This window comes from Caloenas nicobarica, chromosome 3 (assembly GCF_036013445.1).
Source record: "Caloenas nicobarica isolate bCalNic1 chromosome 3, bCalNic1.hap1, whole genome shotgun sequence".
Taxonomy (NCBI): Eukaryota; Metazoa; Chordata; class Aves; order Columbiformes; family Columbidae; genus Caloenas; species Caloenas nicobarica.
The window spans coordinates 117,078,247-117,139,194 of NC_088247.1; the positions used below are offsets into that span (position 1 = coordinate 117,078,247).

A 60,948-nucleotide genomic window follows, 5' to 3' on the forward strand; every position below is an offset into this window, starting at 1 on the left:
CAGGAAACTTCTTGTGTAAAATACCGTTCTCAGGATTTTCTGCCGTATAACCCGGTTAGGTTTCTTTACAGCCCTTTGCAGTAAACTTCGAGATTTTCAGTAGTCTCAGTGCAGATGCTCTTTCTTCACTTGCTGTCTCATCCCTTCTCCCACTCCAGCTAATGGTAAGAAGTATTTTTAAGTACCATTTCACATAAATCTGGGAGGCTGAGTGACTGAGAAGCCAGCTGGGAGGATGAATGTGTCATCACTGGAGTAAAACATAGATTTGGGTAGTTTTTGTGGTTTCTCTTTTTCAGCGTTGCCGTTTCTGGTGGGCCAGCATATGGAACTGCCCACGAGGCCGTATTTATCCCTGCAAAACCAGCTGCTGCAAAATGCTGGGATGAGGGTTGTGTGGACTCCTGTGCTTCAGCAAAGCTTGTTATTATAATAATAATGTGCCTCTGTTTGGCTTAGCAGTGTTCTCCAAATTGGTATTTGTTCTTGAAGTTGTGTATAATTCCTGCTTAGTTAATTTAGGCCAAAGTAATTGTGTGGGTTACAGCTGCAAGTTCGTATTTGTTTCTCTAAAAAAGAAAAAAAGGATCAGAGCAATTTTGGGGTGAAATGTGATTTCTAAGATAGGATCTCACTGTATATCATCTGGTGGCATCCACTGGTATTCGAGGAATTACAGGATGTTCCCTGCTGGTGTGGATGTGATGCCATACCCTGGATTGCACATAAAAGCACAAATATGGTCATGAAAACGAGTGGTCCTGAGAGGTCTTAGAAAGGCGACAGCCAAAAATCATGGGGATGAATGCACAACGAACTGAGAAACAGCCAGAATAACTTTAAAACTTTGATATTTAGGATAAAGAAATGCAAAGGAGTGGCATCAATGGGTATGCTGTGCAGGTAGAAGAAGAATATAGGCTAATAATTTTATTACTTTTTGAAGCCGAGCAAGGCAGCAGCAGGCAGAGTATGAAGCTGAGCGCTTGCGTTTGCGATGTCGCAGGGAGTGGTAGTGCCCAAGCCAGCGTGCTGGGAAACCCTTTGGAAATTAATATTTAATACAGAAATAAAGTGATTATATGTATGTGTAAATGCTGTATTTATCTCCCTGCTGCCCCATAAATGGCTGGTAGCTATCAGCCCAGGAGGGCTATAGTAATTATGACTTCACTGACTTGGCTAATAAAAAATCAATTCCATCGAGATGATCTTGTGCTTTCCTTAATGGGAGATGCTGGAAGCGTTATCACAGTTTTAAGTGTGCACCTGCAAGGAAAAGGGACTTGCTTGGAGTGCAGGTTTCCCCAAAACTGGAAACTTCTGAAGATGGTGGTTTTTTTCGAAGCCACCTCTTCCTTGGCAGACACACAGCAGGCGCGAGCAGCAGCCACTTTCCCTGGCACCCAGCAGACTTTCCCCAACTAAACATTTTTGGGGTTGATTTGGGGGTTTTGTGTTTGGGGTTTGGTGGTGGTGTTTGGTGGGTTTTGTTTGTTTGTTTTTCCCAGAGGAAAACTCCAAACCAGAAACTTTTTGCAGAATTGGCATTGGTTCTGTCAGTATTTCACAAGAAAAAGTTTATTTCCATGGGAGATGGGTAGAAACCAAGACTTAAGAGCGAGTCAGAGTGCACAAACCCATTGCCAGTGCCGGGGCTGAAATGGGGCTGATAATGACTGAAATCTTCAGTAAATGCTTTTGTATCAACTTTCTCTATTACGCGTAGTTGTGTTGTCTTGTTTCCTAGGGGCAATACGTAATTTGTTCACTAACAGACTGTCCTATTTAGACAAATTAGACCTTTCTAACACCATTCTTATTAATTGGTTTTGACTACACTGCCTTAATTACAGCAGGGATAGGGACGCCGTAATTGTAGAGAATTGTTCTTTAATTTGGGGAAAACAGACAACACTCGGCGCCCAGCTTCCAGTGTGAGTTTGTTATCTCTGTATTTAAATGTGATACTTAAACCATTAACATAATCTTGGGGTGGCTGTAATTATGTGAATAAACGGGTGGGAAGGAGTCATAACACGGTATAAAAATAACACCAGGGATGGCAAATTTGCTTTTGTAGACAAAATAAGAGCAGAAGGAAGGGGTGAGGATGGGATGCCAATGCTGCCGCATCTCAGGGCACGCACGGGTAGTTACCATAGTTTATAGTAAGCATAGGTCTTGACATCAACAAGCATAGTGCAGCAGTCCCTATCCTTCCAGCGGAAATTTGGGATTTATTTCCTATTTAAAGTGGCTGGGAAATCGGTGCACCTGATACTGAGCCTAAGGAAGGGACTCTGCCCCCCATATGGAAGTGGACTGGGGTAAACGTTGCACATCAGTATACTGGTTTCCCAGAGCTTGTCTGTATTATTCTGTGTTTTAAAATTTCTCTGGTGCTACTAGATCAATACCTCTGCAATGCTGAAAGGATGCACAATGCTGGCAAGGTAACAGGGCACCTCTCTTTTTGGTGCAGAAATCTGGGGTCTCAGCATGTCAAACGTGTTGAGGATGCTTGAGCCTTCTCTCAAGCCATAGGACCTACTTGGCTACAGAGTCACCTTTTAAATTTTTTTAAAAGACTTTTTTCACCATTGTCTGGCTTTAAACCTGCTTGATTTGGAGCAGGTGAGTTGAGATCCCACCGGCCCAGTCCGAGACCTTTCCCCACAGCTTATAATACAGAATATTTATTTTTCCGTGAAAGCCATCTGCAGGATAAGTAGTACAAAGGGTTATTTGTTGCTGCCCAAAGGGAGGCAGTGATCCCCTTTACAGCCGAGCGCACCTGTCTCGAAACCATCTTAACGTACTGTATCATGGCACTGTAGAAAGTCAAATCTCTTTTTAGCCCGACTTCCTAAGGAGGCTTATATGATCATGCTCTGTTTATATCTTCATCCCTCCCTTTGAGAACTTTTGAACCCATGGGCCCAGATCAGCCAAACTTATCAGCTGAAGGTGCTGATGGTAGTAAAGCTGCAAGGTTGGTTTTTTTTTTTGGAGCTGGGTAATGCGGTGACACTTAAGAAAAGCGCTTCTGTGTCAGCTCATGGCTGATCAGACAGACACCAGCCACAGACCAGCCCTGGGAATTGCTTATTTTGCCAGCCCCAGTGCAGGTCCGGCTGCCGAGCTGCTGTGGCAGCCTTGGGGCTCACAGGGCTCCCCCATTCCTACTTTCGTGGAGCTCAGCCGTGCAGGAGCATGTTTTGCTGTAAATAGCAAGCTGCAAACGATGGAGGAGACATCACGACAGCAAACGGGCTTTCTGCAATGTTAGATAAATTGGTAACATTTGGAAGAAACAGAGCAAAACTTGGATTCTGATTTTTGCGTTGGTAGCGTACAGGGAGATCATGAAGGTCACAATATATATCCCCCCCCCCGCAACCCCGCCAAGTTCTTTGTCTTGAAATGAAATTATGGAGAATCTCAGGTTTCAGGTTTTCACAATTACTTCCCTGCACTTCTGACACCAGAGAAAAGGTTGAATGAAGCTGAGCCCACAGGTTCAGGCACAGGAAAAGTGATTAAAGCTGCGTCTAGTCATGTGTATGTGTGCATATATGTGTGTGCATTTATATGCATATGTGCGTATAGATCTGTGTATATATATATGTATGCATAGGCACGTTATATAGTACTGTGTATTTCGAGCTACTTTAATGTCAGAGCGAGATTCATTTTTTTAAATTTCAAGCTTCAGAATGTGATAGGAGAAGACTCCCATGGAGTCTTATCCTGGGGGGCAGGCAGGTAAGTTGGGGATACCCTGACAGCTAAACCAGACCTTATCACGATCCAAAACCTGTGAGCTCGTTCAGGCTTTGCACCTTTTTACAGACACATGAATGATTCTCCGCAGTCTTGCCTTACCTGAATGAAACAAAAACACACCCGCTGGGTGATATCTCACGAGCAAAAAGCTTGTGTAAACTGAAGTCTCTCAGCAACAGCCTCAATGAACTAAATCCTTCGCAGGGAGAAGAAGATAATCGTAGGAAGAGGCTCAGTTTCCCCCCGCTGTGCATCTGTCAGTCGCCTGTGGAGAGGGTGGAAAGAGGCTCTGCCACCATAACCCCGCGGGGAGGGACAGGACCAGATGGGTGCGGGATTACATCCGCGGATGCTAAATCCATTTTTTACTCAAAAACACCGATTGCATTTGAAACTGGAAGGTGGAATTGAAAATGGTTATCTGCTAATCTCAAATAGCTTTTTTTTCTTAAATTTTTCTTTTAAATTCATACCTATGTCTTATGGTTTCAATGGAAATAAGCTCTTTTTCTGTTTCAAGTCAGCGTTTGACATGACAAAGATTATCTGATATCAGTGTATAATTGTAAAGATAGTACAGAAAAGAATGCCAATTAACTTTTGATAAGTGAGGCTGAAACTTTATGTTTCACAGCTCTCAGCCTACTATAAACACAGTGTTTTCTGGCAATTTAAATCACTGCTTTTCTCAGGAAGAATTTAAATATCCTAAAAGAGATGGCATATAACATCAGCAAAAAGGCAGCAAGCAAAACTCTTTAAGTGCCCTGGTTCTTCTTAATATCCAGTGTTGCTTTTAGCCCTTTGTGTCTTTTGGGATCCTTGAGCTAAGAATTGTGGTTCCTTCCATGTGCTTCTCTGATACATTTTTACCAAAGAAAGACTGCAGAAAACGTTTTCCAGCAAAGTCTTTGTCACCTCTTTTTTGCATTTTGTTGTGTGCACATTGTGTTGTATCCTTGTTTTCCTTAATAGTTTCTTCCTTGCTGCATGAATCTTATTTTCAGCCTTTACTCTTCAATCTTTCTGAAACTCATTAAAAAAAATTAAAAATTTCAAAGTTAGATGTTTTTCTGCTTGGAAAACCTTTGAAGCTTGAATTTCCACTGCCTTGATTTTCCAGCTGTTTTCTGGTATCCTGTTGCTTGGATGGACATTGGTCTTCCAATACTCTGCTTTCATACCAGCATGTATGCCAGACTTGAGTGCTTTAATAACCATATTATTGACTCTAGGAACTTGTGGACCGTCTTTCTCATTCTTCTCATGCAGTTTGATATTTTTGGCCCGTTAACTCTGATAGGCGATTAAATTTAATTATATGAAGTTGAACTTGATTATTTAACCTTAATTAAGCCACTGTGGGTCTCCATTATTCAAATCTCTTGAGAAAGAATTACAATATTCCCTTTCCAGTATAACCTACATTAGGAGTATCAGCTAAAATTTCTTAAAACTGAGTAAGAGGGGTATTAATAGTAGACCTCGTGGGTTTCTTGAGGTGAATGTTGTTAAGACTTCATGTTAGTGTTTAATATGGTGGAGATATCCCTCATCTTAAACACTAGCAGTGTTTTGCCATAATAACAGCTTGTAAATAGGATTTCTTTCTTTTTAAAATTTATTTATTTTTTTTAAGAATAGCCTTTCCAGTTATGAATTTAGGAGTCTGCTTATATCTTGTTTGAATCATCTCATACTAAGTGTGTGAGACCTTTTCCTTGAGTGTGGTATAAATTGCAGGTTAAGTAAGATGGACTATCTAAACCAATATTTTAAAATTACAGTCCATCTTATTTTAACCCAGGGCTTCACAGCTGACTCTTAATAAATATTGACTTGGGCATATTTAATTAAGTATAATATATAATGTATCTAATGTCCTGGATTTATTTTGAAATGATTGAACAGTTATGATACTTAGATTTTTGTCTGGTTTTAATTTAATTTATGTACCTTCTTACATGGCATATTGTAGACAGTTCTTATGAGATACCTCAGCTCCTTAGTACTGTAGTTTAATTGCTTTGAGTGAATGATCCATCTTTATTGGGTGGCATGTGCAGCAATTAATCTACCTTGATGAGAGAATTAACCTATGAATAAAGCTACAGGGCTTGGGCAGTTGGGGCCCTTTAGCTTGGGAGAGCTTTGGTTTTGCTTTTAGCAGAAAAAAAACTTTGAAGATTGTTCTGGGGTGGGGGGAGCAATTCTGATCAGTACTGGTCTGTGATTTTAAAGGAAAATTGCAATGGTGAGTGCCTGCACTAACTAGATGTGCCCCAAGTGTTTCTGATACCAGTTCTTGAGTTTATTCTGCTAAATGTTTCCCAGTTGTTTAATACTTGCATAAAATTCACTGCTTTTCAAACATTGCTACTGTAAATTCTCAGGCTAATGTATCCAAAGGAAACAAATACAAAGATGGAGTAGAGCATTTTGTACCTGGGCAGATATTACAGAGATCCTCCCTGGATTTTATTCAGCCTGGTTGTAAATCTGTTGTAACTCTCCGATTTCCCTCCCATGTGAGATGGCGAAGGGCTGCGTCCTCTCCCAGGTGATCAGGCTGGATTTATGTTATTGTCGGGGCATCTGACAGCCGTGTGTTGTCTGACTTACATATGCAGCACAGATACGTTGTTCCTGAAGTAGCACATCACTTCTAAGAAAATGAGAACGCAATGTAAAATGCACGACTGGTTGGTTTGCCAGTTGAATAAGAAATGGTTTCTAGAGGCCACGAATTATGCACTAAATCATTTTTAATATTAATTTTATTGGTGGCTTTTAAAGTGGCTCTAGCAGTGACATTTTGAAAAGATTCAAAATAGTTAGAACCCACGGCAAAGAGCAGCTCCAAAAAGGCAATTACCTTCCCGAGAAAACTGATGGCAAATTAAGCTACTTCTTGCCTCAGAGGATAAAATCAGACCTTGGTCCTTTAAGCTTTGATACTTGCTTCACTTTGAGCACAGGAATAGTCTTTGTTAACCCTTGTAAGACCAAACAAGCAGGAATAAAGTGTGTGGGTAGGATCAGGGCTTAAACCCCCCTCAGCATCAGACCTGATCTGTGCCTCTGAGCTTGTGATTTCCCAGGGAAATGCTTGTGTGAGAAGAGGTAGAATCAAAGGTCTGAAATCAAACCCAGGCTCCTGGGGTGATGTAGACAAATCACTTCACCATGCAGTCGAATGGGGCTTGTCCTGCTCGTTTTTTCCCTGCTCTGGCTTTTCCATGTAGGCAGCGAGTCCTCGGGGTAGGGGCTGCATCGTATGTGCGGCAGATGTGGCTCTCACCCGGTAGCGGTACCTACGGTCTTCATAATAAATGGGATGAGTTTGCCTCTTTGACATCAATTAAGCCAAGTTCAGACAAAGCCCTTCAGAAGAGTTAAATCACCATAATTCCTTGGCTGAGCCGGGGGCGTTGGTGCTAAGACATCTGGTTTAGAAATGTATTTTTAAAAAAATCCGCTGCAATGCAAGCACATAACCAAATAAAAGGTATTCTGGGCCAGGTTTTGCAGCTACTTGGGCTTCAGTGATCTGCAAAGCTTCGTATCGACTCAAGATCTTTTCCCTATCTGTGTTTTTACCAAGTGTTCAGAGTTTTTTCCTCTGTGCAAAAATACTGTTGCTCATGGAATTTATTGTTGCTGTTCAGTGCCTGAGTCATCTGTGTGACTCTCCGAGGCAGGAGGCCAAGGTATAAGCAATGTGGCCTCATCCTGCAGGGTGCAGAGGGCTCCTGGTACCCAGCAGTGGTGGCCGGTGCTGGTGAACGTGCCTTGAACCTTGTGTTGGCCAACAGCGTAGGGCTTGCTGGGTTTGATCTTGCCAGGGATACCCCTCGTTTCTGCTGGCTTGGGCAGATGTGAAGTATGCTTTACCGTTCTGGGATCAGAGCAGCAAACCTGGGAAGGATGGGCAGCTTTCTTGGCAGAGAAGGAAAAAAAAAACCCAGACTTGAGCTGTGCTGCTGGCAGGTCGCTGACCCAGGTCCCATCCTCAGTCTGTATGCACATCAGTGTGTTTTGGGGAGACACTGAGAGAAACTCATATCAGAGTGTTTAGAGATAGTGGTGAGGAACATCGTCCTGAAGATCCTTTGTTAAACCCCTGCTTTGAATAAGACCTTGAAGAGATCTCGACCTGCTTCTCCCACCTCAGCTGAGAGGTGTAACTGCGTAGCCTTTTGGCATAGGAGCAGAGTTGACACTTTTTCTCGTCCACAGCGGTTTCATGAGCAACACCTGCATTTCTAAGGCAGAAGGCAGCTGAACCTGCGTGCTGGCTTCAGCCCAAGTACATCAGTAACTTAGATCCTTTGAAACAGTATTTTTGACAAATACGCCATGTCCATTTTAAAATAAAGGCGTATTTCGGTTTTCATCTGACCAGTGTCTGATATTTCTGTTGGTCTCTCTTGACATCTTTTCCATAACTGGTTTTAATTGTTATTAGCAGGATAAGTGCTTTCCCTTCCCAGCTGGCTTGAGCAATTGCCCTCATAGGAGACATCTCCTCAGCCTGCAGTAGCCGTGAGCCCTGGCACACACAAGTCTTGGTGCCAGGGGGTAAAACCTGGTCAGCTCAGCCCTGAGGTGGGTCCGTGTTCAGCCCTTCCCTCATGAACTCTCCAGGGCCTTTGTGAATTACTTCTTTTCCTTCACCAGCTCTGCCCTTCCTCACAGGGCACCCTCCTGCAAATGCTGGAGCAGCCCCTGATTGCTGGCTATCTATTTCTGTATTGAAAGGGAAAATATTTAGCAGCAAGTAAACCGTTTGCTGGTGGAAAGCTACAGTAGCTGCAGTCCTTGGTCGTGTTTATGTTAGCAATTTCAATATCTTTGCCATAATAACAGTAATTTAGACAGGTACTGTTGACTGAAGGGCAATTAGGGATTGTTGAATTTTACATTTCCCCGATATTCACCACAAGCTGTCACCGAGCCTTGTTCTGTACATGTTTATAGTACGATGACTGAGCATCTCCTCGGAAGTCAGCGGCAGTAAATCGGCGCGAAACCAGAGGAGCGATGAAGCTGGCACCCGACGCAGCTCCCGCTGCACACGGTCATGCTCTAAGTGGTCGCAGCATCTTTTCTGCTCCTGCAGAGGTTCCTACACAGCTGCTCTCCATGACAGTCTGATTTATGCCCTGGGATTTATGGACTTGAACAAATGATTATAGAAGAGCTATGCATTTTATTACACTTGGACCTATTTTCCCAAGCCAGAGGGCAAGTCCGTTCTTTACCCGCGCTCTGGTTGTGCAGCTGCTGTGCATCCTTGTTGATAGTTGGAAAGCTGCAGGTGAGGGGATTCGAGGGGCCGAAGGAGTCATTTATCCTCCTTTGGAAGGTGGGCGCAGGACCAGAGCAGGTGTTGCTGTGGTTTGTCACCAGCCATGACCTTGCTGGGGACGCAGCAGAATACAGGGAGGCAAATCCAGCAGAGCACACGTGGAACCAAGCTTTTAACAATGAAAATTGGAGGACTTTTTTTTTTTTTTTTTTTTTTTAATTTCATTTAAATTTACTGGATGTTTGGTCTCGCAGCTCATTACAGGAGGGAAACTGAACACTTACCTTCATCTCCATTAGCCACTTTGGTAGTCCAGGAGCTGCATTAGCACTGCCAGAGTTAACGAAGCGTGCGAGTTAAAAGCTTTGTCTAGTCCTTCCACTTTCCCAAGCATAATGGGGGCCTGAACCAGCCTGTTCCTCAGCAATAAGCCTGCACAGATGTCCAAGTGTGAGATCTGACCCACAGGAACTTTACTGGTGGTGCTGGATGAGCGAGAGGAGACCTGACTGGGCCCTGGGACCCTGGCTTGAGGTTTCAGCACTCTGCGATCAAGAAATGCAGATTTCTGTGTTTGAACTGATCCCATCAAGCCTGGAGCATTGCCAGCACCACAGAGTTGCTGTTTCCATGGAGGCAGCTGTGAAAGCGGGTTTTTTTTTTTTTCCTTTAGAGAAAGGCAGAGCATGGGACAAAGCACATGTACTCCACATGGGTGGAGTTCTTTACCCAACCCTGGCAGAAATGCACTGGTACTGATAAATCTGTGCAGAAAGCGAGCCCTCTTTAGCCATTCCTGCACAAATGAATTTCCTAGAAATCAATTGCAAGTGTGATTTTGCAGAGAACCGAGGATTATCCATGTGTGTCAGGTGACTTCTGATGTTCCTGAGGCCACGGGTGGAGATGGAGTGTTACTGATCTCAGAAAGTCTTGCTTCCAGGAAAGAGAGGGGTAAAGACCTGAGCCCAAAGGAGTTTTATGGATTTGTGAAGCCCTCCTGTTTGGAGAAGGGAGTTGCCGAGGCTGGATCTGTGTCTAATTAACTGAGTTCTGAGTGATCAGGGTGCTGGGAGAAATACGGAGGACAGGCCCGGCAGAGGGGACCCGCAGCAGCCGCCACGTGATGCCAAGCTAATCGTGCCAATGTCACTTCACCCCGTGTAAAGCATGGCCAGTCACATCCTCCTTCCTGCCCCGTATGAGCCGCTCGGGGATTTCCCCTTCCATACTCGATTGAGTAGAAGCTACTTGATAGATCCAGCTCCTTCTCACCCGGCCTCTCTTCCCTCACTCAGTTCTCTATTGTCTCTGTCCCCTATGGCTCAGCCTCCCTCTCCTCTACCAGCCACCCGTGTTGATACCTCTGTGCTGCTTCTGTCTTCCCGGAGAAACCCAGCATGATTTCCACATTTGCACCCACCTCCCTGCCCTAATCGCTCTTGAGTTTCCCATTGCAGATCTCTCACTTCCCTACCTCCTTGACCTGTGCATTGTTTCTTTATAGACATTATCTGTCCCTTGTGTCCTTGCTACTGGCACATGCACCAGAGCTTTTTCTTAAATGCTGGGAGCATCCTTCAATGCGATCGGTGTTACATCAAATAAATGAGAACTGATGCTTTTGCTGCTTGGGAGGTGTCACGGTGCCGTGGCGGTTCCCCACTTGCCCTATAAATGGCTGCACATGGAAAATTTTCTGCTTTTTTTTTCTAGTGTTTGGTGTTGGGGAAAAGAGCTTGGTGCCTGTTGGCACTAGAGAAAACTGTACATTGAGGGCTGTGGTAAGGGGTAATGCTGCTTTTCCCGTTTTCTGATTCAGCAGAGTACATCGTCTTCACATAGAGAGAACCTTGCCACAAAGACCACGGATGCGACATGGGGTGAAGAGGAAGGTGTCAGCGGGAAGCAGATGGGCAGCACAGTGTGCGCTTTGCCTGACATTTGCTATAGGAAGCTCAGAAATTAGTTATGCCGGGACCAAAGAAAGAGGAAAAAACCCACACAAACCCCATCAGTATTCAGAAAAGCAGAAGAAACACGAGTTAACCTAAATGACCATTGGTGACTCAAAAGCTTAAAGGCAATATATGCAAATGTAGCTGCTATTAACAGCACAAAGGCATGCAGGGAAAAATGGGGCTGTGAAGGCAGAGATGGGCAGCTCCCTGCTTCTGGAGGAAAATGCAAACTAATGGAAATAGTTTATTTGAGGGTCCGCTCTGTTCTGCCCTGACCAGAGAGACTCTTTCCAAATGAGACCTGTAAGTTAAAATATTAACTTCTGCCCAAAACGATTCAAGTACTGCCACTTTCCTCAGAGGAGAGTATTCCATTAGCCTAATTCGGAGAATAATTCAGTCTGAATCATTTCCACGTGATTCATCCATATGAATTGCAGACTGATTGCAATTTCTGCCTGTGTTTCTCCCAGCTGAAAGCAAGCCGACCTCCAGGTTTTTGCTTTGGTGCATCCATAGGAAAATTTTGCTTTGCTGGCCTATCGTCATTTATTTTTCCTCATTCCATTTTTTTTTTTAAATAAACAAGAGAGATTAACTTGAGTGGAAGGCTTAATTGACCTCTTTCAAACAAATCTCTTTCCTAGAGAAGCTTGAATTAAACCCCCACTTTTAGTCCTGCAATTTAACTGACTCTGGTTGTATCTCGTCTGTAAAGCAATGTACACTGATTCATTAAGCCTTAATGTCTTAGACTTTGGAAAGCTGATTTTGTAGAGATACAGAATGTATAACACCTGTCCTCAAACCTGCCACGTTAATTTATTAATATTCTGTCCTGATTTTAGGCATCTGGTAGCATCTTTTCCGTTTGTTTTTGCTTTTACTCTGTGTCCTTGTAACCATAATTTGTATGTATTTCTTACCTCGTCCTTGCAGTGCCCGAATTTGCCTCTGCATTGCCTAGTTGTGCATTTATTAATTTCAGCGCATGATGACAGTAAGGAAAATCCTTTTCATCTGCTACCAGGAGAAGCTGTTCTCCTGAGGGCAGTTCTTTGGTCTTGTGGGATTATTTGCGGTAAACATTAGGAGTCAAAAAGAGAGAGGGGAGTAACTTTACTCTTGATAACCCGGAGTGACAGTAAGGGTAGGGACAGAGTAATAGTTGGTGGCAAAGTCAGGTCTGAGATGAACTTTTGAGAGAGTTTGGAAGATTATTTTGCATAAGTAGGTGATGGAGGAGCGGTGCAGGGAAGGATGAGTGGGAGCTGGTGGAGATGGTCCTTCAGGAACCAGCCCTGGCTGGGCATGGGGAGCAGGAACATGGCAAAACCGAGAGCTCAGGAAAAAACGGGACGTGGAAGAGCTGCAGGGAGTCCTGGCGCTGCTCGGAAAGTGGAAATAGAGGAGGAAGCTACTACTGAGTTCCCTTCATGCGCTCTTCAGGTTTCAGCTTGCCTTTAGCCAGCAGAAACAAAATGTAATTCCTTCTCCCCTCGGTCTGTAATTTCCTTGCTCTGATTATTACCAAGTGTGGAAGCGTTTGCCTCTGCACATGTGATGGATGCCAGCGGCACTGGAAAACTGTGATCGGGGAGGAAAAAGAGGAAAAAAAAAAAAACATCTTATGTTTCCTGGAGCAGAGTTCAGTGTAGCATTTTAGATGCTCATGTTTGGATTATTGCACTTCTGCTTTGCCTGTAACTTGTCTTTTCCCCTGAATTAGAAAACTACCTATTAATAAGCTGATAAGCGAGTAGTGATTTTTGCATGTTAAATGGTGTGGTTGCTTCGTCCCAGCAGGAGTGTACTCTTTGGAGGTTGAACAGCTGAAAAATACATATATTTGTAATTAAATTAGACTTTATTTACAAACATTGGCTCAGAGATTCTCCAAGTTGGAAATTTTTATCTTTCCTTTTCCGATTTCAAGAAACTTTGCTGGATTCAGAGCAGATAATGTGCAGGTCAGCCTTTCTCCAGTTTTGTGAAACGTTGGCTCACAAAATGTTGGTGAAGGGGCACGGTGTAGGTTGCTAAGACTTGGGTTTCCGTTAAGACATGGGAGATAGTGGCAGCAAAAGGAAGGGAGAGAGGGCAGCAACATCTCCTCTAGCCTGTGTTACAAAGAAAAGGAGTAGAAAATAAACTTCTCAAAGTCAACTGTGCTCCCTCTCCCCTGAATTTGACTGCACTGTCACCATTTAGGGTTGTTTTTCCCATCCTGCTATCAACAGAGGGAAACAGAGAAAAAAGTAGCTCTTTCTAGGGTCAAAGTCCTCCCACTGAAGCCAACAACAATTGAATTGGGACTCAAATGATGCTCCAGAAAGTCCAAGGCTGCAGATGCTCCAGAGCCCAAGCTCCGTAGCAGAGCACAGATCAATGGCATTTGAAGATGACTTTCAGGGAGGTACAGAACACACAGCAGTGGGTATCCAGCTCTGCTCTAATTGGGTGTGTGGGAACAAGTTCTGCCCTAACGAGTCTCATAGTGACACCGACGATGAAGTTTGAAGCTTTTTGAATTTCTGAGTGTCCTTTGAGTTCTGAAATTCCTTGCCAATAAGTCAAACTCTGTAAATAAAAAAGTCAAGCCACCATAGTAAATATACTTTTTTTTAAAATTCTCATTTTGCCCTAAATGCTGAGCTGCATATTTGGCATTTTAAAATATGACTCAATATACTGAATGAACTGATGTTTCTAAATGGCAGCATGGGTGGTTAAAGGCTGCATGGCAGCTCCGCAGCAGATACAGCTTTTCCAGCCTGAACCCCCACTAGCGAGAGAGAAGCAGCTCACATGGACTTTGCACTGATTTATTCGTATCACATCTCACACGTGGGCGAGCTGAGCCTTCAGCTTTTGGCATCCTGAGCATTGGTTACTTCCAAGGACACGCCATAAGTAAGAAACACGGGGGGACGAGATGATGTTAGTTATTTCCATTTAAAACATCCAGCCTATATGTAATGAGGAGAAATAGTGGTTATAAGAACATGGTTCATTACCTTCAGAGTAGTAAAAGGGAGTTTTACTGGAAAAGGTATTATACAGCCCACTGTGCTTTGCATAGTCATTTTAAAAGCCATTCAGGACTTCTTCCTGCCTTTATCCTGAAGAAGCTGGAAATAATTTAGAAAAGCAGGGTTATCATTGTGGCTGAGCTGCAGGCTGGGCACCGCACACCATTACACACACGGGCACACGGAGCAGCCGGCACGCAGAGACTCACAGGGCCATATTGTAAAGATGGGGTTGTCATTCACTTGCCATTTCATCAATAATTTGAGTGTCATGGCTATCTTAAAGTCATCTTTCTAAAACCTTTACGTTGCCCCATGAAGCATGCCATAAGTCATCTCCAATGCCCACCCAGAGCACAGACGATTTTCAGATCAGCTGAAACAAAAAATACCAGGGAACGTGTTGAGTCATATGTCCAAAAATTTGAGGAAAAACCTAAGTTGGCAGTTGGAGGGTGTTAACTTAAATAGCTTTTGAGTTTTATGTTATTCTGTGTTTAAGAACGAAAGGAAAATGGTGAACATGAAATGAAAGGTTTGGCTGGACAACATATTTTGTTTGACCAGAAAAAAAAAAAAATTGTTCTGGCACGAAAGTATTTCCCTTGGGATTTGAACTCCGTCTGCGCACTTAATTCTTATGTCAGCCAGTGCGCTTTGCAGTCCCTTTTTTTCACCAAGTGCTGACTCTGGCCCCCACCACCCGGCATAACCGTGTGTGTTCCCCTAACGCATGTTTTTGCAGTCGCTTTCCCAGCTCATCTTTTGATTTCCCAGTTGTATCAGCAGCTTTGTTGGAGTCGTTCCTTAACAAAGTAGAGAACAAATGAGTGAAGTAACAAACCTTCCTGTAGTGAGTGGAGCCAGAGTCGGCATGCAGTGGTGTTTTTTTCTTCTTATTTTCTAATTGATGGTGTATTTTTGCTGCTGAGACTTCAAGAAGGACCTATAATCCCAGATACAAATACGCTAAGTTTGTGTTTTCCTGGGATATAAAAAGAGGGCTCAGGGTCTGGTGGGCCACCGGCACCATTTCCTTGGCAGGATGGGAGCTGTAAGCCATTAATTCCCTAGAGATGATGGCCAAGTTCTTGACCTCTGCATCTCTCTCCCTCTGCAATAAATAAGATTTCTCAAAAAATACTTGGAGAAGATTTTGCCTTCTCTCGCATACTCCTTGTTCCGATGATGTTTTCTCAATGAAACAACCTCCGTCGGAGCTGCATTTTGATGTAGTTGTCTAGAAGTTTCAAAGCTGACCCAGCTCATTCAGGGTCACACGGCAGCTTCTCTTGGTGTTTCCAGACCAAGGTTTCTGGGAATCAGCTGGTTACATAGTCAACTGGTACCCTCCTTTCATTGTCTTTTGAGAGGCTGCAAGTGTCCTTTTGGACCATTTCAGATGAAACTCTTCATCCAGGAGAGGCAATACATGCCCTTCCCAGAACCGACATATAGACGGGCCCAGCAAAATGCAGTGATTCACATGCGCGCGTCCTTCCTCCGAAGGAAGAAATCGCAGCTGCCTTCTGTTGCAGCATTGTCTCTCTGGGTGGCGGTGGAGGCCACCTGAGATGCAGTAACCTCTCCAGTTGCTCAACACCTACCTGCAGTCAAAAACCATTTCTGTTTTAGTCATTTAAAAGCTGAAAACCAATAAAAAACTCAGAGTAGCATTCATCTTTCTAGATTTGCACTGGTTGCCCAGAGATGAAAATGCGTGGGTGTTTTCATTCAGTTTACATTCTATTGTGTGGGGGGTTTTTTTGTTTTGTTTTTCTTTTTTGCTTTTCTGTGACCGGTCTCAAAACTTCCACGTTGGTTTCAGAGATACAGCTGAAGGATCTCAATTTCTTCCTTCAACCTTTATCTCCCAGTTAAACAGAGAACAGGTGAGACCCATCACTTCTAAACTGATGTCTAGAGATGGCAAAATACGAAGTCTGTATGGCAAGCTCGCTTAATCCCCAAAAAATCAGCATCAAGGAATTGCCTGGTTGCAGTTATTGCTTGTTGTGGATGATCCAAAGGAGGGAGGACTGACCAGGTGTTGCTTTATAAACGTTCAGTGTTCTCTATAAAGAGTTTATGGTAAACTTCCTGGAGGACATAATAAATAGTAAGCTCTAGCAAACCCTGCCAGGGATCAGTTCTCGTTTTTTATACGGAAACAGAGTGTTGCCTGACAGCAACTCCATAGATAATAGGATAAGAATTGACTTTCAAACCAGTTTTTCAGCACAATGCGGAGTGAAAAAAAAAGACAAGAAAATATGTAAGGGATAAAAATTTAAAGTAGGATCTGTACATTTGCAGTTTATTGCAGACTACCGAGATATTTTTCTTTCAGTTGTACATTAGAGTGATACAGAGCAAAACCTAACATGAAGGGAGGAAACCCACAGTGACAACAACGACGTGATTTTCATCTTTCAGGCAGTTGCTGTGGACATGTTAATCTATAGACATGTTTGTTTGTGTTTTAAAGATATTTCGATATATCAAATAATCTGATTTTGTTCCATTTCTTGGTAAACATAGGTCAGAAGGTGTGTTTTCATCCTAAAGAATATTATTATCAGAGGCTTTCCATTAATAATGCATCAGGAAGCGTTTGTTTCTGTTGATCATTCATTGGAAAGCAATCTTTATTACAAACATTATGGTAATAGAGCAATTCCTGAGAGCCTGCAAAGCCTGCATATAGTTTTAGAAGTAAAATAAGAAATGCAATAAATATTATTGTAGAAAAAAAGAAATCAGTGTGTTGAAGGTGAACATACCAATGAGGATTTACAGCAGGAGGTTGGCTCCAGAGCCCCCGTCTCATTAACGTGTCTCGGTGGCACATGATGCTGTTACAGGTCTGTGTCCCCCTCCGGTCCCATTTCGCACTTGTCACCGCCTGCCCCATGACACTCGCTGGGTGCTGTGAAATAACCCCCAGACCCCTCCTCGAGGCAGTTTCGGTATGTTCCTGGGTGCAATCAGCACAAGATAAATGGGTTTTGAGACCTAGAAACCATTTTGCTTTTTTTTTTTTTTTGGTAAAAGAAAAGCTATTTTTTTACAAATTATCAGGATACATCAGTAGTAAATACAGGGCGCTTGTGAGGAGCAGCGTGGTCTCGTGATTAGTCTTTTCTGGAACTGAAAAAAAACTTACCGTAGCCTAACACGCTTTGGTCTCCGGGATGTTTGTAATTCCAGCTTTGCAACCACCACCACCAAGTGTTGGGGAGGAAACTTGGTTTCGGAGGATTAAAACATAAGCTTGACATGCAAAAACAGATAAGAAATGTGAATGCCTGAGTGCCCTCTTTGCTGGGCTGTGGGTTGATGCCAATCCATCTATTTTTGCCGGGGCTTTGCTAGTGGACCCCATTGAGGATGTGGCCCAAAATGCAGAGACGGTGTCACCTAGTGCTTGATCCATCAGAGTCGTTTTCCAAGGGCTTTGCAACCACTTTTCTCAGTCCTTTCTCTTGACAGATGTATGATTTTGCATCCCTGCAGTTCTTACCCTACAGTCACTCCAACCTATAGAAACCTATTTACTAATACTAATATTCTGAATTAAGTGATATTGTTTCACGACTCTGGTTTTAATATATTCTTGACAGTAGTCCCTTTTAGTGATTATTTTTTCCTGCTTCAAAACATAGAAATAGAGTAGCTGTTTCAGACATAGAGTACCTACATCCATTAAATACAGAACTCTATATTTTAAAACGTTAATGTCAACTCAGAAAAAATATTGCAACTGCTTTGATGTTTCACAAGCAGCTTGAGATTTGGGGTGTCTCATTTAATGGGTGCCTTATTTAAACCCCCTCCCTCTGAGTGTCCAGCATTTCCTGCGAAGTTAATACCATTAATTATCTCAAACTGAGCACCCAAGGGACTATTTGCTTCTGCAAGTCTGGAATCTTTTCAGTTGCTAAGGATAGAAATTATTTGAGTTACCTCTGGGGCTTGGTGTTCTTGGTTTTTTTTTTTTCTCTCCTTAATCTGCCCAGAGCTGTCGCAGACTAATTCACTGCAGGAACCTCTGTCTGTACAGTGCTATGTATGTGTGCATGGGTATAAGATAATAGAGAGTGACTGACTACAATATATGCATTTAAGCTACTCAGCTGAAAATTACTGAGCATTAAAATCCACTGGGAATCACAAGACTTCTAAATTAGGAAAGCACATGTCAGTCAGTGTGTGGAAATGAGTCCTTGTACAAGAGCAGCTTTCAATAAGAAGAATGAGTATTGTTCCCTGGAGTACATCAATCCTGGTTTGGCCACTCTGTACCAGCTTTTACTATTTCTCTGGAAGCATACATTGCTTTTTGTTATTATTTTTTCCTGTATTTTGTTCCATTGTGCATTTCTATTAGATATGTCTCGAGGGCTGGCTATCAAGAGACACCCCACTGTGCTGTGACAAATGAAGGCATTTTCAAAATTAAACAAGGTATTGTGGGATTGAAAAGAAATGTGGACAGTGACAAGTCCTGGACAGCTTGTAATTGTTTAAATGTATTTTTATTATGTTGTACTGTGACAGGGGAATTCTGAATATTGGCTGATCTGACCTAAGGTTGAAGTGAGCAGAATGCCATAGGGTAAATGAGGGGTTTTGAGAAATATGGTGTTTTTGTACTTATTGGGTGCAGTCTAGTCCATCAGTATATATTTTTCCATGATTGAAGTATGTATTTTAATAGTGTCTAAATGACTTACGAATCTGTCCCATCTCAAAAAATGTCAGGCACCTTGAAAATCCATGGGAATAAGTTGAATCCTATTGACTGTCAAGCCGTTTTGTTCCCAAAACTCATGTGGACGTACACTGAAAATTATATTTCTATACTTTATTTGAATTAAAACAGACTTAGACTGGAAAAACTATATGGTCACAGGTGATTGAGTTTCCAACAGTGACACTGTTTACATGCAGAAGAACTCAGCAGCATGATAGGGAGAGAGGACTCTTAAAATTTAGGCTGTATTGGCTGACTTAGTCCATTGAGGATTTGTAGATCCTTTTTGTTGCTATTGGAGAGCTGATGTTTAAAATAGTAATATTAATTCATAGGTAGTATGTGTCAGAACATTTTCTAAGGGTTTATTTTATTGTTGCCAAGTTGAAATGCTCAAATGATAGTTTAGAAGAGCAGAGGATTAAGCAGGGATCATGGGAAACAAGGTTTCCTAATTTGATGAACCAACCTAGGATTCTCCTGCATGTCATCCACATGACAAAATAAACAGTATCCTTTCATGAGATCTGAAACTACCTTATATCTAAAGTAGTAATGACATCTCCCTCTAGAGAAAATGAGTGAATTAATGAATGAATACAAGACACGACCGCAGGACCCACCTACCTGTGGTTTGCGGCAGCTGATTCCTGGATCCCCTCTGTTGATCTCCATCCCGTGCATCCAGGAACGTCCCGCTGTGGTTTGGGAAGTATTTAGGAGTAGCTTATCTGGGGAATTTCTCCTCTGTCCCAGAGTCACAGTGATGCATCAGGCCTGACCTGAAACCAGTGCCATTTTTTAAGAGCCTTTCCATTAACTTCGCTGGCTTCTCATTCAGTTAGCTCTACTTTTCTTGTTTCATCTCCTGAACAATAGGGTAGTGTTCTCTGCATTTGCGGTTAAAAATAGGAAAATAGTTCAGCTAAAAAAATGTATATCTGTAATCAAGGCACACTTTCTTTTTTTCCAGAGGAAACTCATGCTCTGATTGCAGCCAGCAGCAGAGGGTCCCCATGGAGAAGCTTAGAACCATCCTTAAAGCAAACAAAAAGGAAATACAAACCTATCGTTGTTGCTATTCCTTCCTTTAAAAAAAAATCCTCATTTTTATAGCTATATAGATACACAGAGGTGTGCTGGTCTCCTTCCACTTGCCTTGGCAGCAGGGAGTTGCACCAGTGTGAGCTGAAGGGGAACCAACGTCATTTTTACTTCTCGCTTAGAGTATTTCTTAGCAATTTATGCTGCCATCGGTCCGTACCAGACATTTGCTTTCTCCTCAAGATTGATTATCAGCCCAGCTCGCATTTATCTGGAGTACTGGCTGTGCAAGCTGGCCTGACACGTTAATTTAATTTGTACTTCTCAATTCATATTCTTTCCTTTATGATTGAATATCGGCAAAGGTTACAATTAATCAAAGCAGGGGAACAGAAGCTGAGGAAGCTAATGATGTATTACTGCGTTTTGTTTGCTCTGGAGGGGAATAATTGAGGTTCTTGTGCTACAGAAAGCTATTATTAGTAAGTAAAAAAATATCAAAGGAAAGCGACCCACACCCATCTCCCATTTTGCAATTCCTGTTTCTAACAGTTTTCTTAAAAGTTGAAGCATTTTATTAACACTCCTGGCTTTAACCAGGTTTTTTGGCTGTGTGGTGGCCTTGGGGGAAAATGTGCCTTTTACCTGGGGGCTGGAGCCGTCGCTGCCGCCCCCTGCTCTAGGCTTGCAGATGCTACTCAGTGTGCATGAAAGCAATTTTGAGTTGCTAATAACGTGTCTGTCCCCGAGGCAAAAGGGCTCTGCTGCTGTTTGCTCAGCAGAGGAACCTCAGGGAATCCCTGCAGAAAAAATACAGGCTGCCAGAGTTAACACAGTGTGCGCTTCCTAATTGAAAATGAACTAATTGCCGGTTGTTTAAAAAGTGAATGTGTTGCTGGGCTGAGGCAGACGATGAACACCGAGCCCCTCTGGAGGCAATTTTTACATCCCAGCCCTGCGCTCCAGCAGCAGAAAGAGGTTTGTAAGAAATACCCGTGGGCTTCCCTGGGCGGCTGGGGGTTATCGACCGGCGCTGCTGCCGGGCACAGATTATTTCCTTGGCTTGGTGGGACATAGCATCTGGCTGCTGAAATACTATAATGAAAAAAAATAGTATTTGTATAGCAATGGTATGCAATCCTTAAAAGCTCAATTCTAAAGTAAAAATACCCATCTCACTTCTTTATTCTAATTACTAGTTTTATAAGGGTTTTGTATGTTTTTATGCATGGCAGAACTTCACAGACCTTTGCTCAGTGTTAGTCTGTGGCGTCATCTGGGATGGCAAGTGCTCTTGTCAGTGCTTAGTGGATGCACTTGGGACTCTTTTGGTAGTTTTCAAGATTACAAGACAAAATAAGTCTTTCAAACCTTCCTAGTTTTCAATCTAAAAGAAACAGCTACTGGGAGGGGAAGAAAAAAGTGGCTCCGACTTTTTCATTTGGAACAGGGTTTGGCACTTTAGGAGGTGGAGTTGAGCAGATTTATCTCTTACGGGGTGGGTTAACTGGATTACTCTTATTTAGGATATCATAAAAGATACAGAATATGATTAACTTTAGAATTGAAGGCATCCTTTTTCCTTTTATTCCAACTGCCTTGGGTTTTACATGCTGTAAGCGCAAAAATTTGTTCTTTGAGGCTATTTACACAAATGTGGACTTTCAGCTTTTCAGTTCATCAGTTCCCCCACGTGTCCCCTGATCTCACATACAGGGGAGGGATGGCCCACCAAAACCCCAGCATGGGTCCAAGTGTATGAGACTGAACTAACAGAGCAGCCAGTCACCTCTGAACGTGAGCTCAGGGGTAGGAGCTGGGTGAGGCTTTAACTTTTCATGGGAAGGCAATTGCTGGACATCCTGCCCTGAGCACAGGAACCCTCATGGGAGGACCTGAATGGGCTCCCTTGCACCCAAAATAATACCGTCACCAGGTCGTACCTTCATTTGTGAGGGGGAGGCAGCATGACAATGGTGCAGTAGCTAATGGAGTGGATTTGCTTTGCCGGTCTGTGTCTCATACCTTGCACGGGCAGTATCTTGGACACAGGGAATTTTTTCTGCATGTGGGGACCTGATGTGTTCTTGGAGGTTATGTGTGAAATTCGGACCTGTCCAGGAGTCTACTCACTGTGGTGCTCAGTGAATTATTTCAGTGCATGGAAAGGAGTGAAGTGAAAAGGAGCCAAGTCTGGCATAGGTCTAACAGGCAAAGTGTGCAGATTAGCATGTAGTTCGATTTTTTAGGCACTACAGTAAACAGCATTAAGTGCAAGGTGCAGTGGTTGCTCCTGATAGCACCTTTCAGCATTACCTGGGTTCCTGGAGCAGGTGGATGAGGCTTTATTACGACTGCTGGGCAAGGACCACAGAGCCGGCAGTACTCCTTTCTTGGGCAGAAGCTTGAATAACACAAATACTGCCATTATGAAAGGTTTTGGGGGACTCTATCTACAGAGCACAGCTCACAGATTTCTCCTACTGTCCCTGCTCCTCTCCCGTTCCCCAGCGGTGCAGCAAGGGCCAGCACTGCTCTGGCTTACTTGGCCATTGTCAGCAGGAAAACTGGTGCGATAGTCTGATTTTCCCCCACCACTATTATGTTTTCTTCCAGTAAACATCATGGCCATATTTTTTCTATCACGGCTTTGGTAAAGAAGGTCCATCACACTTACTAAATTCTTTGGTTGTTGCAATCGAAGGACTACCTGCTTCAGACCTCCCATTTATAAACACAAAATCAATGTGCTACATCATTTCAGCATAAGGATAAGTGAAGTATCTCAACCGAAATACCCCATGGAAGCCACATAGTGATGAGTCCTGTTTTTTCTTGGCCCTGGAGCTAGCTCAAGCCCACTGCCATCAATAGTATAATAGTTGTTGGAAGGACAGGCTCCCCCAGGCCCCTTGTGTTGAGTATCACCTTGTGCCATGTACATGATGTTGAAATCAGCCAGACTATCCATTGGCAAAGCACATGCAAGTAGAGGACGGACGTCCTGGTTGTGCTTATCCTCATAAAAACAGCAACAAATTGGGAGTATGATTTCCTCTCGCTCTGTGGGGGCGAGTGCCGGAGGAGCTGGATGGAGAGGTGGCATTTGCTGAGAGACCTGGCACGATGAGGAGCATGTTGGAGGCTGTCGGAAGGATTTAAGTCACGGATGGGCGCTCTGGCATGGGGAGCGTCGGGTGAGGGTGCCAGGGGGCAGCCCTGCAGCCACTTACCTCCCTTTTCCTCCGCAGAATGCAGGCGATGTCCCACTTGTCTGCGGGATGCTCTCCTAACTAATCCCATTAGGAAACCAGGGGTTCTTATCAACGGCCAGTGGGTTGCTTTTTTGCGTGACAGAGAACAGATAGGTGCCCAAATGAACTTTAAGTTCATACATTTTGTGCTCTTGATAGAAATTTCATAGCATTTACGTTGCACACACATTATCGTGGAAAGGTCTGTCATGTCTCTTCAAAGCACTCAGGTTCCTCCTGTTCCTAAAACAATTTGATAAGCCTTGGAGAGCTTTCTCATGTAATCACTTGTCCAGGATGTTTTTTGCTTCCACGTCTGATTAAATGCTTTATCTTTTTGTACCATATCAATAAACCTATGGTAAAAATTAAACCATCTCTTTTTTGAGGCATGAGGACCAAGCACCTTAGTGGGGACTGAATCAGGACTCTAACAAACAAGAAGTTCCACAGCCCCACGGGGGGATGTCCTCCAGCCACTAAGATGCATCGCACGCATCCGCGTGGCTGAATCAGTCCCTTGCTGTGCGAGGTGTCAGTATCCCTGTCTCTCCTGCTATAGCTTCACGGCCAATTTAAGCTGATCTGAGCATGAGCTGCAGTCAAAAGGAGGGGGCAAGTCCCACTGCTCAGGCCTCAGACACCATCTCTCTGCAAAAATGCGACCTTGGCATCAGGTTTTAGACTCAAATATTCTCCTGAGAAAGGTCCCACTGGGGCACAGTCGACATTTGCTTCTAGCTGTAATGGTATTAAGAGAGTGCAATGCATCAAAGAGTAATTTCAAAACAAAAGAGTAATATCTTGTTGAATGAAACTGCTGTATATTTTTTAAAAGGCAATATGCAGTACGCCAGCTGATGTGCTTTTATTCATCTGGTGGTGTTTGGGGCTCCGGAGGATTTCAAGCATCCAACAGCAGCGTTAGGGTGTAAGTCCAGTGGGAAACCTTGCGAGTACTGGCATTGATCAGATGAAGAAGTGCGTGTCTAAAGCTGATGGTTTAAAATGCGACTCCAATAGGTCTCATAGATTCACATCCCAGAGGGTGAATGAAATCAATCCAGTGCCATTGATCTGCAGCCAGCTGCGATTTGTGGAGCCCCGCAGATGAGCTGTGAATACGAGCTACTACTACCTGAACTACCGACTTCTTCTGTTTGAGCCTTGAAAATAAGTAATCTTTGAGCAGAGACCAACCACGATCGCTTTGGGTTAGGCTAGAAACATTTCTGCAAGTGCCACAAGGTACCCAACATGCCACCGATGAGAAAAATAAAAATATCACAATACTGGAAGTGAAAAAGGGCCAGATTTCAAGGTGATTGTAAGACGATTTTAGGAGACGAGAGTGAGGAAGATATCAGGGCTAACAGAGTTGGAGAGAGACTGTCCAAAGGGCAGGACATTTGCAGGGAGTTCAGAGAAGGGCAGAAAGCTGGAGGGAGGTGTCGGAGATGAGACCTGTGAAGAAAGGCCAACGGGAGCAGTTCTGCTCCGTCTAAAGCAAATACACACAAGGGAGACATAATCACCTCCAAACACACAGGGGGACTTCTAAGGAGCCAGCAATCAATTTTCAAATAATGGACCTGGTCTTTAAATGAAGTAGTAAAAGGGAATGAGGGTGGAATAAATACCTGATTTATCATCCCATCTTTTTTGCAGCAGCAGCAATGCAGCTGTATTTTCTTCCTTGATCTTCTCCTCTCCGCCTCCTGAATCATAGAGTCAGGGCAGCACCTTTACAGCTGAGTCTCTCCTGTGATACAAGAAGTTTTATAGAGCTGCCGGCCTCCTCATCCAGCTACTATTTTAGGCAGATGCTGCTCAAGGGTTTACTAAGCCCTGCTCAGTTTTGAGACAGCAGAAAGAAGGCAGAGGACTTTTGCAGGACAGGACAGTATTTCATAGAAAAGCAACAGGACCTCTGTCTGTTTCCAGGACTGGGAATTTCTCCTTTCTTTACACAGTAGGTTTTCCTTCCTGGGAATAGAGGCATTTCCTTATTTCATAAGGTATTATGAACATATATAGAGACTGGGTTAATTTCTTAAATCTCAGATCCTGCAAGAGGAGGTCAAATAAATGCTTTCCTTGCGTAGATCTCAAAGGCGGTATGTGTGAAATGAGATTCATGTAGGTATTTGACTGATAGCATCTACTAAAATTATCTATGCAGTAGAGACAATGGCTGCAGGTTGCAACAAAGCATAAAGATGTTGGGTTTTTTTCTTTCCCTTCCCATTTCCCTGTGACTTCTCCAGATTTTTCCACCATGTTCGGCAAGAAGAAGAAAAGGCTGGAAATTTCCGGGCCCTCGAACTTCGAGCACCGGGTTCACACTGGCTTTGACCACCGGGAGCAGAAGTTCACGGGGCTGCCTCAGCAGTGGCACAGCTTGCTGGCGGACACGGCAAACAGGCCCAAGCCTATGGTGGATCCCTCATGCATCACTCCCATCCAGCTGGCGCCTATGAAGGTATCGTGCAAAGTCACCTTTGAATTTCTTAATTCAATAATCATTTTCCTTTTCGCCTTTATTTGCATGTAATCTTAATGAATAGTGGCTGCCCTGGGAGGCAGGCGTGGCTGGGGAGTGTAGAAGTACAGAGAGAGCTGCAAATCCAAATATTTAATACTAGGGCTGCAAGGAAAAATTGTTATATGTATAAAACTTGTATGGATGTCCCAGAAGAGTGTGAGTCGCAAGTCTTGCCGGGGCCGTGCCTTTGTGCTCCTGGCCTGCAGAAGAAAAAGCTACAAGTCCTGGTGGAGGCCCCCAAACGATGCTTCTCTGCAGCATAGAGCTCCTTGATAATTAATTTAAGAACAGTGCTTTAGGCAAAGTCAGTTTGGAGCGAGGGAGGGAGGGAAAACTACACCAAAGGGAAAAAATTAAATTGCTTGTTCAGCCGGGCAAGGAGCTCAGGGGGGGATCTCATTGCCACCTGCTGCTGCCTGGAGGGGGTAACACAGGTGATGGAGCTGAGCTCCTCACTGGGTGGTAAAATGAGGGGAAACAGCTCCAGCTTGTGGCTTGGGAGGTTCAAGCTGGACAAGTAGGGAAAAAACTTGGCTGGGAGGGTAGAGCAGCACTGACAGGGCACCACTGCGGCGGTGGGATCCCTGTCCTTAGAGGCTCAGGATTCCGGCAGACACATTTGTTCTGATTTAGCAGCATTTCTGGGGTTGCACATCCTAACGTTCCAGTAAATCACATCTGTCTGCTGGTGGTAGACTATACCTCACTGGCCGTGTGCATCTCACTGTCGTGCAGCTGCAAAACACTTTTAGGATTTCATCTTCATGTGGATTTTTCTGAAGCAAGGGAAAATCAGATAATCCTGAGAGCACAGACCCTGTATTTGTATTTGATAAGTGCTCTTTGCTAAATTTACATTTATTATCTGCTCCTGAAGGACACTTACCACTTGCTGATCAGGACTGCTGAGTATTGCTACAGGACAAAGGGGATAAAACCAAAGTCTTGAATTTTTTTGCTGTAATAAAATATCTTACTGTATAATAGAGGCCTGGAATGATGAGGCAAAAAGTAGGCAAACCTTTTCCTGCTGGAGGAGGAGAGCAACTTTGTTCCACAGCCCTTCTTAACATTAAAATATCCCTGGATGTTTTGACATGAATGTATAAAGATGTTTTAAAATGAAAAAAAGATCAGTTTACTATCTTGCAGCAGTACCATCTCTTTTCGGCAGTTCTGGGGCCATAAATCCATAAACTTAAAAAGTTGAAAAATGTATTAGCTTTGTCAGTATCATATGGGCAATACAACTTTGGGTCTCAGCCTGTGAATGCACATATACATATACACATATGCATGTATATACACGTGCAGAGTCCCATTGAAACAGTTCACATTGCAGGATGTGAAGGATCAAGCCTCAAATGAGTAATCGCTGCATTTTGAAGTGGAGAAAATCCCTGCCAGTTCTTTCCAAGAAACGTGTCAGTTCTTGCTTTTTTTTGTCTGTATATCAGAGGTCTGCGTATGTCTGTATACCGGGGTCTATAAATGTGCATATACCAGGGATGTATTTTGGAATAATAGTACTAAGAAAAGCAGGTTAGTTTTAATAGCAATTTAGAGGCATTGACTGTCATCTGAGAATTTGCTTTTAAGGCTATCGCAAGATATCATTTTACTGTATTTTATTAAGAATTAACATGCCTTGTTTTGATATAACTTAACTTACGGAGAGAAACTGAGTTGTGGCCACTTTAAAACTAAGAATATTTAATGTTGCTGATCTAGTTGAGCATAATAATATAATTTAGGCTTTTTTTTAATTTGTGCATGTGCACCAGTACTTTTAGCATTGATGAAAGGTTATTTAGGCACTAAGGATTTCATAACTTCAGTGAGAACTGAAGATTTAAAATGCACTTGCAGTTTGTGAAGATGGGAACCAGAGGCTCTGAGATCTCAATACTGTTTACAGCTTTTCTCTTTTCCACCTGGCAGTTGATAGTTTAATTAATGCAGTTGTGAACACACTGAGATGTAGCAGAAAAAGATTCATAATTGAGTCCTGAGTCACAGTATTAAGTCAGGCTGAGGCATTTGGCCTGGGTTAGTTCATGCCGTGGTTTCAGGTCATACAGGAGCTCTGTAACTCCGCTGTTCTGCACTCCTAAATTTATTCTCTGTTTAATTACTTCAGTATTGACTACCCGTATGGTGTGAGGCAGAAGTGCTCTTGCTAACAAGTGCTTCTTCGCCACTGAAGAGCAGCACAGGTCATGGAGGTAGACTCTGAGAGCACAATTTCTTGTTTTTGAGATATAACTGGTGTTTGCTTGCTTTGGGCTTCACCCAAGGCTGAGGCAGAGGAAAAGAAAAACATTTTCTTGACCTCTGTAGGTTTTGCAGCTTTTCTGGTTAGTGGTGGTTGCTTGTTTCTCAGTCGCAAAGCAGATAGGATCTGATGATGCATGGGATATCCCTTTGGGTAACGCAAATAAATGGTAAATATTCTTTCTGCTCCATCTATATTCAAAGGCGGCAGCGGCGATGATGAAGAGGCAGCGCCCTGGGCTCCCAAATATCCTGGGGGATGTCATCACCCTGGCTCTGCGTTGGCGGGGATGAAAGGCCTGTAGTGCTTTTGCACGCGGGTGGCGGCGGCTTGTCATGGTAATATCAGCGTTTGAATCCAAACCTGAGCTGACTGTACAAATTCATTCATTTCAAGTATGAGGAGAGACAATAATGGGATTTCCCTTCTCGGTGTGGGTGACCCAGATACCAGCAGAGTATTGTGTATTTCAGATGCTAACACGAGTCAGCATGAAAAATAGAAAGCGACAATGATCTTGAGAGGTTTGGGGTGTGGAGAAAGGTGATTTTGAAAAAAGACTGATTTTTTGACTGAAAACATCTCTGTTTTCTGTCAAAAAACTGTGAAAAACGTGGACCGTCTATGCCTTCCCGTACTTAAAATAGGCTTCATGAAGTCTTGAGATCCTGAATCCAGGTCTCTTGGTCCTCTTGCTTCAGTACTTTGTAGTTGTCCCATGTGTCCCTGGAGTTCACGATTTGCGTGTTTGCCCTCAGCACACAATGTGCTCGGCCTGTCATCGCTGTTATGCTACACAGGAGCTTCAATTTGTTGCCACTCTTTGATTTTTGCAAAGCTTCAAAATCAATAACTAAGCAAATTCTTTGTCCTTAGACAGCAAAACTCATTCTTCATGGTTTCTCCACTCTGCTCAAAATATTAGAAAAACAAACCAAACCCTTTTTTTAGAGATTTTTGCCAAAAAAGCTTAGCACTGTCTCTGTAAAGATGCTCTGTTAAGATGCTTGAATGCCTGCTGCTGTCAATGGGAGCAGGACGGCACTGAAGACTTGTTAAAATCCCTTCTTATGTTTCCCAGTGTCGTGAACAGCTGAGCGTCCTCACTTCTGTCAGTTACTGGAGGAAAAAATGCCATTTCTTTCTGAAAAAACACCACGCCGGGGTTATTCTTTAGTTGTCTGTGCTGGGATGCATGTGAAGCCTCCAATCACTTTGCTGTCGTCGATGCTTTGAGTAGTCTCACCCATCCACACCGTCAGCAAGGTCAGGGTACCCAGTTTGAGGACGACGTGGTGGTGGGCTTGTCCTTGAGTAAGGAGAGAGGTGGCCGTGAGGGTGTGGGTGGCCAAATATATAGAGGTTTCAAGAGGACCGAATCTTTCCTGCTGGGACCTTTCATGTCCTTCTCCCCTGAGCACATTGCGATAAATCAAACCATATTAATGTGGCAGAATTTCACATTTCCTGAATTTTTTTCCCCCACTTTCTTCCCTTGAAAACACAGGGTGTAAAGGGATTAGGGCTTTTGTTGCCCTGTAGTATCTGACATGCACTGAGATGAGTATTCGCACAGCTTGGCGATGCAGAGGGCTCGGTGTTCAGCCAGCAAAGGCAAAGTGACATCCTCAGATTGGCATTGATGTTGCATTGTTGGCAAAATGGAAGGAGCTTCTTCTGTACCACGTGGGTTGAGCTGCCTTAAAAGTAGATAAAACAACATCCTTTCCATCACTTCACCGAAATGCCCTTGAATGCCCTGTGTCGAGATGCACATTAATTTGAGATGCATGTTAATTGTGCCATTAACCTGTGGCAGGTCGTTTACCTGGTATCCTGCAATGTGTGGGTGTTGCAGGGCAGAGAATTTCTGTAGGGGACAGACACAGGGTCACTGGCTTTTCTCTTTTTCTATTATCCTCCTGTTTCTAATCTATGTGTTTTGTCTTACTAGTTTTACTTTTTCTCATTTCTACCTCTCAAACTTTGACCCCAATACTGGCGAGTTAACTGCAGTCTCTTAAACCTTTATAAGCTTCTATATTTCAGCCTCTCTACTATACAGGGGAAAAATAATCAGAAAATGAGTTACTGGTCATGGCCCTTTTAATAGCTCTCACGTGGAAATCAAAGCTCTGTTTACTGTGCATGTTGGCAGAAGGAAAAGCAGATATTTCTCTTCCCCATCCTATTTGTCTTCTTAAAGTTATTTCCAGCAATGAAATTCAGGCCTCATTTAAGGTGTCTTTTCCTACATTTATGTGCTTTTCTTGCTTAGATGGAGGACGCTGGGCGTTTGCAGAGCTGTGCACAGTGGTGCTGAGTGGCCAGAGACCTCAAAAAGGAGACACAAGCAGAGGTCCTTGTCTGGGCTCGAGCAGTCGGAGATGTCCAGCTCTCGTTAAATAACCCACAGCCCTCTTCTGCCATGTGGAATTTGCACAGGGGAAATGTCTGACCAGGAGAAGGGGGCTTTAGAAATAAAGAGCTGCTCAAAGGCTTTGCCCGCTAGTCGAGGGCCCTCCCAAATTTTTGCCTCTCCTTGATAGCTCCTTCTTTTTACTTATTCCTCCTGTGGCATCTCTGTAGATGGGACAGTCTGAAGTTCTTGCTTGAAGAAGGTTGGCTCCCATCCCACCGGGATGCTGTGGTCCCACGGTGCTTTTCTTGCTGGGACAGGACAGCTGCTGACATCTCGTGGGCCTTCCTTGTAAGCACATCATGGAAATTCATGCTTTAATAACTCACGTTTCCTAATTACATGCTTTGCAGTCATGTGCTGGGCCTGGCGTGTGCTCAGCTGGGAGGAGAGAAGGTGGAGGGGGTGTTGCCAAAAAGGGCAAGAGCCAACACCTTGCAGCAAAGGAAATTTTGGGTGAAAGGAAGATAGGTTTTCTTTGCCAGCAAGCATGCTTAAGGAGCAGGACAGCAGCCTGGAGGGGCTGTGGGATCTCAGCCTTTAGAGAGGGCAAAATTTGATGGACAATACCCTGAGCAGCCTGAGCGGACTTGTGACATTAGCCCAGCTCTGAGCAAGAGGTGGGACTGGGTGACCTGCAGAGCTCCCTTCCAGCCTCAGTTCTTCTGTGGTTACCTTCATCAACAGGTAATTATGGTCGGATTTGTAGTTGTCCTGTAGCGCAGACACACTCGTGATCTATTTTGGTCACTGAATAGGATTATGTTTGATGCTACATGGTGCCAGAAGAAACTACTGCAACATATTTAAGTAGAAGCCTTTCTTTCAAAGGAATAATGCTTCACTCCTGAGGGCTGTTTGATTTTCTACATTTTAGAGTGACAATACTACTTCAGTTAATCTCTGTACCCCCATGTACAGATAAAATACAAGTATGCCACCTAGTGTCCATGGACATGTCGTACTGCGACGTTTACTTCGTGTGAGAAGAGCCACGTTGCCACTTCTGTGTAAACCTGCAGGAAGTCTATCACTGTAGAAATAAACACCAGCCACAGTACAAATTAATGCAAGAAGTACACAGCTCAGAAGTTTTTAATAACTTATATCACTGAGTTACTGTGTTCTCATGTGTACTATATTGTACAGAGAAACTTTCCATTTTATTTCTGATTTTGTGATTTCAGCAAATTGCAGGTTCTTATGTAAGTCCTTTAGAAGAATATTTGTGCTGCCTTTGAAGTTGGGTTTGACAGGAGAGAAAATGCCTGAATTAAAGGAATAGGAAGTTTATTTTATTGAAAATGCAGTTTCACTGTGAAGATTTTCAGCTGGAAGAGGATACATTTTTGGGATTATGAATTGTTGGTTTCAGGTTTATCTGTGAAAATATTTGAATGATTTGGTTTCAAAGCAGCCTTGGATGTCAAGTTCCAGCCCAGAGCAGAGCCATTGCCACCACTTGTCTTCTGGCACTTGCTGTGCAGGACCTGCCCGTCCCTCCCCACCGATGGACCCTGGGACAGCAGTGCTATTGCTTCACTAATACCAGCTTCTCCTTTCCTTGCACCCTTCTCGGGTATTCTCCATACCCATATCCACATATGTTCAGTGACATTAATACTTCTTCATCTCTGTCAAAAGTACATTAACTGGTGCATGGATTTTTCTGCTGCATTTTCACACTGACAACCCAGAGTCATCGTAAAACAAAGGAATCACCTCTTCCCATGGTGCTTTTAACTGATGCATTCTCAGTTCTTCTTTATAGTTCCAAGTTTCTGGCTTTTTCTGAACAGCAAAGTTCCTGATCGACTTTTTAGCTCTTTTTGTTTTCATGCCATTGAAGCGCTTCGTCCAGCCTGACTTGAGATTTGTTTTTCACATGAGAAAGGAGTTACTTTACCTGGGCCTGCAGTGATAATGGACAATAATATAGATTACAGACTTCTGTGAGTAAAAGTAGTTTTCTCCAGTACAATTACTAAAAGAATGCTTTAAAATGCTGTTTTCATCAGCGTTGTCATTTTAAGTAGTATTAGCATTGGAGGGATATTGCAAGGTCAAGCTTTAGTTTTGTTAATGAGAGCTTACATGAGTGAGCAGAACTTTGCAGTACACTAAGTAAAGATTGAAAGTAAATTTAGAGTTCCCATCTACATCTGCTGAGGCAGTCTAGCCTGCTGTAGAGCTTGAGAAACACGTTAACTTTTAAGTCTAAACAAAAAAAGGGGCAAACTCAGTGTCAGCGTTTCGGAAATTGAATCTGGTCTCCTCTGGGAATACCAGACTGGGAATACTCCCCAGGTACCGCTGTGTAACCTGAAATGAGCCAGGAAATAGATCCTGAGCAAGGACACTTGTAATCAGGTTCTTTTTTCAACGTGGAAGTTAGTCCTTGGAGACAAATGTACAGGAAGCTGTTCCAGTAACTCCCCTGGCTGCCTTGCCTGCCCTGACAGATGACCCACGCTCCCAGCTTGCTGCTGAAGCTGGAGGACCCTGGCTCCATCAGAGCTGCTGTGGCTTTTGTTTCCTTCCCAGTCGTTTAGCCGAGCTTTTTGCCTCCAGAATTTCCCTGCCCTGACCCATAAGATCTCTGAGGCCAGAAGCAGGATTTTGGGCGAACGAAGGCGGTTCTCGGGGCGACTGCTGCAGTGGTAGAATCCGTCTGGTTCCTGTACCATGGCAGTGATCCCACCAAGCAAAATGTGGAAAATAAGCAGTAAAGTGTAAGTAGTAAATGTTTTCCCCAGCAAACATGTAGAGAGGCTGAATGTGTTTTACTAAGCTTCAGTCACGTAGTCGATGGAGTCAAACACCCCAGGAGATTTATCACCATGAACTGGCCAAACCCCCAGTAGTGCTGCTGAAGTCCCTTGGATAGAAAATTGTGTTGATGTTAGAAAATCTTGGCTGATTTTGCCTGTGGCCGGCAGTGGGGAACACTAGGTGGCAGCAAGAAATCTCTGGAAATTCATCTCCCTGCATGTCAAAAGTGGAGCCAGACAGCAGAAGTAATGAGAAATCTGCGTGGGCATCCTGATGACATTTGTTCAAGATAGATGTTTTACCCCACTGCGTAACGGGTCTGTGGAAGGGATTGCCGTTTAAAATTGCTCACATGGCATTTACACTCCACATCGGTGCTAGGGCAGCGTTTGCTACTTCATTTCTGTTTAACCATGCAGTGACAATAATCATTCAATAACTACACATTCTGCACATCTCCATGATGTATTTGTTCCTAGGTCTAGTAATGAACTTGTTTTGGTCCACTGTAGTCCAGAACAGAAATTGTACTGGCTATAGTCCCATTAAATTATATTCTATATTATAACCAAACAGCCAAGTTTATTCAATCCCAGCGGAGTTTAGCTCAAAATAAGCAGTAGGATCAGGGGGAAAATACTGTTGCCAAGCAGCTTACTTACCTGGGGAGCCAAAGCTCCAGATGTAAATGTGTTTTTTTTCTCTCTCTTGCTCTGACATGATTAGATCTGGGCTTCGGTGGCTCTCTAGGAATTTGAAAATGCTTTGCTGCTCTTTCTTTTTTGTCTTCCCCTTCATGCAAGACCCGATTACCCTAGACAAGTGCTGTGTATTACGGGGAAACAATGGTAACTTGCCTGCAGAGACTTTTAAATGCCTTTTCTCTTGTCTGTGGGATGAACTGTGTGGGCTAGGAAAAAAAAAGGCTTTTGAGATACAGGTCTTTGGAGAGAGAAGCGTGAACAGAAGTATTTAGGATAATGATTTCTGCTTTTTAATTGCCAAGTACAGATCCAACAGGCTTTAGTTAACTATCAGGATCACACAGTTAAAAGGATAGCAAGAGATTATTAATTTTACCGAATTTTACAGTTTTGTAGTCTGAACGCAGCAGTAATTGCTATCCGTGTCCTAGTTTGCATTTAATAATTCCCACAGAGCACAGCGCAAGTGAAGATGCTTATTGTTAAAAGACTTATGCTTCCATATGAAGTAGCACTTTGCAGGAGAATTGCGATGTAGAGGTGTAAAAAACTGGTTTAAACACCCTGGCTTTTGTGAACCACCATTCTGGGGTAGGAGATCGGCTCTGAATCCCATCCCGTACCCCAGGCCGCAGGGAGCAGCCCCAGTGCTTTCTTAACAGCAGCAGCTTTGCTGCCCTTCTCCTTCTTCCCGACTTTCCATGCTGTCCGGGGGGGCTGGAGGGAGGGGAGGGAGCAGCACTTTGTCAGGCAGATTAATTTATTAAGCGTGTCAGGACCAATCTGCCGCTGGGGACAGAGTGCACTTGGCGGCAGCGCAGCCCAGCAAATCAAATCAAATCGAGATTACCTTAGAAATGTTTGAGCAGTTCCTTGTAAGTGGGATATTGTGGGGTTGTGCTGGGCATCACGTCTGCGAGTTACTCTGCTGCCAAGCGTCCTCTGAACTCATCTGCCTCAGTTCGTTCCCATCGAGAATGTGTTTGATTTTGCGCTCCTCATTTACAAAAGCAGATAATTAAAATGTCAGCTCGGGAAGCTCCTCATGTCTTTCCTCTTACCCACCTTGTAAATTTGACCTAACCATTAGATTTCTGCGCAGGGGCACTCTCTGCTCTATATCCACATTTGCAGGTGAAAATTGCCCAGTGTGGGTTAATACCACTTACTTAGGACATTCCTATTGCTGCACTTCAATTTAATAGCTGTCCTTGGAAAGCAAAACTTCATACACTTCCTTGGAAGAAAGAATACTGTGATTTACAATGCATATGCAGTTATTTTTTGTTTTTATTTTGCTAATACGAATTCCTAAATTCTCTGAAGTCAAAGAGTGAGGTTTCAGAAGATGAAGGAGCCTGTAATACACAGAGACATAGATCAGATTTTTAAAAAAAGAAACCTTAAATGTGTGTGGCCAGGAACATACACTTTGAACATACTTTGAAACTTCCTCACTGTTTTTAAGGCCATGGGACTGAGGCATTTTTCAGCACAGCACCAGCTGCAGGGTGGTTTCTCCTGCGGTACCTTGGCGGCCCCTTCCCCTCCAGCTTGGCCAGAGCACCACAAACATTGGTCCCGCTCTTCCTCGGTGTTTTAATCCCAAACACGCGGGGCTGTGATTGCAGTGACCGTCTCCACCCTGCGTGGAACTTCGCTGGGCTCGTGGCAGACGAGTCCCATCGATCTGCGAAACGCCGGCTGCGCGGCGCTCGGGATCGAGGCGCTCATCAGCATCTTCCTCCACTTCCACCGCCTTCGCCTGGTGATTTATGAAGCGGGAAGGTAATTCACAGCCCTGCGCCGTGACTTGCAGAGCACCGGGAGCTTCTTGAGCTGGCCTCCGAAGCTCTGAAACAGAAATGTTGACTTTGTCTTCAAGCATCTGCCGTATATAAAGCCTCCTGCGCTGTGGTAAGTCACAGCAAGAAGTAATACAGTTTAAATTGTTTCTTCTAAATTATCAGACTGTCAAAATCCTCATTTTAATTAAAAGCGGGGAGATGACTGTGACTGTAGCAGGGTGACCTGAGAGCCTCTGCCCTCCTGAGCAAGTGCCCCACTGCCACAGCTGTCAGATGAAGGCAATTACTTCCCTAGTGTAAAATTTTATCGCGCTGGAATTTACTTAAATATATCAGAAAGCTCAATCAAACCGCAGCCAGAAATCTTTCACTGAGAAGAAAGTGCCGGGATCATTAATTGGGTTAATGCTCCATCAACCTTTCATTCGTTAATGGCATGTTTAGGGCACGAGGGGAACCTCATCTGGGGAAATGTCATCTGAGGTACAAAGACGGTGCGACTTCATGAATCACAGCCTGTCCCTCGCTTCGGGCTCTTTTAATTGGCATTGTTGGTCGAGGGGAACTGCGTTCCCAATGACTTCTGTGATGGTGAGTGAGGCTGAAATGATGGGGAACTGTCTTTTACATCACCCACCCTACCGTGGGGCTTCTCTCCCCATGAAAATCCCACACCGACACCTTTCTGACCCCTAGAATAAAATCTGTGATGGTGTCATGGGCCTTGGTTGTAGAAAGACTTTTTTTTTTTTTTTTTTTTTTAATGCATATCAGCTCTGGGAAGACTCACACAACGTTGTGCCCCACCAGTTCCAGCACTAATCACGTATAAATGTACAGTAGTGACTTTGTGCATTAGAATGGGGTTTTTGTTTTCCTCACACCTCCCCCACATAAAAACCTGGAAAAATAACAGTCTAGGCTGCAGATATTAGATGTAAGGACAACTGGCTGGTAAAACATTAAGGTTGATGACAATTGTCTCGTGACTGCACGGAGGACCTCCAGGCTCCTTGTGTTATTTTTGAGGATTTTGATCTTGTGGGACATTTTGCTTTTTCTTTCCATCTTGGGATAGAAGAAAATTTTGAAGTGTCCTAAGTCCTATGAAATAGAAATTCTGTGGTATTGAGATTTCTCCATTTCCGTCCCTGGGAAGTGCTTGTATAACTGATCAGTAGTAAGTCCACTAATTTTCTCACTCAAACCAAAACTTTTAAGTCAGATTTCACTCTCATTTGTTGTTTCTGAGAGATCTATGTGTACATATTACTAATGAAATTGCACATACGTGATGTTTTAAGTGGATCCAGAATAATTCTTTTTTACATTTAATATTCTCTAATAATGTTTCAAATTACATATAACAACCATGTTTGTGTATTTAAAAAAAATTTACTAGAATGTAGATAATTCAGTGGAATTTTAAAACTAAATGTTAAAGTTACTACAGTTTAATATGTCAAAAGAATTACTGGTGAGTATGATAATAATGAAATGTTACTCTTGTTGTTATGGCAACTAACTTTTAAAACTGCTTTCAAGGGTGACAAATTACACAGTGCCATTTTAGCCTTTTATTATCATTTTCCATCATTTTACTTTTGAAGAATTTTAAACAGGTGGCACCAGTGGTGGTGTTAAGCGTACTACACTTCTCTCAAACCTTTAGCTCTACCTTTATTTTGATCCATCTAGTAATACATGTTTTTCAGGCTGAGTAAATTTCGTTTCTGCCTCATGATGTAGATCATCATCTTCACCACCATCCACATCTTTCAATAATTAACCTGTAGCGCCAACCTTTTCCCAGCTTCTCTCCTGTCCCATTGAGTGACTTCGCTGTGCAGCGGCACAACATGTTGGTGATGTCGATGTGCGTGCAGGAGTAGATGGGCACGTTTCATGGGTCTCTGAGTAGCTGGTGTGCAGCAGCAGGAACCCAACAACAGCTCCTCTGACCTGTTCAGTCCATCCCCTATGGACAAGCCCCACCAAAACAAGCTGCGGAGCTTGGCCCGGGGTGGCCATGGCATTTTGTCAGGTGGCGCTTGCAGAAGCCAGCAGGAAATGTTTTTGTACAGGTGGATGCATGGGAAGGAGTCTCTGGGACCCATCCCTCCTCCAAAGAAGAAATGGTGAGGATGATTTATTTCTTTACTCAGTTGAATTTAACAGAGAAACAAGGATGCAGTCCTGGAGTAGAGCAGCCATGACACGTCCCTAAGCTCAGCATCTCTGGTCCAATATTAAGAAAACCAGAATGGGGAGGGCTCCGTGCAGAACAGGTAAATCAGCCTTCCTGAGCAAGGTATTTCTGAACTAACGCTATCCCCAGTGACCCCCCTCCTCTTGGAAAGTGCACTGTACCTGTGGCAAGGGGTTGGTACAGGTACCAGTTGCCTCTTCTGTCATAACACAAAAGAGAAACTGTACGCTCTGCCACTTCAAGCATGTGCTGGGAGGTGAATAACATGTCGATTGATAGTGAGTGGACAGAGTAAAACCTGCTTCTTCATATCTAGTGGTGTTGAGTCTGCTCTGGTAATGAGCACACCCCAGACATGGCACATCCCGCAGCACCTCTGGGCTCGCGTTTGGGGGCTTCTGTCCCCCCAGCTGGCAAAACCATCCAGGTAGACTTGGCTGAGTTTTCTTTTGGGAGTTTACATTTGTATTTAATTTCTCTGGTGTATGGGAAAGGGTCCTACCTAAGAACAGCCCCAAACAAGAATTTCCGAATCTGCTAGAAAGAGATTAGAGAAATTTATGAGACAGGATTACAGCTCGTGTACTTAGACACGTCACGGCAAGGGACAAGTGACACAGTCTCATGCTCCTGGTTTTGCCAGGTGACTCTATGGTGTAAAGTGTGTGTATGGTCCAGGGAGCAGAGACCCGCTGAGGCTTCCAACACTGGTGAAATTTGCAGAACTTCTTTCCTCAGGAGGAATCTGTGGGATAGCAGAAATGATTCTTATTTTAAAATTATAGGGATAATGAGCATATATAGCATTGGGAAGGAATTAGTAACAGAAATGATATAAACTCTGAGGCTTCCAGGTGTAAACCAAGCTCTAAATTACAGGCTTCAGGAAGAAATGTTCTGACGTGCTTTCTGGTCTGTTGTATATTCCTTGTGACTAACTCTGAGTAATAGCTGATTTGTAGATGGGCCGTAGATCAAAACTGGAGGAGATCCCGTAGGACACTACTAGAGGGTGCAGAGTGAAAAATGACGTTTCTTCTCATCCAGCACTGTTTCTCGCCATCTATCTAATGAATTTCTGTGGCAAAACCCATGTTTTCGGGGTAATGCTGTAATGCACAAGTGCCCTAAGCTTCCCGCTTAGTTTAATGTCTTGTATAACTGGGGGAAGCTCATTGGTTTGGCTGGCGTGGATCGCTGGTGCCAGCCCGTCTGTCTGTCCGTCCATCTGTCTGTCTGTAGCTGCTCGTTGCCTGCCGAGGTCAGGGGACAGCTGCCCAAATGCAACACTTGTTTTTTGCCTGTACAGTTCGCAGCATCCCTGGTTCTGACTCAGGATGAAGTTGGGTTTTGGTGTGACCAAGGTTTCGGGGTTCAAAGCAACAAATATGTCCAATTACCTCCCTCGTGGTCCAACCGTACAGACATGGTGTAGACGTGGGGTTATGAGGCGACCCTGCACGGTGGTGGGAGCAGATGACACCCAAAGGGAGAGAGCCAAGGGGTGTGACCAGCAGAGACTTAATCCTTAATTCTGTCTCCAAACCCCATTTGTCCAAAAAACAGCCAGGACTCATGCACTTTCTTTTAAACATGGCCTTTCATCTGACATCTTGCAGCTGTAAAACTCTTACTTCCAAAGAAAGCTGGAGTTTTCCTTCTGATGTGATGACAGGGATCAGTTTTTCTCTCCAAGGTAGTTCTGCTCACGTTCGCTTATGCTGAGGAGTAAGATGTGGTTTCATGAACACAGCTTCAAATTCTTTGAATATCTTGCAACACAAGATGATAAATGACTGACGTGCCCTTCAGCTACACTTAGATTATTTTGCCCAGATTTGCTTTACGCACCTTTTCTTAAGAAAAAAATGATTTTCAGATATGCGTAGGCTGTGCTTTTAGTTTATGTACAATGCAAATGAGGGGATAAGCTAGCTAGAAGCGAAGCCAGAGTTTAGATTGGCTGCTTATAAGGGTGACATTCCTTAAAAGACCTTTTTTTTTGCCCTGCACATCAGAAAGATTTTAAATCCTCGTCAACTTCTGAAAACACAGCTCTATGAGGACAAAGGATGATATATTCTTAACGAGTGTGTAAAGTATCGTAGTTTTAAAGACAATAAATGCAAGGTTGTATTAGGGCAAAACAGTTAATTATCCACTTCATTATTGTCAAGGTTAATACAGTATTTGAGTGCAGAAGCTGTTTTTCATCTCCTTTTGGAAACAAGGCCAGACAGCATTTCTTACAGACAGATCCATTATAGCTTATCACCAGAGGACAGACCGCTACAGAAACACCATGAAGGATGTCGACTGTCACCGGGCTCCGGAGCAAACGCCAAACCTGTCCAGAGAGCGATGGAAATGAAATGAGAGCTACAGCTTCAGAGTACCACGCTTTAATTCACAGAGATTGCGCCCCATTGATTTTAATGTATGACGGTAATGGTAGCATAAAATTCACCCTCACTCCTTCATCTGTTGTAGCATTGATCCCTCTGAAATTGCACAATGCGCTGAAAAACGTCCTTTAATAAGCATGGGGTATCGACTGGAGCAAATCCCGTCTTGCTGTGGTGAACCCAGTGAAAGCTGCGTCTGCGGTAGGGCTTGATCTCTGGTTTTCATGCACGCTAGCGTGTTGTACAGGTTTGCATTCCATGATCTCAATAGAAAAAAAGGCTTCATAAATCTTAGCCCATCAGTTTTCACAGGTAGTGCTTTGCTTTTAACTATCTACTTTACCTATGGCACCTTAAAAATTCTTTAAGTTTAAATATTTTAAGACCAGTAAGTGGTTAATTTTTTTTTTTTTTAATTCTGTATAAATTCAGATGAGGAAAGATAGAATTCCCTCTTTATGTGGAAACGCAAGTCGTTTTTTTCAGTTTATAAAGCCTTTAAAATTGCAAAAACTAGTCTAGTTCCTATGAAACTAATGACCAGGATAACTGTGTTTATATCACGGTCGATGCAGACTGCTTTTCTGTTACATTTTCTTTCAAGTTTCTTGTTTTACTTTTTAAGTTAGAACTAGAATTTCCCATCTTTTGTGATTTCTGCGGTTGTATTTCAGTCCCAGGAGGTTTTCCCTCTGCTCAGCGATGCAGCTCGCAGCCTGGCAATGCAGTAACCGGAGTCCGCCTTCCCAAACCGAGGCTCCCTGTCAGCAATTTCCACCAAACTCATACCTTTGAACCTGGATACATCAGGCTTTTGGATTTGGGAATTTGGGCCGTGGTTGTGGCAGTTTTCAATCTCTGGGATCTTTCTGCAAACATTGCATTTCACAGGGCGGCTGTGGGTACTGGTGAGCCCCTGGCACACACCTTCTCTGCAGTAAATGACTTCAGGACAGGTTAAAGTGGCCCAACATATGTTTCATTCTTTATAAGCATCTTCTTTGATTCTGTTTTTTAATTTTTGATGCTCTGTGGACATCCTTACAGACCAAGCACTCTTCTTACTCTTATAGAACAATACGTGCTTTGGGATTTTAATTTGGCTTTTAAGTCTAGTAAATTGTGCTGAATTAACTCTACCCTCCAGGGAGGCACCCACTGCATTTCAGATTTGCGTGTAAACATCATTCTATTCAAATAGCAAAATACTCAATAATGGACTGTATTTCAGAGGGTCTCAGTGAAACACTTCGTAAATTATATGCTCTATGGACACTACTGTTCTTCTTATAGGAATAATGCTGGATGTTGCCTTGAAAAAATTCAAGCGCATACAGGCTGATTTAGCCAGAGGGGCATCTCACCAAGATGTATGTCCTGTCACATAAGGGAAGTGCTGAATTTAAAAACAAATCAAAGCAAATGGAAATGTTGTTGTTAATAATTAATTATAATAACTGTTAAGAATATTAATAATTGTTAATAATAGTAATAAAGCACTGACCATCGTGTAGCAAATGTGCCTGTGGGATAGGTAAGTTTCATCCTCCCTTTGTGCTGGCCCTTTTAATTAACTCGTAGAGGGGAGCCTGAAGCAAATAGAAATTGCAGCCCTCAGCCTTGCAAGTCAGCGTTTGCCAGTGGCCATCCTCAAAGTGCTGGGAGAAAACAAAAGGTTTTTAGATCTTAATCTCCTTAAATTCATCAGTTGGGATGAGATGGCACTGAGGTCCCAGAGCTGACCGAGACTGCTTCGTTGGATTGGAGGTTTGGTGACAAATCCTTTTTTGGAGAATCAGAGTTTCCTACAGGACCGTTTTACTATTAGTACTTTTTTGAAATCCCCTTTATCGAAAAGGTGTCTCCCAAGCATTCACCTGTCTGCAGAAAATCCCTAAACCGCAGGGTTTTGTCATCAATGAATTTGCTAACACATAAACCCTCAGCTTCATCTTTCTAAAGCTTATTTCTGAAGGTATCAAAAAATCCTGCTTCCAGAGAGCATCTGCTTGGCGGAGCAAAGGGAAGACTCCTCTTTCCTATGAGCAAAGAGGCCGCTCTGCTCCCAGGGGCTCCCTCCGGCTCCGAGGTCCTTTTGTACGGGCACCGCGCAGGTTGCTCCAGGAAACCTCTCTGTTGGGAAGGCCAGTCCCGTGGAGAGTCATAAATTGGCATTTTTCTCCTTGGCATGCGTTTGCACAGGGGAAGCGAGGTGGAAGTCAGGCATTTCAATCTCGTTTTCAATTATAAGCATTTCATTGTCGAGTGTTGCTGGTTTATGACGTGATAATTAAATATGAATGATCACGCAGTCATCCTGCCAAAGAGGCTGTAGCCGAATGAAACTAATTCATCTCGTCTTGCTGAATGGCTTCGGAGGCGAAAGGAGTGATCTATTTGCTGTCCCTTATTTTTGCTGTCCTATTGTTTAGGAATCACTAGCTTCAAAATAGCAAACTAAGCAAGTAATTACAGACATAAATCAGAGCAGGGATCAGTGTGAGGTCAGGACTGCTTTGCTTGTCGCACAGCTTTTCTCAGCTGCCTTTTGCTGAAGAACAGAGAAGTACACTGCTTTTAATTTTGCGAAAAAGTGATTTTTATTAGTGACGAAATGCATATTTTGACAAACTTCGAGCCCCTCTGTGCTTTTGCGCAAGGGCTGAGCAGCCTCATCGTACCTGGAGCAGAAGTCTCCTCTGCCGACGTTGCAATGAATGATCGGCCGGTGGCCAGGCTGGAGGTCATGGTCACCATCCAATATGTCATGGTTGGTGCCCATTGTGACACGGTTGGTGTCCAGGAGGCCACAGTCAGCACACAGCACGGGCAGGCTGCAGCTGCCAGAGGGACATCTCCTTGAGGTGACCACAGTGACTCTGCTTGAAAACTCGGCAAGTTAAATAAGATACAGCCATAGATATTTAGCTGAAGTTAATCAGCAAAGCAAATGCGTTTTCAGTAGAGCCATGCTGATTTATGGCCCCGGCCCTTAATCTGTACATCTTATTCTTGCGGGGTGTTTATAAATGTGAAGCAGCCGCTCAATGGGAGTCAACCGCTGAAAAATGGGTGCAGCCGTGTGTTACAGTCTTCAGATGGTACTAGCTGTAAAAATAGTCTGTCTTGAAGGAGAGCTGTGCCCAGGCACTGCTCACCTCGCATCCTACCAGGAGCACCAGTGTTTTGGGCAGGGATGGGTGCTGGGTTGTGGACAGTCTGTGGGAGCAGGTTCATGCCTGTGGTGCTGCTGCACATTCCTTACTCCAGGGCTGGGGGGACTTTGCAGTTTTAGGACACAAATGGGGCCGTCACCGCTGCCACCCATGGCAACTGTGATGTGGCTGTCCCAAAGCCATGGTCGTGCACAGTGGTTTGCTGGATGCTGCATAAGAAGTTGTAATTAAGTAGTATTTTTCCCTCTTCCCCAAATGCTAAGTTAACTAAGAGGCAATCCCCAGTGGTAATTCTGCTACCCAGGAACATATTGTTTTGTTAAAAAAAAACCCCAACAAAACCAAAACAAATAACAAGCCCAGTGCCTGCTAAACTATATGCTACTTTCCATTCCAGCAGTTTGTTAAAATAACTTGTAGAAGCGACTGCTGAATGATTTTCACTTAGCTTATCCATACCCTGTAAATCAGATTCAGCCCAGCAGTTTGGCTTTATGTAGACAACTGAATAATAACACATAAAAAATAAGTAGTGGTTTTAAACATCTCTGCTGTTGGCTGCTGAACACCCACCTCTTAAACTGGGCATTTTTAAGAGTGTCTTGGGGTTGTATGCCAAATCTCAGCTTATGATGGACACCAAAGTTAACCTCTTCTTGTTTATTCATTTCTGCGTGTCCTCTTGTAAGTATTTATTGAGATTTTTTTTCCTAGCAATGGATTATTCTGAGCTGTGTGACTGAAGAACGTAACACATTGCTACAGGTATTTCTGGGTGAATCATAAACTTTTTGTCTTTTTGGTGGTTTTCATGGTCAGATATTAAATGAAAATCAGTATTTAATCAAAGCAATTTTTTTTCCCAGACTATTGTTAGAGGAAATAAGCCTCGAAAGGATACTTCAATCAACGGCCTGCTGGAAGAGTTCGACAATATCTCGGTGACACGATCCAATTCCCTGCGGAAGGAGAGTCCTCCCACCCACCACCAAGGAAATGCAAACCATGTGCCAAGGCACCAGGAGGAAAATGGTTATATCACGTATTCCCAGTACTCCAGTGAGTCAGACACTACGACAGACTATGTCGTGGAAAAATATCGAGACAAGACTCTCTATGGGGAAGAGTTAGACAGATACTACAAAGGGAGCTATGCCGCCAAGCAGAACGGGCACATGATGAAGGTGACTTCTCGGGACATCTATTATTCAGAAGTGACGCCCATGCAGTCAGACCTCTCCAGGTTCCTCCCAGATTACCCTGCGCATCTGGAAACAAAGCCCAAACCGCTGGAATACGGCGGCCTAAAGCTGGAGTACCAGCGGATCCCCAGCGGATCTTCCCTGGACTATAGAGATCCCTTCCCATACACCCCGTCCCGAGCGTCGGTGCAGGGCGAGTGCCCCAAGGAGAGGCTGGAGTACAGCGACGGCGACTGGGGACATGGCCTGGGCAAGGACGACTACGACAAGAGACCGAAGTCATCCTACGTGGACCCGGCGAGCCCTCAGCCGGCAATGAGGCAGAGGTCCAGGTCAGGCTCTGGTCTGCAGGAGCCGGCCATGCCCTACGGAGCGAGCGCTTTTAAAGCACACCAGCAGGGACATTCCTACAGCTCCTACACCTACCCCCGCTTGTCCGAAACCGCAGCAGGCATCCCGAAGGTAACGTGACATCCCCGGTGATGGTGCTTCCAGGGCAGGGATCAACCTTGCCAAAATGGGGGCGCAAAAAATTAAGCATGTGTAAGAAAGTAAGGGCAAGGAGCCACACTTGGGCACATCCCCGGTAACATGCCCGGGAGCTGCGGTTGCCACTCGGCGGGTGTGAAAACCCACCCACTTTACTCGGGTATCTGAAAATGGATGTCAGGGACCAGTGGGTTTAAGATATTTATTAAAAGGCAGGTTTGGAGATGCCCATCTTCCAGGGTTTTTACTTGGGATTCCCAATAACTAAGTTCTTTGACAGTTTTTGTAGCGTCGGGGGTTCGTACGCCTGTGCAGATCTCAGCGGGAAGTGAGAAGCTGGTCTGGTTTGTATATCAGATACTTTCATATTTGAGTCATTACTATGCAAAGCTGAAACCTCTGTGTTTTAATGTTTATATTGTATTTATGATATATTTATTTTACGAGGTTTATTAACCCTTTGCTATTAATGAGGGTAAGGGTTCATGCCTCTCTGCTTTGTTTTTAAGCAGTGAAATTAAATCAAAGCAGCTTATCTCACCCAAGACACTTTAGATATAGTTTAAAAAAAAAAGGGTTAAGGTGCAAAAAAGCATTTCGGCCATGATATCTGTAAGCAGCTCCTCTGCACAAACGTGTGGCCTGCTTTGTCTTTTCTAAGTCACATGAGGGATATTACCCATACAAGCTATCCTGCCATCCTTGCGATAGTTGATTGTAACTATTTGTTCAGTTAAGAGAACAAAGCTTTTCTTACACGTGTAGTCACATAGCTACGATGGTGACCTGCTTAAACATCCAATATTCTGCAAGAGATGTTTTTTCTTCAGTGTAGATTGCGTTGAACATTACTGAGTTCCCTTAGCAACGGGCACCGAGATGATAGCTCATTTTTCCAGGGCTGAAACTGTCTTGGGTTGCTGTGACTTATCCATTGAGCTGAGGTAGGTAGCTTGTTAGGTGCTGAGATCCACTCTGCTGTTTAATGATGATCTGAATGGTGCATTTTCTTACTGTGCACTGAGAATTTGGTCCTGTCCAGTTGAAGTCCCAGGTCTCTGCAAATCCACGACAGCACCATGCTGGGGGCATGGTTGTGTCTTACGTGCTCCAGTAAAGGGAGAGGGATGCAATTTTATTCCACATTGCTTTAGAGCACAGAACCGGGCTTTGGAGTTTGAGGATAAATTGTGACCAGGTTTCTTTGCATGCCTCTCCTGAGCTTGAACTGTGGTGCGAGGGATGTGTGTGAGTGCTTAAACTGTGTGCCAGAATATGGATTCTGGAAGTTATGAAGAAAGCCTGAAATGGGCTGTCTGCCATTTGCTTCATTTAAAGTGATCATTTTGTCAGAGTTTAGAAAGGAGAAGGACAAATCCAGTAATTCATAGACTCTATTGCATCTGCTGCAGCCAGTTTTACAGCATTCCATAAGGCAGAAGATAGAGGTATATTTTACAGGACTCGAAGTCCTCCAGACACTTTGAAAAATAACCTATTAAAATGCAGTAACAACTTTTATAAAAAAAACAAAAAAAAGATGCCTCTGTGCAAGATTCATTGTGAGCTGTTCCTCTCCTCAGAGCATCAAAAACACTCCTACAGCTTTGGTGTATTGAAACTTGATGATTCACTGTTAAATGCAGCAGTTTCAATTCCCAAACCGGTCCACAGCCCCTGGAAGTGAATAGCAGTTTCTTGTCTTGGATGATTGCTGAAGAGTCTTCTTTTCTAGGACGCATTAGTAAGATAATGGTTCATCAAATGGGTTTACTAAATGAGAATCAGGTCTTGAATCAGATATTTTACAAATGAGATTGGCTTTGAAGTAAAATTAAAAGGGCGGGGGAAAAGTAAGCAGTGAAACAAGTCTGTTGGCACAAATGTGTGGCTTCCAAATGCATTTAGTTAACGTGTTCATTTTGGCTTGTGAATGTGAAGAGCAGACTTACTTCAGTATTATTTGCAGGTGATAGATGTCAGATAAACGAAATGTCTGCCTTGTTTCATCATCAGTGATTTCAGAGGTGTGACATCAGAAGACTTGTGCTTGGCTTGGCCACTGCCGTGCAGCAGAGATATAGGAATCCAGCAGCTCAGATTTGGTTCCACCTCCGACCCACCCCCATGTTACCCACCTGTGCTCCTTTTCCTGCAGAATCACTCCCCTCAGACTCTGCGGGATTGCAGCGTCTGTTACCCTTGTAACACAAAGATTACGTCCCACGTTGTTCTATGGAGTCCTGTCAATACTGTCACACGTCATCAAACGCATCCCAGCAAGTCTACTTATTATACAGAGGTTTTGTCTTACTTTTGGACATTCTGTATGGCATGTTTTCCTTTTGCCCTGCTCTTCATCACAGGCAGCCCTCTCAGCTTTTTGCACCGGATCCTGTTATTTCAAAGCTCCTTTCCTGGTCATTTTTTGGTAGCGGCTCTCCGAGTCTCAGAGATTTCCACCAGCGAAGCACCAAAAGAACCTTTCCCCTTGCGATCTCCATGTGATTTACAGATCACCCCCTTCCATACTTCTTCCTTTGGCGAACTGCAATAATCAAACCGAGGTCTGTTTTACATTTACTGAAAGGCGAGCCCGTCTCGCGGGGTTCTTGGCGCTCCCCGCGGAGGCTCTGGGCTCTGGGGCTGCCATCCTGCCGCAGTCCCTCTGCAGAGCACCCGGCACGAGCAGACAGGGCTTTCCGCCACGTGCGATACAAAACGGGCATCGCAGCCATCACAGTGGAAACTGAGAAGAGTCTAAACCTTACAACCTTTTAACCACAAAAAGACGCGGCCGCGTGCGGATGCGGGTGGTGCTGCGAGCCGGCAGCAGCCGGGGTTTCGCCTCGCGCCGCCGCGCGTGATGGATGTCGTGTCAGAGCTTCGGCTGCTCCCATGACCTGATCCTGAACGGGAGCAGGGCTGGTTTCTTCTTTCCTTTGTGGTCTTTAAAGAATTTCCTTTCGGTAGGTAATTGCATTCAGTAACAGAAATGGAATCATTAGTGGAATAAAGTGTGTTCAATGTGAAGCACTGCGTCAGGACACAGCCTTGGAAGAGAGGTTCAGCTGATGTACTCATTTTAGCTCCTGGGGGGTTTTTTAAGTTTTCATGGGATTCGGGACGTAAATGGGTTTACATTGTACTGCAATGCACACCGAACCTCTGAATTTTTGTTTTAAAATTTCACCATGGAATTTACTTTTGCCAACACGTTAAACTTAGGGAGCGCTCAGAAAGATCAGACATGGCTAAAGCCTCAAATAGTTGATTTGTGTGGATTTATCCAGCTAAATTTCTAGACAAGGCTTTCCCCATCTCAGTGGTTTAAAGAAAACCAGTGTATTTACATCCAAAGCAATAATTTATGTGTCCCTGTGTTCACAGATATATAGGACAGGGCTAGACTGAGCTCCTCTCCCTCGACCAAACCATCTGAGCACTTTTCTCTGTTAATTAGTTGCACAGATGTAATGTCCTTCATGAAATTCATGATGTCTCTGACCCTCTTCTATTTTATGGCTACCCTTGCCTGGCAGAGCAAGTGAAATTACATCTGTGACCATGCGGATGTTTTGCTGAAAGAAAAAGCAGCATCCTAGGAGGTGTCCGTATGACACGTCCGTGCTCGCTGGATGCTCCATGTGTCTGGCGACTGTCAGCACCCACGGCTGGGGCAGAAACAGACTCCAGCTTCGTGTTTCCGAGGGAAATCTCTCCCCTAGAGAGAAATTCCCTCTTCCTTGCTAAACCAGGGGAGAAACAGAGCAATGGGCACGTTCGGCTCACGCATGAGGTGGGAAAGTGCTGATATAATATTGCACTCGGAGGCTTTTCTCCCCGCACTGATGTTGCTCCAGCTCGAAACTCCTCCTCGCTGTGCAGCAGCCTCCGGTGATAAATTGATGCTGCAGCAGATTTTTTTTTTCTTTTTTTTTTTTTTTTTTGCAGTCTTAGCATAAAATGGTCAAATGATGTTCCACCGCAGAATTCAATTTCACAGTTCAGTTGGGTCCTTGATTACACTGCCAAATTCAGATTAATGTGCATTTAACTAACATGGATCAGAGACTCCTGGCCGGCAGCCAGCAGTAATAGTAGCAACCCTGAGCTGTGTAGAGTTTGCTGCTCTGTCCACCCCTGTGCGCCGCCACCGAAATTGATTGATTGAATGAATTCATTGCAATAATTATTTGTAATTGTGCTACATCATGAGCCTGTGTCAAACCAACCCCTTGCCCCAAGATGCTCTGTATGTCGTCAGGAGTCACATATGTTGTATCATAAATGTGGAAATACTCTTCTCCAGGGGAAAAAAAAGAGTGGTTTTGTTTTGGGTGGGGTGTTTTGTCTTTTCTATATATTTTATTTATTTATTTATTTGTTTGTTTTAATTTGGATAGAAGCAAACTATTATGTTTGCAAATGTGAAGTATTAATTTGCTTTCAGTGTAAGAGGCTTAGAAAAGCTTGGAAAATAAAAAGAAAGGAACCTGCAAATGAACAAGGCCTCTCATCAGGATAATTTCCTCTGCGATTGTCTCTGATTTCAGATGAAAACTAGTGGTTTTGTGACGCTGCAGTTATGTAGTGTGTCACTCTGCAAAATGATTTAACAAACGGTAAATTGAATTAGGCTCCTCATCATACCCCTGTACGCAGTCACTCAAACAGCAGCGGGTCGCAGGATTTCAGGGTGCCACCACCTCCGCAAGAAGAGGTTGGGTCATTTTTGAATTGCTGGAGAAAAGCATAAGGACGGACTAAGGGCTGAGAGTCAAAACCCAGGAGCTGGTATTTGAAAGGAAAGACACAAATTGGGATTTACCAAAGGGCTGCAGGTTGTGAAAGGGATGAATTCTTGGAGGAAATGGTGCAAAGAGCCTGCAGGACACTGCAGGTGCAGAGCAAATCTGCTTTCTGGAACATACACTTACTTTAAAGAAAGATTATTGTATCCACAAACAGGTACCTGGACAGAAAAATGGACCTGAGATACATGAAAGATCTCATGGTCTTTCCTGGCCTCATTTTAGTGCTGAGAAGTGCACAGCAGCCCAATGGTCTAAAAATCTCCTGTCAGGTACAGGACAGCAGTGTCACAGGCACATGGGGGCACACGTTGGGGTCACCGAAATGCCCCAAGCGGTGAGGGCTGGATGGACAGCAGGACAGCTGTCTGTCCGTCCACGTTCACACATCTGCTTTTGTGTTGCAGGTGGATTACGATCGAGCGCAGCTGGTTGTCAGCCCCCCGCTCTCTGGATCGGACACCTACCCCAGGGGCCCCGTGAAGCTACCTCAAAGTCAGAGCAAAGTCAGCTACTCGAGCAGCAGCTACCAGTACCCTCTGGTCTATCACAAAGCCTCCCACTGTCACCAGCCATCCCTCCAGCCCGGCTCACCCTATATTTCCACCGCCTCCTACCCCAGCTCCCCAAGTATCACGTCAAGTGCTTATCCTCCACCCAGCTGGGGATCCTCCTCGGACCAGCAGCCCTCCAGGGTGTCCCACGAACAGTTCAGAGCTGCCCTGCAGCTTGTGGTCAGCCCCGGAGACCCCCGGGAGTACTTGGACAGCTTCATCAAGATCGGGGAGGGCTCGACGGGGATTGTCTGCATCGCCACGGAGAAGCACACGGGAAAGCAAGTGGCCGTGAAGAAGATGGATCTCAGGAAGCAGCAGAGGAGGGAGCTGCTCTTTAATGAGGTACGTTGTTTTGGGTGGCGCGATGGATTTTGCAGGTGGTAGGTTCAACGGGAAACGGGGGCCAAGTGGCAACCACGGGGGCCAAGTGGCAACCTCGGGGGCCAAGTGGCAACCTCAGGCGCCAAATTAATGTCTTTCTGAAAGAGGTGGTGAGTCCCCCACACATCGATGCTGTATAGATAGTGTATAACCAGACCAGTTTGAAATGACTTGTGTTTCCCCCTGGCTTTAAACTTGTAACATGGTGGAAAGTCACAGTAAACAACTAAGAAATCTGTCAGCTGGTCTGTGCAGCATATCAGGTGCACAGGCACAGCCTGGTTCCATTTTTCTGACTGTTTTCTCACATAGTTTATTCTACCAAGGTGAAGGATCCAAACTAGCCTGACTGTTCAAGAAGCACATGCACCGTATTCTGGCATATATTAATACATCATTTTTGTTTCCTTCCTCCTTCCTCTCCTAACCACGTGCAGTCCCTTTGCTTTCTGGATGGTTACCTAGCAAAGAGCTGACAGTCCCTTTTTCCTGGAACCATCTGAGTGGCTGCAGCCGGTTCAGAGCCCACATCTGCTTATGGGAGATTGTTTTTCACATGTACATTACTTTAAACTTTAGAACACTGCTTTTCATTTGCCGTGTTTTTACCCAGTTGTTTGATGCTTTGAGTTCTCCTGTTTTTCTTCTTACTCCCTTGAAGAAGCTGGTGGTGGGTGTTCTCTGTTCCCTTTTTGAGATCACTTGTGAATATGCTGAATTTGCCAAACCCTCTGCAGGTCCCCAGGGAGAACTCTTGTGAGAATTAACCTTTTGTTTCCATCATTTGTTTCCTGTATTTTAACTGTAAGAGGATCTTCCCTCAGCACATGACAGATTGGTTTCTTTAAAAACTTGAAAAACTTAACGTTTTTAGATTAAACATTAGCTTTTAAGAAACTTCGCAGAGTTCTCCTTTGCACAGTCCATGACCGTACCGGGTTTTTTGGCTTTGTTTTGCCTCTGCTGGAAGACTGCACCGAATTGCGTTGTGGTGGCTCTAACAGAGCGTCTCTTGAATGGGAGCATCTTGAAGCGGGTCCCACATGCTGTGCAGGACCAAGCTGCTGCCCTGACACGCTCCAGTCACTCGTGTCATCTGACAATTTATATTCAGCAGTCTACATACAGATAATTGAGGCTTCCCCAACTGCTATTTTCTCTCCTGATGACCTCTCTGACATCCCTCAATACCACGGGGTCGTGGTCGCCGCCTTGGCTGGGCTGCTGTTACTGTGGTCCCAGTTCTGTATGGTCCCTTTTAGATGTGGGATTTGAGTCGTCTTACGAATGTCCCCTATATTACCAGCACTCTGTTAAAATTCTGTGCAAAGTACCATTTGGTGCATGATGAAGACAACTTTGGGCTGAACAATTCATGGGGTCAAATAAAAAAAACCTCTGTTATACTGAAAGCAACTGGCAACAAAAAAACCAATGAAATAAACAGTCCTGTTCCTGCCATCTGAAAAGAAAAAACAATTATCTACCACTTATAATTTAGCAACTAGAGAGTCTTCCTTCTTCCTAATGCATTTGCGATGACTGTTATTTTTATGTAAATATATTGATTTTGTTTATGCGTTGGCATAAGGATTAGGGAGGATGTGATTCATAGCAGAACCTTCACTAAGCACAAAGAGGAAAGTACGGTGAAAAAGAAGGTCAAAACAAGTGTCAGATAATGCTTGTAGCAATTCACATATCATCTTTTTCCTCCTCACAGGTTGTAATCATGAGAGATTACCATCACGAGAACGTGGTGGACATGTACAACAGTTACCTTGTTGGCGACGAGCTGTGGGTTGTGATGGAGTTCCTGGAGGGCGGCGCGTTGACAGACATCGTGACTCACACGAGGTGGGTGGGTTGTGCTGTGCCGGGACCAGCAGCGTTAACACATCATCGCGGGGCGGGCAGGAGGTGGGTGCCCTGAATTTCCTTCCCGGTGCCTGCGGACCCTGCCCTCCCCACCCCACCTCGTGCTGAGGGAAGCTGGTACCTCCTGGCTCTGGATATGTACAAAATACATATATACAAACAGAAAAATACGTACAATGTAGATGTCTGGAAAATATACATACATAAATATATGTGTGTGTATATATATAAACACATGTATGTATGTGTATAGCTGTAGATGCATGTGTAGGTATATACATATATATACGCACATGCTCACTTTACCAGCATAAATAAGCCGCTGCAGCTGAATTCCTGTCAGTACTGACATTTTTTAAACAGACGGGAAGGAAATCTCTGAAAGGGCTTACTGGTAGACGGGGATTTGGCAGTGCCATAGGAGGTAATTTAGCAGTGACTCGACTTTTATCCATATTTCCTAAAATGGCCAAAAAAAAAAAAAAAAGTTATTTTCTCTGTTTGGTGATCTGTATTGTTGTTTTTTGCTGTCACAACTGCGTCAGTTCTGAGGGTGATTTGTCTCCATACTCATAACCCGTGTAACCACACTGTCAGAAACGTTAACTACGAACCAGGCTGAAAACATAATGCGAAAAATATTTTGAACCAGAATATTTGTGCTTATGGTAGAGCTTGCTCCCATACTTAGTTAATGTCGTGCGTTTAAGGAAGGCGAGTCGCCAGCACCATGTATGGAACTACTCTTCATCTTCCAAGTGGAGACATTAGATTTTACAGCCCACTTTACATCTGATGTTCACCCATCTTTTCCTGATAAGGAGGATGAAGTGAGATAGGAAAGAGGAATTCTTTATTTGCTTTCTTCCTCCTGAATAAAAAAATAAAAATTTCCACACCAAGCAAGTGGGAGAGTATTTAGGTGAGCAAGAAGCAAGGAATAGTAAATTAGAAAATTTGTCTTCTCTCATAGTTCAATGATGCTCTTCGGTCCTATCTAAAGCAGAGTTGTAACATAGGTATTTTATTTTCTAGTGTTGCCTTAGCTCATGTGCTGAAATAAATCATAATATTGCAAGTCATTTGTTAACTACTGCTCCCCAAACATTAAAAGCTCTATCTTAGATATTTCTGACAGAAGTTTAGTAGCAAACAGATGTTCCCAGGGCACCACTTCTTAAGAGCTGTCATCTATTTTTTTACTCAAAATAGTCTTTCTGTAATCTTCTGGGGTTTTTTTACATTGCATAACCTTCCCTCAAAGATTTCGCTAAAGTGCTGCAAACGGCACACAGTGTCAAAGCAGAAATCTCCACGGGCGTTCTTCTGCTCATGTAGCAGAGATGGTGGGGACATCCACTGGGTCGGGGTCTGCCGCCCACCCTGGCCATCGACAGCTTCTCCCAGAGTGGGTTTTGCACGTGTGCGCAGAAATCGGGACTCTTGCTGTTCATTTTTCTACTGAAACACCCTGAATATTTTGATAGAAGGCATGAAAGAAAAGGAAATGCTCTTGAAGAGCAAGACCCAGGGCCTGATGTTTTGTCTGCACAATTAGGAGTGTTTTTCCTCATATTTATTCCATGCCTGTTTCCATCCCAGCAGTGATTTACCCTCCTTGGCAAGCAGTAAGTTTACTGTAAATAAGGCATTTCTGTTATTTCCCAGGGGAAAACAGGCTCCCTGTACCAGGCTGCATCACATCATACGCTCTGCTTTTTTAATGCTGCAGGGAGGCTTATCCAGACCTCATTGCAGAGTCGTTCCTTGCTCTTCATCTCCCCCTTTTTTGATAGAAACAGGACCAAAGTGTCCACAGAGCCATTGCCTAAAACATCTCCTGCCATCGACACACCAGCGTGAACCGGGACTTGTGCCTTGTCCCTCCAGCTCCCCTTTCCCGCCGCCTTCATTAACGCTCGGCTCATTTTTCCACCTCGCTGTTTCAGGATGAACGAGGAGCAGATCGCCACCGTCTGCCTGTCCGTCCTGAGAGCCCTGTCCTACCTGCACAACCAGGGCGTCATCCACCGCGACATCAAAAGCGACTCCATCCTTCTCACCAGTGACGGGAGGGTGAGTACCCAGCCTGGCCCCTGCCGTCCCGTGGGGCTGGTGTGAAAATAGCCACGCACGTTTAAAAAAAATAGGGCAGGCGTGTGAAACCAAGGGATGCGACCTGGGAGTAACATGAGCTGAATCAGAAAAACACAGGCCTGGCCTGGCTGGTGATTGACATCCGCAAGTTTTTATGCAATTGCTCTGTTTTCCCAAGGTAGTTAAGAGGCTGTCCGTCTATAAGAATAGAAAATATTCTGCATTGCTGCTGAAACACGCCCCTGATGGTGAGAGTAGCTTTTACCATATGTATACTTAAAAAATACTTGATAATTCTTGTCCCATGCTTCGTTTACTTGGATGGGGTGCTGCTGTCAGTTAATTGGTCGGTGTTGTTAATGAGTGAGGAGAGAGGGAGGGAAAATGCTGCACGTGACCTGCTCAATGAAAAAAAAAACCAAACAAACAACTTTGCATGCAAAAAGAATATTACATCAGCAGCGTTTGGTCGCAAAGAAACTGTTATTACCTGACAAGGAGAAAGGTGGGTTTGTGCTGTGGTGTTTCTGGGCAAACATGGCAGTAAAACATGATGCACCTTGAACTTGGGGCACCCAAAGGTTTAGGCAGAGAAAGGCAAATCACTCCTAAGACCCCAGTTTCTGCTTGAGTTAGGCACTAGTTTGCATCTCACCATTGGGATAATTTGAGTGAAAACTAAGGCACTCATGGCCGGTGAGTCCCATAAGTGGGGTTTAGGAGTTGTTCCACTGCCATTATACCCCTGTCTAAAGCAAGACTTAGCAGCTTGGACTGAGCCTAAGAGCACACGGTTGGTGTGGAAATAACCTAGATCATCTTCTTCAGAAGATAAAACTTTTGGTTTTTCAAGCCTGATCTGATTCTCTAATCAAAGGCTCGCCATTATAATTTGATTCCCCCTTCACTAAGGGAGAGGGATTGTCTTCCTGCAGCGGTCACGGGAGCGGTTCTGCTCCTGTTAATCCTGTCAGGGAAGAAAATTCCTTGTGTGTAGGAGTTTTTCAGTTGCAATTTCAATCCACGTTGCTGAAATAGCATCTGCTCTGCTCTCAGGATCTGCATACAGTGCCTCATTACACTCATTACTCCAGTACTTATTATCTGCATTGCAGATTTCTTCATGGCTGTGTTGTGCAATTATCTTTTTTTAGAAAATCGTCTTCTTTTATGTACTCGAATGAGCAATAGATAAGTAAAACCTCTTGTGCTCCTACAAAAGAAGACTGGGCTCTGCTTCCAAAATATGCATTATTTCTTCCATTCTTCATCCTGTAAACTGAAAAATACATTTAGCTCGGAGAACATGGCTATTATTGGCTTTGTTTTGAGAAATACCAACAATCATTTCATAATTCTGTTAAAAATCACACCCTTAGTTTTAAAAAAAGTAATGCCTGTACTGAATCTGAAAGAAAACAAATCAGTGCTGATAATAAACTGCTGCTCTACACAATGCAGGGATTTATGAAACTAACTTCTTGGTTGTCCTGGGGCTGTTTGGGCTCATTTTGTATCCCCAGGCACTGAGTACGTGATGGGACACGTGTCTTAAGGGCCTTGGACATGGGTCACCGTGGCGCCATGTGGTGTATCGCTGGGGGTGACGGGGGTTGCCCTAATGTCCGGGAAAACCCTTAGGATAGCTTCCAGGCCTCCAAATAAATACTTGGAAAAAGCAAAACAGAACAAAACAAACCACTTTAGCCTTAAGGAACAAGCTGTTTCTGGAAGAGGGTGATGCCAACAACACTCAGACCAGCTCGTTTTGGTTGAGGGTTAGAGAAGTTTTTACCTTGGTCTTGTACAGCAACGGAGAGGGGGAGGCGATAATTTTCCATAATTTTTGTTGTAAGAAAAGCCTCTTGCATAAAAGTATGAGCAGGCACATGATGCAGCAAGAGCTGCTCTCCAGAGTGCTTGTGTATCCCACTATTTCTATTTCAGGTCACTGCCACAGCTACTCAAGGACAGGACTGTCTTTAATTCCTGAGTTCCCAATCAAATGGGGCAGGTGCCCCTTTATCTCTTGCAACCATTTTGGAAGAGTCTTCCCTTTCTTCCCCAAATTAACTCCCCTGCTACAGAAAGGAGACAGTTTCTTTAGTGATAGTTCACAGTGTGAGGTCCTGGTCTTGAAAAATCCTTGGCAGGAGGTGTTACTGCTTTCTGTGAGTGTTAGGTCATGCTCCCTGTGGTGAAAGAAAAAGGGGGGAGTGACCCTTGTTTAATCTGTTTTCTGGCAAACTCACAGATCATATACCTGATGCAAGTAATAGGAGTGATGTGTATTACTTCCAGTATGTATATTAAATCTGTAAATTAAATATTAGCATACATACGTAGACTACAAACATGGGGCTTATATACAGGCAATAATAGATTCATTATAAAATACTGTTACTTCAGAATTTTTTGTTTTCCTTCTATTTTTTAAAATATTATAAGCTATTTATCACCTCCGCATCTTTTGCTGCTGAAGAGGCAATGAGCTGTGACAGGCAATCTTAGTAACGAGCAGCAGCGTCACTCTCTCCTACTTCTTTTCTTTGCCTTGGCTTTAATGAGCTGTGTGTCCCCCAGGCTGTTTCCAGCCACACTTCCAAAATCGCGCTGCAGTTCCATGCGAGGCAAACGCTGTGGCTCTGTCCCCATCCACCCCCAGCAGCTGGAGACGTGTGTCTCAGAGGCACGTTTGTCTCGGAGGAATTTGCCTTGTTATTCAAAAGGAGCTTTTTCTTTGCTTTTCAGATAAAATTGTCGGACTTTGGGTTCTGCGCCCAGGTGTCAAAGGAGGTCCCCAGGAGGAAGTCACTGGTGGGGACACCGTACTGGATGGCACCGGAGGTGATCTCCCGCCTGCCCTACGGCACCGAGGTGAGTCCAGCGGCACCGCCACCCGCGCCGACCCTGAGTGGCTCCTTCCCCTCTGCGCTGAGCCCTGTGTGAAACGCGCAGCTCTAAAGCATTTATGCAGATATGCTAAATAGCAGAAATTATGTTTGCCCCAGAGTGCTACATCGTGTCTTGTTTTAAAGTATTTCTCCCAGACGAAGTCATTAAATGACAACTCAGTTTAGCGCACTAAACAATGCCTTTACATATTTTAGCTTAGGGTGCTGTGTTAAAGGAAATTGGTGTCATCTTTACATCATGAGAGACCCTTTGATGATCTTTAAGCTGGAGCTGCAGTTACAGGTGTCTGCACCTGCATATACTAAACTAGCAGCCAAATCTCACCGTGCCAACATGGGCATGGTCCTCCCGGTAGGGTCCCAAACACAAGAGCCAGCTGGGTGGGCTGCATTACCACGCTCTGTGTCCCCGCATCGGTTCATTCCTTACACTCAGTCTCTCATTAATTGAGAAGGGGAAAAAAAAATATTAAAATATCTCTGGGAACTATTTTAAGCACTGTCAAATGGTCTGAGAAAGGCAATTCACTTATTTTTATTGGAGCCTTCAGCTGAGACCAGAAGGAGCGCCGTGTGTGAGCCGGCGGCTCTGCGGGGGCTGTGCCCCCTCCGATGGGAAGCTCTGAGTCACGGCACGGCCACGCGGGCAGAGCTGTCCCCTCGCCCGCGCTCAGCCTGACACTGACTCACGGCTCCCCAGCCAGGGACGCGGCTGCATCTTCTCCTCCACGTGGGGATGGGAGTCATCTGCTTGATCATGCCTGTAGTAACAGCTGCAGCAAGCAAACTTGCAGGAAAGATATACCCATACATACATACATACGTGCATACACATGCGCACACGTATATATATACACACACCCTGGGAAATGAGGCGAGGCCTGAGACAGGAGTCGCTGCATCTTCACGTGGTGCAGCAGGGGCCGCAGGCAGGGAGAGCGAGAGCACTGTGCAGGCATCGCTGTCCGCCCGGGACGTGTGGCATTGTAGGAGACTTTTCAGAGATAACACCAGCTATTTTTAGCCCATTAATAACACCGAAGGGATTATAAAGTGGCTGAACTTACAGCTACATTAGGTATCGCACCAGAAGGGAAAAGGAGGGAAAAAAAAAAAAAAAAGGAGGATTTAAGCTGAAGGATAGTGTTGGCAAAAGAGCAAAAGCAGTATGAACTGGCTGTGTCTGTATTTGGGCTGGCAAATGATGGAATTACAGTCATCAGGGATTCTGGAGCAGCTCTGCAGCAGGCCAGGACAAAAAAAAAAAAAGTTTTGTGGTTTTTTTTTTTTAAGCTGGAGCTGAATCATTTTCCAAAGGGTTTTGTGTTTTTTTTAAGCTGGAGCTGAATCATTTTCCAAAGGGATTATATAACATGTTACCTGTGATCTCTGGAAATGAGCCCAGGTGTAGTAACTGCCTTGCAGTCTCAGGTGGGGTTTGTGTAGTCTTTAATATTCAGGCCAAACAGAGGAACTGATTTCAGAGCAGCTGAATTCTGCTCTGCTCTCCCACTAGCTGCACCTTTCCTGTAGCACTGCAGCACCAACCTGGGGTGAAGATTGCCGGGGTGCACAGCAGGGTGCAGCCAGCCTCGCAAACGAGCGTGCCTTAGCAGTGCTGCTGGTGCCCAGCACCTAAACTCGCTGCAGACCTGGATTTGCAAGTAATTTCTAATTTATTTCTTCAATGCACTGACTTCTCACAAGAAAAAGAAATTGTTGTTGGCTGGTTAAGAAAGAAAGATTTACGGTGATGGCTCACCAGACTGGCCACAGATACCAGGTACAGCATGAGCCAGCTCGGAGGTTTGTACAAACCGAAGTGCTGAACCTGTTCCTCACCTTTGCGCCACCAGCCGTGTTTACGAAGGGTCTCTGTGTTACAGGTGGATATCTGGTCCCTGGGCATCATGGTGATCGAGATGATAGACGGTGAGCCACCCTACTTCAATGAGCCGCCGCTGCAGGCCATGCGCCGAATCCGGGACAACCTACCGGCCCGAGTGAAGGACATGCACAAGGTCAGACTTTCCATAGGTGATGGTCTTGCACATACTGGTGTTTAATAGAATCATAGCCACACACTTGCAAGTCCAAAGGATAAATTGCATCTTTAGTTACCACCTTGAGCCCTGTGCCCTATATTGGCCTTGTGTGTGGAGGACAGGAGGCCAAAGCCCTCAGCAAACTGTTTTGAGGGTTTTTGTTTTTTTCTTTTTTTGTGCCCGGCCCTGGCTTTGCATTGGCAGTGAGTGACAGAGGAGGGATCTGGGCAGAGCCTCATGCTCCCTGCACTTCCCACCCTCCCTGAGGACCAGAGCAACTCAGCACATGAGCCCTGCTCTGGGTGGGTTGGTACATCCATGCCCAGGGCCAAAGCCTTTGGCTACCTCACATTCTGGATGTGCTTGTGGAAAAAAGTTAGACCTGAGCCCTCAGTGCATTATTGCTTTTCTCACCCACCACATGCAAACTGTGTGCATAGTGTGCTGGTTTGCGCCCCACCGATACCCCAGTATGCTCAATATTATGGCCCATAGAAGACGCGCAGCCCTTCAGCTCAGTACATCTGTTGCCACAGGAAAGCTCAGGGTGTCCCTTGTCTTCCCAAGAAAAGTACGGTGCACAGCGCAGGCTGGAAACGGGTGTCTTTGCCCACTCCTAACACCAGTGTGATGTTGCAGGTCTCCTCGGTCCTCCGGGGCTTCTTGGACTCGATGCTGATGCGGGAGCCCTCGCAGAGAGCCACGGCGCAGGAACTGCTGAGACACCCGTTCCTCAAACTGGCTGGGCCTCCTTCTTGCATCGTGCCCCTCATGAGGCAGCACAGGCACCGCTGAAGCCGGTGACTTTTTGGGAGGAGGTTAGTGCAAAGTCTGCGCGGGAATCCCAGCGGTCGTGTGGGAACCACGGGCAAGGATGAGCGAAACCTTGTGGAGGAAAACCAGCCCTGCGAAAGTGCCGTGGTGTATAAAAACCCGGGGAGGTGCTTTTAGGGGCTGCGAGGGACCAGGGAGCTATCCCGCTCACCAGCCGAGTGGCCATGCTCCAACACGGACCATCGCTTCCCTGCGCTGTCATCGTCTCGGCCATCCAGGCAGAAAGCACCAAACGCAAACAAGGTTGGAAAGGTAGTTTATAGAGGATAGCACAAC

General features: G+C 44.3%; 1 protein-coding gene across 1 annotated transcript; it reads left to right on the top strand.

Annotated features, from left to right (window-relative positions):
* Window positions 1-25,425: 25,425 nt before the first annotated feature.
* Window positions 25,426-60,633, top strand: PAK5 (p21 (RAC1) activated kinase 5). The gene is made up of 8 exons (XM_065631308.1): window positions 25,426-25,629; window positions 44,327-45,124; window positions 50,373-50,864; window positions 52,627-52,760; window positions 54,731-54,857; window positions 57,630-57,755; window positions 59,680-59,814; window positions 60,478-60,633. Exons 1-8 carry the CDS (start codon window positions 25,426-25,428, stop codon window positions 60,631-60,633), a joined length of 2,172 nt encoding a protein of 723 aa, XP_065487380.1.
* Window positions 60,634-60,948: the final 315 nt, after the last annotated feature.

What these genes read in the sequence shown, in the direction of transcription:
- PAK5 (XM_065631308.1), top strand. Translation starts at nt 25,426, where the DNA reads ATGTTCGGCAAGAAGAAGAAAAGGCTGGAAATTTCCGGGCCCTCGAAC. An exon ending in GGGAGCTGCTCTTTAATGAG is followed by an intron (nt 50,865 to 52,626) that starts GTACGTTGTTTT and finishes TCCTCCTCACAG; the next exon opens with GTTGTAATCATGAGAGATTA. An exon ending in GCCTGCCCTACGGCACCGAG is followed by an intron (nt 57,756 to 59,679) that starts GTGAGTCCAGCG and finishes TCTGTGTTACAG; the next exon opens with GTGGATATCTGGTCCCTGGG.